This window comes from Rattus norvegicus, chromosome 8, assembly GCF_021556685.1.
Source record: "Rattus norvegicus strain SHRSP/BbbUtx chromosome 8, alternate assembly SHRSP_T2T, whole genome shotgun sequence".
Classification (NCBI taxonomy): Eukaryota; Metazoa; Chordata; class Mammalia; order Rodentia; family Muridae; genus Rattus; species Rattus norvegicus.
Window position 1 is genome coordinate 112,242,255 of NC_141541.1, and position 52,166 is coordinate 112,294,420.

General features: G+C 44.0%; 1 long non-coding RNA gene and 1 pseudogene across 2 annotated transcripts; both read left to right on the top strand.

The window, feature by feature from the left end:
• The first annotated feature begins 27,265 nt into the window (after positions 1–27,265).
• On the top strand, positions 27,266–44,261 carry LOC148004329 (uncharacterized). Of its 2 annotated transcripts, none has more exons than XR_015628234.1 (4): positions 27,266–27,484; positions 29,069–29,236; positions 42,138–42,375; positions 43,867–44,261. It is a non-coding gene; the product is annotated as an uncharacterized LOC148004329 (long non-coding RNA). The 2 variants fall into 2 exon arrangements; XR_015628235.1 differs by having other exon boundaries at positions 27,278–27,480.
• On the top strand, positions 33,850–34,295 carry Rpl27-ps1 (ribosomal protein L27, pseudogene 1; annotated as a pseudogene).
• Positions 44,262–52,166: the final 7,905 nt, after the last annotated feature.

A 52,166-nucleotide genomic window follows, 5' to 3' on the forward strand; every position in this document is an offset into this window, starting at 1 on the left:
GGCAAGGACCTGGAGGCAGGAACTAAAGCAGAGACCATGGAGGGATGCTGCTTACTGGCTTGTTCCTCAAAACTTGCTTAGCCTGCTTTCTTATACCATCTGGGACAACCTGCCCAGGAATATTGGTGCCCACAGTGGCTGGGCTCTTCTACATCAATTGGAACTAGAAAAAAAAAGAGGAAAGGAAAGGAAAGGAAAGGAAAGGAAAGGAAAGGAAAGGAAAGGAAAGGAAAGAAAAGAACCCCACAGACTTGCTCCCAGGCCAATCTGATGGAGGCAATTCTTCAATTCTGCTTCCCTCCTCTGAAGTTTGTATCCACGAGACTACAGCCCTTAGTGCTAGCATTGCCATCTTGGTGTTATAAGCTCACCTATGATGCTAGCACGGCATCAATCATCTTAGTTTATCTCTCGGAACCCGTCCTGTGGTACGCAATGCGTGTCTGCATCTACCTGTCCATATACTCATATTCTCAATTGCTTCCATATGAGAAATCTAAAACAGCCTCACACCCATGTGCATTTGGATAACACTAATTTTGGGTTTAGTGGGTTATATATATATTTTTAAAGTGAGGGCACAAAGTTGGGAAGGGGATATGGGAGACTGGGAAGGGGGATGGGGACATTTATGATTAAAATACCTTGCACCCATGCATGAAATTCTCAGGGAATTTTAAAAAGCAAAAGAACGTGTGGGGACCCAAGCATAGCAGCTTGTCTGCTGCTCTCTGAGCTTACGGGGACAAATATGGCAAGAGACGCGTCACCATATAATTGTCGGGATATTGTAACTCAGCAAACTATTAGTACAGCTTTGACTTTATAGAATCCAGAAGCTTAAAAAAATAAACTAGCTATAAGTGAACCTGAATGTCAAATCCAATTCTCTCACTGGCTGAATTTATGAAATTAATATAGAATCCTTTGAAGAAAAATTAACTTGGACGCATAACAAAAGCTCACACCTAAAAATGTAATAAAATTGTTTGAATAGGAAAATGGTAATTTTCTGATAAAAAAATAAAACCATCCGATGCGTGCCACAAATTATGAATACAAAGTAGCCGCTGGGGTCACTCGGTGTTTGGTATGCGTGTTAAAAGTCAAAACGGAGGGGGTTGGGGATTTAGCTCAGTGGTAGAGCGCTTGCCCAGGAGGCGCAAGGCCCTGGGTTCGGTCCCCAGCTCCGGAAAAAAGAAAAGAAAAAAAAGTCAAAACGGAAGAAAATAGCTGCGATGCTGCCTTTAAGGAGCCTCGTGGTGAGAGCACCAGTGAGAGAGAGGATGATGGGAAATTCATTCCGTTGGTTGGGTTTGGGGTGCCTGTGGAAGTGAGAGGCTTAAAAAAAAATCTTCTTTCGTTATCTGCAATGGAGAGAGAGCTAAGAGGGCCGACGATGATTGACAGGAGCCAGGGATGCTACGGAAGCAACAGCTGATGGTTCTTGAAGCGTGGAAAGGGAGGGCTTACTCAGCGTCAGGTATGGGGCCATTGCGTGGGGTGTTACAATGAGGAAGGAAGACGGGGTTCAACTCCAAATATACACTGGCCAAGTAAGGGGGGGTGGGGAAGTGGGAGGGTGGGAAGTGAGGAGGGTGGGGGTGGGGGAGTGGGGAGTGGGGAGTGGGGGATGGGGGGTGGGGGGTGGGAGGGTTATTGACCCTTAGAGCAGCTTCCGTGTGTCTAAGAAGGTCTTAAGGTTTACTGCCATTTGTGTTACAGCTCCCCGGCTGGGACCTGAGATCTTTGGCCCTACTGGCTTGACAGCCCTCTAAAATCTCTCTGCCTAAAGTTTCCCTTCTCTGATTCCTTGCAGCCATCTACTCTCCTCCAGTCTCAGCTCTAGGCTTTCCTTTGCCACCCTTCTATCTCCATTGCTCATCTTTCTTCTCTGGCCTCCCTTGTGTTACTCAGCGGCTGCTCTGTTAGCTATCAGACAGTAGATTGCCTTGCCGGACCACAGGTCGTTCTTCACCGACGTTCTTACCTCTGATGCCGCTCTGCTTCCTCAGCTGCTTCTCTCTCTGCTTCCGACTCATCATATCGCACTTCCGAAAAGAGTCATGAGAAGCCTTTCATTGGGGCTAATGGTGTAACACGAGGAGGACCAGCACAGGAAAGTATCTCCCAGCTCACTCTGAGCCTAGATAACCTACTCAAGTAGCCAGAGGGGTATGTGTGTTGGGGAGACGGACCACTCACAGCAATAGACTTTCAGCTCAGCAGGGAGATCACTCTTCATTTAGCCCAGGTGGAAGCCACTGCAGGGTCATCCAGAGATCAATTAGATTTAGGATAACCCAAAGTCTTGTACTGCCTGTTTCAAACAGGCCTTCTGGAGACTACGCCTTCAGGGACCCAGGAGATCAGCTCCAAACATTGTGTGGTTTTTCTCCATCTAGTGTTCAAGAATGCTCTTGCTGGTTTTTTGACTGACAGTCACTAAGGGAACCAGGGAAACACAGAAGAATCCAGCAACTGCTAAAGGGAAGTCAGATGGCTCCATTCCCCCAACATCTTCTCTTGCTTGCAGAGAAATAAACTAAAGTGTGCTTACACTATAAATTTAAGCTAGTAATGGTTTTGAATAGGCTTTTAGCGGGGCTAAAACTTTAACACTGCCCAGTGACCTAGGGGGAGGTAAGTTCCCCTTATCTATCTTGAGGAGACTTGCACAATCCTTTAAGTCAAATCAGTCTGCCATCATACATCAAGTTAATTTTTCTCTTGTGTGTTGTATGTGCATGCATGTGTGTGCAGATGTGCATGACTGTACCTATGCAGAGGCCAGAGGAAGACATTGGGTGCCCTGCTCTATCACTCTGACCTTATTCCCTATGCAGGGTTTCTCGTTAAACCTAGCATTAAGACGGCAAGCAGAAAGCCTGGGCAGACCTCCCTGACTGTCCTCTATCGTGCTGGGGCTACAGACATGGACGTCATGTCCAACCTTTTATGAGGGAGCTGGGGATTTGAACTCAGGTCCTCATGCTTGTGCCGAGTCATCTCACCAACCTTCATGTTTGTCATTGAGAATTAAAATCCCAGTAGATATTTTCTTTAAGAAGGAGCCCAGCAGAGTGGTGAGACCGCAGACTCACGTAATATACAGTCTCTGCCCTATTCTCAGCTCTATAGTTCTTAAGCTGTGTGACCAGGACCTTGCTAACGTGAACTAACAGTGTTAGCCTCCTCATAGCTCACTCAGTTGATATCTGCAAAGAAATCCCTCATTGCTTCATAGGCACACATGTGAGGGACACTGGCCACTTCCTTGGATATTTATTGCCTTCTCTGGAAGATGCTTTGTCAAGGCCATGCCTCTTTTTCCAGGGGCCGTTTTCATCTGACGAGTGGTTGAACAACTTAGAATTACTCTCAAGGGCCACCTTAGCATCAGAGTTCTCACAACATCTGTGCTGGTTGGTTCTGTCAACAAACCTAGACATATCTGGGGAAAGGGAATCTTAGTTGACAAAATGTCTCCGTAACACTGGCCCTGTAGGCAAGACTGTGCAGTATAGTATCGTCCTGACTAATGATTGATATGGGAGGGACCACCTCGAGCAGTGTCACCTCTGGAAAAATGGTCTTGGGAGCTACAAGAAAACAAACTGAGCAAACCAGGAAGAGCAGGTCGGCAAGCCCGATTCCTCCACGGCCTGCACTTCAGTTCCTACCTCCACATTCCTGCCTTGAGGTTCATAGATAATGAACTGTGATGTGGAAGTGTAAGCAGCATGAAGCTTTTCCTTTCCAAGTGCCGTTTAGATGTGTTTATCACAGCAGTAGAAACCTTAACTCAGTGTTGAGCGGCTATGGACACTGTGACTGGGCCAAGTTCAGCCTCAGTCTAAGGCTGCCTCCTCCTGCTTCCTTCCAAAGTTTCCATCCGTGATCTGTTGGCTAAAAGAACCACTGCAGCAACAGCCAAGCAGCTCAAACTTCAGCCGTGTAAGTTAACCGCTGGCTCTTTATTTTTCTCACCCAGGAGAACAAAGATAATGACCATAGCCCACCTTGTGGTGGGGTGTGAAGACTGAACTGCAGTTCCCATAGTGACTGACTCGGTGCCAATCATTGCTCTGTAGTGGGTCATGGGATAATGAAATACATCAATATCTCTTATATGCCTACCCCTCCTCATAAAAACACTACAATATCTGTATGTAAGAATTGGGTTGGTTTTGGGGGGATAATTATTTCCTCACATAACCAATCACTTTGCAAGGAAGTGTTGGGACATACACACCAACGTGATAACCAGTTAGGACCAAAACCATCAAGCCTTTATATGGAATGATGTATTCCCTCTGCAGAATGAAGTCAGTGAAATCATTTTCACATAGGCAGAGACCAGTACCAAGAGAAGATGCTCAAAGAGAGATAAGAACTCCAAAAATAAATCAAAGAAGACATAGGACACACACACACACACACACACACACACACACACACACACACACACACACCATACACACACACACGCGCGCGCGCGCGCCAAGCACTGGAATTAGATAATTTCATGGAAGAAAGGTGACCTAGATATCCAGCCCAGCTGTTGATGGTGCTGTCCAGTCAAATCTAAGACATTTTTTTTGGTTCTTTTTTTCAGAGCTGGGGACCGAACCCAGGGCCTTGCGCTTCCTAGGCAAGCGCTCTACCACTGAGCTAAATCCCCAACCCTCTAACAGACATGTTTACAGCTTAATTTCTTTGTCCTGTTTGAAATTATGTTTATATTTGTTTGCATTAAGAAGTGTTTTTCTAGGATGAAGAGGTTTGTGTATTCAGCTCACAGCTCCAGAGGCCCCTGGACATGGTGTTGGCATCTGCCCAGTCTCCAGCATCATGTGGGAGGGGGAAGACTGAGGAAGCCAGCAAGTGCATGCAAAAGAGCCTGTCTGCAGTTTTAATAATGAGGCTTGATATTTCTTCCTTTATGGAAATTAAAGTGTACACATTAGTAATGCATACACACAAGGTGTGTGAACACATAACAACTAACACACAAACCCATTCCTGGGATATACGCTGCTGATGCTGGCATCTTTAATGGCTTGAGGTTCCTACCATGCCTGACTTCATGGTCCAATACTACCTTCCAGATGGGTCTTTTTTCTGTCAGTCTTCACCGGGTTGTAAGGTTATAATTCCAACACACTAGTCACAATGGCTTAAGTCTCCAAACCATGTGATAGTACACACTCCTCTTTGCCATGTTCTTCTCCCTAGGAACTTTTAGGACTCCTCAGAGATTTATATTGGCAAACCATCTGAAGAGGAATGAATTTTAAATATAAATAAATACTACATAGACCCATCATACTGTGACTATAGAATTCCAAAGACAAGGAACTCCCTAAAAACAAGACAAGTGTCCAGGTGGTAGAAGAACATGCGTTAATCTTAGCGTTTTGGGGGCAGAGACGGGTGGATTTCTGAGTCTGAGGCCAGCCTACTCTACAGAGTGAGTTCCAGGACAGCCTTGTTTACACAGAGCTCAAAAAACACAAAGAAACAAATAACCAAAATGCAGAGCAGAGATGTCACCACAAACTCATGTGTTGAAGGCCTGGTCTTCAGTTGGCAGTACTGCTGTGTAAAATTTGGAGATGCAGTCTAGCTAGAGAAAAAGGGTCAATGGGTCAATGTCTTTGAAGGTCCTAACAGGTTACTTCTTGGGTCGCCCCTCCCTACTTGCTGCATTCCCTGAGGTCAAGAAACTTCTCTGGTATACCTACTTATCACTATGACCCCAAGAGGTTCTCGACTAAGCCCCCTCTCCACTGGTCATCAAGAAGGATGTGATATCAAGTAACAGCACATTTGACCTAAGACAGGCTTGAAATGTGCTCAAGCATCAATCACTCTTGAGTCTTTCTTGCAATCTTGGGAAATCTGGGATGGTATAGTGTACATGTGTACCATGGTGTTGATAATGATAGACAATTGCCCCAGTCATTCATGTCATCCTGCTGATGATACTCAGCCAACTGTTAATATAATGGTAAAGTCAAGCTAGAGAGCTACTTCCTATCAAGAAATATAAATTGCCCTCTGCCCCCTCTGCCCCATCTATGGATTGTGAAAAATAATATTTATTGTTTTCAACCATTAGCTCCAAGGAGAGTTCATTGGACATTAAGAAAATAATTGATATAAGTGTTTAACATAATAAATACACAGTACAAAGCCTGAGACTATGGATGACAGATAACAGACACTGGGGTTCTGGTTCACGGGGATTCTCAATGACAACTCAATCGCTCTGCTCAGTGACAAGTCTCTTCTCGAAACAGGGAAGAAAGTCAGTCAAAAATCCAGCGTAGATGGAGTAGATGATCTCCAGGCCCCACCCCTTACCGAGGAACAACTGGTAGTTGATAGTTGCTGGCCATGCATGTGGAGGCCAGAGGTCAACCTCCAGTGCTGCACTTCAGGAATCATCCACCATGGTTTTGATTTTGTTTTAATGTTTTTAATACAGTTCCTTCATGTGTACAAGTGTTCTGTTTGCGTGTAGATATGTGCACCATGCACATGCTTGGTGGCGTTGAATCCCCTGGAACTAGAATTACAGACAGTTGTCAGCTACCTCATGAGTGCTGGGAACCGAATCTGGTCCTTTTCAAGTGCAACTAGTATTCCAACACAGCCTTCTCTCCAGCCTTGTGTTCTGTATTTGGAGAAAGGACTTCTTGGCCTGGAGCTCATCACTGTGGAGGTTGACTGGTCAGCAAAGCCCAGAGCCTCCTGCCTCTGACTTTCCAACACATGGACAGCAAGTACAGCACTCCACCTTCCCCGTGAGAGGACAACACACACAGTAAGTTCCTGGGCTTCATTGTTGAGTTCTGGGGAAGGAACTCAAATCCTTCTGCTTGAACACCTTCCCTACTGAGCCATCTCTCAGCCCTTAGTTTGGAAAACAGACCCTCTAGGCCTGACCCCATGACCTACATTTAGTCCTGAGAAATTTTTCACACCCTTCCAATTTGGATTTGTACAGCAGCTAGTGCCTACATCATATCCCAGAAAGGTCTTCACTCCATGCACCCAAAGGCAACCTCATCTGCTCGCTCTGAACACTCCCGTGTACAGAAACTAAAGGAAGTCGAAATCTCCAGGATGTTAACCTCACTCTTCTCAGACCTTCTTTTGTTCAGCTTGCCAGTTGAGCATGTGGGATGGGCGCAGGAATGCTTTCTCTACTGAACTACTTCATATCGCTCCACTGTCATCAAGCAATTTTTAATCACTGTTTTCAAGTTAAGTCTTATCATTTATGATTAATTACCAGCAACAAATAATGTGCATTTTCGCAAAGGGGTGTGACGGCTTTGCTCTGCTGCCTTGATCTAGTCCCTTAAGGAGAAAAGGTAGACTCCAAGTTGACATTTGAACTAAGCTTCCTTGAGGAATATTTAAATCTCTATCAACAGTTCAGAATTTGTTCTATTTTTCCCTGCAAATAAAACATTTGTAGTCAGGTTTTGAAAGATTTATGTGTTTTGTTTATTGCGGGTCTGTGTGTACATGTATGTATATGTGCTTGTCTGTGTTTGTGCTCGTCTGTATGTGTACAACCCACATGATATGTGAATAGAGACTAGAAGAGGGGGTGTTGAATCCCTGGAACTGGAGCTACAGGTGATGGTAATGTACTTCATGTGGGTGCTGGGACCCAAACCCAGATCCCCTATAAGGGCAACCAGTGCCTTTAACTACTGAACCATTGCTTCAGCTCAAGTTTTTCATCTTTAAAGGATCAGCTTTGTTTATAAATATCCATAGACAGGGATAAAATTAAAGATCTATAGTCTCAGCCGCTTCTGCAGTCACATACTTAGTATAACTAGATGCCAAGGAGACAACATCATAAGCGACTTGCTCTAAAACACCTGCTAAAAATATATCTGTCCGTAAGACGGATGTTTTTTTTTTCTGCTGAATATTTATGGAAACAAATACATAGCCTACAGTGAGACTGCCTCGTTTCGTGGAGACACAAAGGAAACACGCGTCACAGGCAAAGTGATGGCAAAATGAGGAATTTCAGTTCATTCAATGGAGGGATTTGTGTGGAGTAATTGACAGTTTTTACAACATACCATTAGCCAGTTGAGTGTGTGTGCTGGAACTTTCCATCTTTATTTGGTTTTTGCCTTATAAACACGGTGCACAACTGCCTTCCTTGTGGCGCTAACTAATGGGTCCTTTATACTTCACTCCTCAGACCTCAGTTAACTGAGTATTATTCCTTCCTCATGGGGTATATGTATTTCAGTTTGAAGTTATGAGAGGACAGCGTTTAAGAGAGTGGAATATAAAAGGTCCTGAATGAATGTGATTTTATTTTTCTACCTTGTATGTGTGCACATGTGTGGGGAGGAGCGTGCATGTACTGAGCATGTGTTGGGGTCAGAGGACAGCCTTGCTACCAGTCCTTACCTTTCACCTTGCTTGAAGCAGGCTGTCCTCTTGTTTGCCACCTCATACACTGAGCTACGTGAGCCATGGGCTTTAGAGATTCTCCGGTCTCTGCCTTCCCCCCACCCCACTGTAGGCACGCTGGGACTGCAGACACATGCGGCTGTTTCTGGCTTTACACGGGTTCTGGACATTTGAATTCAGGTTCCCCACTCCTGTACAGCAAGCTCTTTACCTGCTGAGTCATCTCCTAACCAGCCCTTGATATGATTTTTCAGCCAGCTCAGTTTATTATGATTCCACAGTCACATGTGTTCATATTAAGTATTTGGTTCTACTGTGAAAGAAAGAATGTAGACGTGTTTGGTGCCCTGCTTGGGTCACATAATTGTCATTACAATGAAGTAGGTGACTCATCGTCCAAATGCTCAACCAAGTAGCACCAGTTACTTGCTCCTGAAAGTACCCTATGGGGAGGTTAGAGTGGCGGAATGTATCCTGGCGGTGCTGGCACTGAGCTCTGTAATAGAGCTGGTCTAACCTGGTCTCCCCTTCACTATTTCTGCTATTTGCAACTTCTCTTGTTAGTTAACTTTGGTTGTTCTAGATCCTGCCATATAACACCTGCCTGGACTCTTGGCCCTTCCCCCATTATGCCTCCAGCATGAGAGTGGCAAGAATTTGCTGCTCGGGGCCAGTCTCTAAGATGTTTCACCATGTGCACTTGGTATCATGGCTCCTCTGTCACTCCCATTGTAATCCCCAGAATCTGGCTCAAAAGCTTGCTACTTTCTGTTCTCGTCATTAGATCTGGAATGCACCGACGACCAACCTGAGAAATTCAGAGGCAACTGGGTGATTGCTGTGATGATCTACAAATAGAAGAAGAGCTGAAAAGAGGAGCCTTGGAGGTTTCAGGAACTAGGACGATTTTATGAAAAGAAGCATGAAGAATGCAAGGATCTTCACGGCTCAGTCTTAGTCTTCACCCAGACAAGTCCTTACCTCCACCCTCCTCCTCCTCGGATTGTCACTTTTCCTGTGGCTTAAATACACCGTCTTACACACTGCCATCCCATGAGTCAGCCCCAACCTCCTGTCTGCTCATACAAGACACTCAGATCCACAGAAAAGAGGAACTCGCTGGTCCAGGATGGGTTGCAGATCCGCCCTGTTAGTGGTAGTAGTTGGGAGTGAGAGAATCAGGAGCCCCAAAGAATGGAAAGAGTCTATCAGAGGACAGGAAGAAACTAGACATCGTGACAGGTGTCCTCTACTAAAAACTGACATTGCCACTGTCAATTTTTATCCTTGACATTCTACGCTTGACATATATACGGGCTGCATTAGCTACCTTTTCATTGCTGTGACCAAATGTTTGACAAGAAGCAACTTAAGGGTTGAAAGGTTGGTTTGCAGTTTTAGGGGACACACCCATTATGGTGGGGAAGGTCTGGCAACAATAAGCATGAGGCAGCTGACTACATGACACCTACATGTTGAGCATCTAAGAGCTATGAAACCCCAAGGTCTACTGGCAGTGATCCACTCCCGCCAGCAAGCTTCTACAACCTAGAGGTTCCACAACTTTTCAAAACACAGGGGACCAAGTGTTCAAACACATGAGCCTATGTGATACTTCACATTTAAACCACAACGTTCTGTCATTGTTCCCTGAGGCTGATAACCACCTCATGATGTACAATGCACATAGTCCTATTTCAAACATCTTCGTGGTCTTTAACAATCCCAACACTACTCAAAGTCAAGAGACTCGGTACTATCTTTTAGCTATAAACCCTGTAAAACCAAAATATAATTTAGCTATTTCTAATATACACACATTATTTCTAATAATGGTACACAAAACCATTTCAATCCAAAAGTGAGATATAGGAGGATAGGGAGAAAAGACCAGAGGAAGCAAACCCCACACCCTGTCCCCAAACCCTGCATCTCCATAGCCAAAATCTGAATTCCAATGACCTTGGAAAGCTCTGTCCTTCAAGCTCTGCTACATGTGATGTCTCTCTTAGGCTAGCTCTATTCTGTGCCTGCAGTTTTCCTTGGCAGAGCTCCCATAGCTTTGGCCTCTCTAGTGTTCTGGGCTCTCCTGTAACATCAGCATCACCTTCACAGCCTCATGTGATGGTCTTTCAGGGCATCTGTGCAGGGAATCTGACCTTCCACACATTGCTGGCTCACCAGTTTTCTGAAACTATTGAGGGGAGGGCTCCATAACTCTTTGCTCTTTTGCTTAGCATTCCAGCCAAGCCAGTATCATGTAGCCAACACTGCCAAGTTATGCTCCCAGCTTGAGACGAAGCCTGACCCTTCTCATATCTGCAGTGACCTCTCTATGCCTTGGTGACTGAATCTGAGAAAAACACTTTTCTAGGTAGTTTATTTAGAGCAGGGAAATCTCTCAGTGATATTCCCCTTTGGGGCTCTCTTAGTTCCAATGAACTTGCATTTTCATAATTGGGAACCTTGGATGGGTGAAGTTTTGCCCTCAGCATGCCTTTCCTACTGTTTTAACATGGAGCACAGTCTTTCTAATGGTACGAATATCTCAACAATTACAGTCACTTTTGCATGCGACTTGTCCACAGTTTTAAACTTTCTCATGCTAGTTCCTTCACAAAACTCCACACTTTTACTCTTCTATCCTCTCAACACACACACACACACACACACACACACACACACACACACACACACACACACTGCAGACCTGCATAAGAGCAATGAGACATAGCCATGACACAGCCTGAAGACTCCCTTGCCTTGAAGTTGCCTCCACCTGATTATTCCGTTGCTTCCTAACTCCACCTCACCCAAGCTCTCAGAAAAGGAACAAAATGAAGCCATACTCTTGTGGAACCGTGACATGAACAGCTTCTGATCCAGTTCCCCTAAATGAGTTCTTATTTCCCTTCTAAAACTTTAAGACGCAGGCCTCCAGTGTCTGCATTTGTCTCAGAATTCTAGATTTACAAATACATACCAGGATAACCCACTAATCTCTGCTTACAGCATTCTTGAGGGTCTCTAGCCCACACCTCCAGATTCCTGAAATTCCTCCCACACAGTCCAACGCCTATGAATCATGCAGTCAGATTAATAACAGCAATGATCTCATTCTTGGTTCCAATTTCCTGCATTGTTTTTCTCATTGGTTTGATTAAATACCTGAAAAGAAGAAACTTAGGAGAGGAAGAGTTTTGGGAGGCTTGCAGTTTAAGGGGCTCTGTGCTATCTTTGTGGAGAAGACAATAGCAGACAGAAAATGAAACAACTACCCATACTTCATCCATGGTCAGGAAACAGGCTCAACAGGAAGTGACTCCTCTGCCTGTAAAAGCTTGAAGCCCTACCTACTTCCTCCTGTGAAACCCATATCCTAAAGGTTCCCTAACCTTCCAAAACAGCTCTACTGATTGGGAACCCAGTATCTAAACACATGAAGCTCTGAGAGACATTTCACATTCAAACACCAAGGGCCAACTTGATGAATTTATAGACTCTCTCAGAATGAGCCATTGCCTTCGAATAGACTCATCTTAACATTTACAGTGAGTCGGGGGACTAATTTACTCATGGATGAGGAAACACAACTGTCAGGTGTGTTTGTTATTAGCTGCTCTGACTGGCACATGCTTCCGGTTTAGAAAAACCACATGTCAGGCCAACAGAAGCATGAAATGCTTCAGTGTGAAATTAGAACCATGGATATCATTTGAGTGCTGTTTTGCACAAAGCAGGTGCCCGAGGCATGAAACATTCTGAGAGGTGTCTTTCTACCAGGACATTCTGTTGGGGCACCTGCTGTAGCAATTTGAGGGACAGTTTGTTCCTTTGGGATTGGCCTATGAATAGAAGTGGGGAGGAAGCAGTGAAGGGCAGAGGGAAAAGTTGACTGTAAGGTTGGCTTGGCCAAGTCTTGTACCATCCATTGAGGAGCTCTGGTACATCCCCTATCCGTTAGAATTGCCCCACGTCAGGCTGCGGTCACCAGACCTTTGTGCTCCCGGTCCTTTCTTATTCTGCCACTGGTCTTGAACTATGACTGGAGAGGTAGGACCTCGGAGGAATAGAGTAACATGACACAGTCGCATTTGTCACACTCAGCGGGCGTAAGTCTATCCTGAAAGCAGTGTAGCCCAGAGTCTCTCAACCATGTACCTATCTCCATTTGTACCCAAGTCTCTGTCGTCTGCCAGGGTCTAGTTTATTGACAATGATGCTCCTTCCATGTGCCCTGACAGCACTTGTCTGACACTCTCCTTGTATGCTGTTCTTTTCTTCACACCACCTTGCTCCGAAGGACGAGGCACAACACAAATAATTTTCTAAAACTTCCCATCACTGTATGTTGATAAGCCCATTATCGGGCGATGGCTGAAGAATTGTCATGAGTGCTTCCTAATCTTCTAGACACACACAGCTGACTGCCTTTTGCTGTCTCTTATGACAATGAATCCCAACAGGGGTAGATGGCACCACACTGCCTCTGAGATGACTTTGGTCACAACAACCAGACATGGCTCTCTTTAATGACACTCTCTCCTTTTCCCCATCTCCCCTTTTCTTCCTCTTCCTCCTACTCCCTCTTCCCTCGTATCTATAAGTTATGTAAATATATATTTACAATTAACAGACCATTTAAGAATGGGCTAGACCTTATGAAAACCCCAGTTTGTATAGCATCCTTTCGGCTGAGATTATTTTTAGCCTGGATGCTGTCGTCATTCTTTGGATTTAACTGAACCAGAACAAATAATAAAGACAAGCAGTGCATCTAATATCAAGACCAAAGGACCATGGGTAAGATGCACATGAGCTACAGTGGCAATGTTTGTGATTCAAGAAACGCAGCTCATGGTGTCACTGTCAATTTAATAAATCCAGTTATCCTATTCTTTACTATAAAATCTGCCATAAAAACCCAAGTTGCAGTTGACATGTTATTACTTGGTGAAGCCATTGTAGGAGCCTCTAGGCATGATTCACAGCTCACGTTATTCATGGACGGCAACAGGAAAGGCTAGAATTGGGAGCTTGCATATCAGTTACCTTCTGTAATCAAATTACTGGCTTTAATGCAAACATATGCACGCACTAAAATTCAGACCATTTGAGGGGAATATCAACTTAACTGAAATCTATCTTAATTTCACCCTATGTAAGGTAATGTCTAAGAAATATTTCTGCAATTGTTATGATTAGCCTGCCATCGTGCATGCATGCATATTTATGCAACACTCACTCTGCTTCTGGACCCCTTCCTTGGCTGCCTTGCCAAGCCTTGAGCCCCCTGTTGCCTTCAATTTCTCCTGCAATTCTCTCCCTTATGATAAACCCATTATACCTTGGAGCAAACATTCTCTTCTTGGAAATTGCTTCTTCCCAGTTGGCAACCCAAAATGTAAGCAGCATAGAACAGAAGAACAGCAACATGGCTCCATCAGCCAACGCTTTACCAGTTAATCAAGTTTGGGGCCCATAAAACAGTAAAACATGCATGTTTAATTTTTAACTTCCATATTACTTCATAAACACCCCATCAAAGCCTATAGGCAGCCCGTTTGTATAATAGGGCTGGGGGTTTGTGTTTGTGCACAAAGGTTTATTTCTTTGAATATGTTCAGTTCTGGGAATTCAGAGAGCTGATGCAAAGTGTTTGGCCCACTCCAATTAAGCTGCCTGGACAGCCAGAGCTCAGTTTCAGCTGTGTAAAATTTGGGCCCCATTCAGTTGGCTTACACAGCAGAATAATAGAAAAAAATTGGTCCGGGCATCCAAAGCTGCCTTTTGCCACCTGCCATTTCAGGCAATCAGGCGCTGAGGCTGCTGCCCTAAATGCAGCTCCCTGCATTGATTTATTTCTTGTGGAATGTGGAATTATGATCTTTTTCTTCTTTTTTTTTCTCCTTTTTCCAGCTAGTCTATGTGATGTTTTCTCCTTTAAAAATGCCCCCGTGAGCACTCAAACTATTCAGGACAACGGATCAATCTCTGTTGCCTTGAGAAATCTTCCAAGGTTGAAGGGTCTGAATCAGACTGTGACATATTGTGGTGTGTGTGAGTGTGTGTGTGTGTGTGTGTGTGTGTGTTGTGTATATGTGCATGCATACCTGTTGGGGGTGGGGGTGCGTGTGTGTGATGTGTGTATATGGTGTATGTGGTGTGTCTGTGCATGCATCTGTATGTGTGTGTGTGTGTGTGTGTGTGTGTGTGTGTGTGTGTGTATGCTTGTGTATTCTGTCCATAGAACCTTTACTTTGTTCTACTTTGTTGGAGTTACACAGAAAGAAGACATTTAGGAAGGAACAATCAGAAGTCTATCTAAGGCTCCAAAGGTGACTACGAAGAAAACAGCTCTCGCATTTCCTAAATTTTTAGATCCTTAAATCATCCCTCTGATTCAGTTCTTATAAATTTCATCCCAGCAGGCCACTTGACACCAGTTTAGTTGCTATACCTTTCCATTACCTTCCCAATCAAGTCAACCTCATACCATGCTCAGGATCTCTCACTAATATGTAACAGTAGCAAGTCTCTGTCCTGTCAACGTCTAGCCCACCTGAGATATATTCGGTGGCGAGCAATGGCACTCTAATATATTCCATGCATTGGTTATGACAGTGATGTGCTGGTTTCTCAGCTTTGTCAGATCTTATAGATCTGGTGTACATTCATTCGAAGGACTGGGTTTTACCATATACAAATTATGTTTTGGTAATTCTGGCTTTTAAAGAATGATTCAGATTAGACAGTGTGGTTCTATTCACCTAGGATTCTAAACGAGACAGTGTTCACCGGCCTCAAGGTTCTTCATTACTGCTGGTCTTTTGAGTTAGATCAGTCTCTCCAGTGCATAGGTTCACTTTCGCAGTAGCAGAAGGCTCAGCGCTTTAGCGGGACCTGTGCTTCTCACTACTACGAACATCTTGGATCTCTTAACAATCTGACCCCCTGAACACCTCTTTAAAAGATTTACCTCGTTTTTAACTATCCAAATATGAGTGTGTGGCTATGTGCAGATGAGTGCGGATGTCCGTAGGAGCCAGAGGATGTCATGGAGTCTTGAGTTACACGTGATTGTGAGCCATACAGTGTTGCTGATGAGAGTTGAACCTGGGTCTTCCGCAAAGACAGTATGCTCTCTTACCTGCTGAGCCCTCTCTCCAGCCCTAAGCTTATACTTTGTAAATAAGCTATACATAGACTGGACATACACCTGAGCTGCAGAGAGACACCGGAAGCCCTTGTCTTTGTATGTAGGCTCAGGCACATACCTGTTAGCAAATGATAAGAACGACAACCAGTGCCTACAGTCACGCCTACAATATGTCCAAGTGCTATGGTAACCCAAAGAGGATTCCAGGGCCAGGATATTGGTGATGGTGACAGCTATGGCAGTGGAAGCAGCAGGTGGCAGCAGTGGCCATGCCCTAGATGTGTTCGGGGGGTCACTGTCTCTGCCTCCTGAGGATAGGCTTACAGTAGGCTTTCTAGCGTTTATGTGGGTGCTGGGAATTTGACCTCCGGCCCTCACTCTTACACAGAAAGCTTTACCTGCTGAACTATCTCCTCACTGCTTGAGATGAGCCAGTTTTTCATGAGGAAGAACCCTTTTATTTTGTTAAATGAAGATGTCTTTAAAAGTGATGTTCCCTTGTAATCTTTGAGTCAACGGGGACGGGATGTGTTAACATCGTTTTAAATTATGTATACCAATAAAGCCGCTTTGGGTTTTTACACGTGTGAGGAAACACTAAAACGGATGCTATCAATTCGCATTTAACAGCAAGTTCAGACTTAGTTAAACTAGTTTGTAAAAAGAACTGATTCTAAAGCAACTTACCATATGTGTGTTTGCAAGCATGTGTGTTTGTGCACCACACGCATGCAGTGCCCATGAAAGCCTGAAGACCTACACAAAGAGACAACTGCTTTGTGGATGCTAGAAATGGAACCTGGTTCTGGAAGAACAGCTCTCCCTCCACCGAGCCATCTCTCCAGCACGAGGGTTAATCTTTACAGATAAGTTGTTCTCCAAGAAGTATTGACTCTAGATGTATTAAAATGTGCATTTTGAACAAATTTATCAGAAATCTGTCCCAATGCTATCACAGCTATAAAATCACTCAACTCAAGTAACAGCTCCTTCAGACGATTCTTCTCAAAGTAAGAAATTATCAAAAATTATCTGCAGTCTTGTGTTTGACAGGAGTGACTAATGTTACTTTCAATTACACCAATTGGAAATTAAGTCACTGAAAGCGTACATTTTGGTGACTTAATAATTTGTATAAAAGCAAATTAGAAAAAGAGCTTTCTGATGAACCGAGATCACACTAGCAAGATAGTATAATAGACCATGTAATACAAAATTAGGACACCAAACTGTGTCTCTATAATCTATAAAGTCTATTTGTACAAATCCTCACCTCTATCCTTGGTGTTCTATAAACTCTGAAGGTAAATGGAGGCTTGGATAGAAGATTTTGAAAATGACTTTCATTTCTAAATCTCATGATTCACTCATCCATTAGTCCAACACAGCCCTCCAAACTGAGCCAAGTCCGGCTTCTAAGAATGACTTCCCACACATTCTTCTATCCATCTGAGGCCAGAGTCAACGTTGGTCAGTACCTTGTATACAAACATTGTGGCTAGCAATTTAATTGCTTATTCTGGTAAGTGGCTCGTACATGTCTAAATTATTCTTTTGAAACTCTATTTGAAGACAGACTCACGGGCAAAGTCTATTAGATCAAGGACATTCCCCATCACATCCCAAGTAGGGGAATCATGATGGGAAGGTCAAAGCATTCCCGTTGGTTGTGCTGCGTCTTCCTGTACTGCTCCCCAGTTATTATCATTCTTTATGGTCCTAGCAGAAGTTCCCCTGCAAATAATCATGAACAGTGTGCCCAAGGAGCCTTTTAACCGTCGCCAGTCTGATAGAAACATCGTCTCCCGGAACGTTCACCTACCAACTCTCTCATGGCCGTTAACTCAAACTACTGACGTCTTTTATGTGGTTGCGGTTCCTCTCCTGCATGGCTGCTGCTAGAACTCCTTTCCAGCTCTAGACTGCACAAACCAGGTCTACCACTCCTCCTAAGGACCCAAGGATCAACCAAGGTATGATACCACCAACATTCACTGTGGAGAACTAATGAATGTATTGGGCTCCCTCACAGAGCATAGTTGGGGGGTTACTCACAGGAGATGTGTATGCTCCTCCCACGAAAGGCTGCATCCGGATTTACTTAGCAGGAATGATGGCCTCCATGTGGCTGTTTGTATAGATGGAGCCTCACTCTGCTAGTCCTCCCCAGCCTACATAAGCTAGTGCCTCTCTGAGACCACGTGCAATTAAGGTAGCTCAGCAGATGGTGGTGGGTGGAGGGGGGGTGGCTATGTGTGCAGGTGACTGTACACAGGTGGGGGTCTTGAGACCCTCCCTGCCTCTCTGTGAGGGGATATAAACAGTCAACAAGCCCAGCTGGGATGATCCTTTTGCCAATTTGGCACAGCTGAACACTCCAAGATGGCAGCTGCTAGGCTCAAAGGAGAACCACACACAGCAGTGATCGAAATGCATCCTGTCAGATCGTGGCAAAAGCAAGTCCATGCTGAGATGTCACTCTTCTGCCCAAATCACCTGGATGCTCAAGAAGTCCAGGGTTACACTCAAACCTCATGACCCTGTACTCTTCCTCTGCCATCTGATAAACCCTGCAAGCTCTGAGTTGCAATTTCTAAGGCTGGTCATGGTTCCTGTTGCCTCTAGAAATGTTCTCATGTCTCTCCTTGGTCACGATGCCCTTCCCCTCCAAATGTTTGTTCTCTTGCTTGGCAAATGCCGGTGTGCTGCTATGTGAATTCAGTGAAGGAGATGTGTTTACACTTCCGAAGCCTTATCATGTACCCTCAGGTTCCCCCATAATGCCCCATTCTCTGTGTAGCAGCACTTACGCCCTTCTGCTTACTGGCCCATTGACTGAATTTAATTTGATTCTGGTTTCTCCCACCATGCTTCCAAACACTGAGAGCATGCCTCAAACCCTTACTTTTCCCTCGTAACTCCCAGGGCTCAGCTCATCAGTGTCAATACTTAGTGATGTATTACTTTGAATTACTAAGAAACCGTCTCCAGATATTAAGAAGTACAACGTTTTGCACAGTGTTCTTAGTTTCTGTATATGGCGCCCCCAAGCCTCGGGTCAGGGTCAGGGACCTTTTCTTGGAAGGAAAGCATAGGGTAATGATTTATTTATTCAACTCCGTTTGTATATTGGCCAACAAATATTCACTCAAAAACTCAGGCTGTGCAATGGGGTGGTTGCTGGACTCTCAGATGACCTTGTAAGCATCAGCTGAAACTAGCCCGCCTGTAACTTCCCTCCTCCTTAACTCCTCTCTGCAGCAGAGTTTTCTCAGCCCTGCTCATACTGAGGGACCTTTCAGGCTGACTGCAGGGAGCTGTTTGCTGTAGTATCTGCTTGTCCTGTGGACTAACTTCTATACTCTGAATCCATCAAATCCCAGGCATACTGGCCATGTCAGTTACAACCACTGCCTTTCGTAGGCCGTTGTATCTTCCACAGGCTTCCATGGGAGAGAGTGGACAGAATGTGTCTGTGGAAACCCTACTTCTTGTGCCCCGGACAACCCACAGGTATGGAAGGACTGAATTAAAGCTCCCTCTGCTTATGAGTCACCTTTATACAAGCTTCTCCTTCATGTGGTAGATTTAGATGAGGAACACGGAGTCGCTGCTGGTCCTTGGCAGTCCCAGTGGACATGTTCCTTGCCCTCTCTAGAATAGGAAGATGCTTGTCAATCACCACGGGGATGGCAGAGAAGGGACCACTTCAAATGTTGTGATACCAACTCGTCTCTCCTTGAGGAGCAGGTAAGTGACCTTTTCTACTTTGTGTTCCTAATGTCTAGCACAGAGTAAAGTGGCACTTAATTTTAAAAACTATTGACTCGTCTTTATAAGACATGGTAGTTTTTTTAGTAGAGTCACAAATGACAGAATAGTTAAATTCACTTGAAGACATCCGGAAATACTCATAGATATGGAACCTGCTCCTAGACACTCTGCTGTCTCTAAAGAGATGCATGGTATCCTTCTTAATTTTTGATTATTTTATTCTTTTATTTATTTTTGGAACAGAATACACTGCCTCAAAATGACAAGCTGATAGATTTTGTAAAATTATCTACCACAGTTTTAACACCTCCCCCAAGACTAATAGTAATACTCACGCTGGGTCAGTCTAAACTTAAAACAAGGATTCCAGGTCTAAGTAAACAGTTATGAAAGTTTCCAAAAGTCATATTGAGAACTTTCCATGTAGAGTGTGATAGAACATAATGGTATTTAATTTTCGGCTGAGGGGAGAAATTTATGGTGAAGGTGAGATGTAAGAATTGCTTCCTGGAAGTCAGAGGCGGAGAGAAGGCTGGAATTAGAAACACGGGAGACCCAGAGGCTGTGGGTCTGGCCGTTCTTCGCCTGTCCTGTGGAGTTCACGGTTAAGGCTCATGACATCACATCACCGGCTTCCCTGCCCTCAATCCTGCCTACTCTGAACCTCAGTCCCAAGTTCCCATTCGGATCAAGAATCCCCATCCACTCAAGATGGTTGTCACCATGGATACAAGTGAGGGGAACGATCCCCAGAGGTAGAGATGGGTAACTGGACCTCTAAACGAATAGCTATGCAGGGCAGATTCCCAGAGACTCACCTTAGGGAAACTTACATCTCAGAATCTTGGCAGTCGGTTTAGCTACTGAAACTGACATCACCCGCTCTGTGACTCTGAAGTGATTTCTGTTCTGTCCAAAGATTTATAGATCTCCTTGCTCCATGGGAAAGCCTCATTATGAGATTTCCTGCTATTTATACCACTGGGTTCAGCCTACAGTGGCTGTTCCCCCATGAAATAAGAGACAGGAAACAACAACATCTCCAAGTATAAATGAGTCTTACAATCAAATCTGAAACTCAACCAAACTCCAGGTTTGCTGGGCTTCTTCCCTGGGCAGAGCTGTTAGAGAACTCAGCAGGAGTTTAATCAGAAATTATTTTTGACCCAGAGAAGAGTTAAGTCATTTATTCTTCTTTCATTTGAGGACAGATGTGTAATATAAGCATGTGGTCATTCTGGCAATGATGCTAATCTCTTTTAAATTAAATTAGGCTCCCTGACTATTAACCGCCATAAACAGGGCTCCTTTTTGACATGGCCACTCTAAAGCCTGCACCACGACCCTGTTCTGCCTCCCTGGTTTGTTTGTTCCCATTCCCTGTGTTTCTCTCCAGTTCTCAAGACCCCCAGATCCTGTAGAACATAGCATTCTGTACTGCATCAAGTTCCATGGTCTTATAAATATTAAGAAAGTGGTGAGTTCTAAGAGGAGCCAACCACTGATAGAGCCTTGAAAAATGTCAAGGTGGTTGAAGGTGAGCATAGGGCTTCTCTCCCAGTAGAATCCGACCGTGTATTAAGCTTCCCTTGATGATTGTCAAGCAAATGTGACAAGCACGGGTGTTCTGAAGTCTGAGTTCTTGGGTGCATTTCAGGGACATGCATGGCTACCAAGAACTTTATGTATGCATAGAGCATAGGAAATGTGCAGTCATGAACTCACAGAAGCTGTGTCTGCCTGCTCTCACCCTGCACAAGATGGTCTGTCAGGGTTGGCGTGGTGCTCCTGGGGCCCTGCTCCTCCAAGGAGAACTCTCTGGCTGTTGATGGGTCACTGAGACGAGGGGGTTGATAATCAGGGGAATAACATTGTCTTCAGTGCTAAAGCCACTGGTGAGTCTCCCACACTCCTGTGGATGGCTCTACGCTCACGAAGCGATCCGTGTTGAACTCAATGGGTCACAAGCCAAACAGGCATGAAGAGCTGAAGAGATAGACGATGCAGTGGGAGCCTTGAGGATCTGCATTAGCAAACCCAGCTAAAAGGGGGGGACACAGGGGGGACCTGAATTAGAAGGCCCACCCTGGGGAGGCAGAGACAGGTAGATCCTGAAAGTTCACTGGCCCGCCAGCCTGTCCAAAATGACCAACTTCCACCTTAGTCAAAGACTGTGCCTCAAGACATTAAGGCAGAGAGACAGAGAGGAAGATGCCCCACCACCTGCTCTGGTTCCCATGTGAGTGTACATGTTTGCGTGCACTCGCACAGTCACATGGACGCACCACACATGCAGGCGCGCACAGAGGAGGGGGAGGGGCGTAGAAAGGGGCTTGGGAGGAAAGAGGTATAGGTAACAGTTGGAAAGGGGGATTAAGTATAATACGTTGTGTGCTCATAAAATTTTCAAATAATAAATTTTAGAATCTCAAAAGAAACAACATACAAGTTTGATGAAGCAATTCTGCGTTTGCCACCCACAACGGGGACAAGCAGTTATAGTGTAACATATGTAACCCCTGAATTTGGCTAAATACGGGTCAGAACACACAACACAAGCCCCGAAGTCTCCCTGCTGCTGAGCACTAGGCTACATCGTTGAGGATGAAAGTGAATGTCCGTGAAGCTGAGTGCTAATCCTCGTGGCGTTTCCTGGGCACGCCAGTTTGGAGAACCACAGTGTAAGCAGTCATCTCTATGGCATTTCTACATTCAAGTCAGTGGTTCTCATGACGGCAGATTAGCAGCGTGGAGGCAGGCAAGGAGGCTGCTACTTGGACACTGCATGATTTGATGCTATAATTGTTGTCTCCCTCAGCGCCTCTCTATGCGCAGCCTGAGGCCCTTTGGGATGCAGTCTGCAGTTCTCTCTTCTAACACATTGCTATCTTTTTAACCGTAGGTGAGATCATGTTGACCTATTTATATTTATGGGACATCTGTTGCTCTGAAAATCCTTGTTCAGAAAGAATGAATCCGACCATGCGAGACTGGGCCAAGACTGAGCATGTGTGCATGTACACACGCATGCACACACACACACACACACACACACACACACACACACACACAATGATAGGACCATGGATCTCCCTAGAGAGAAGATCCTTTTCTGTTAGTCCTGGGATCGGGCAAAGTACAGAGGAGACAATCCAGTGGCTCTTGGGTTGGTAAAAAGAGGGAATTGTTTATCTGTAAGGGCTTGACTCAAGCTTTAGTGAATTCTAAATCAATTGTGACAGAGAAGGGTAGCATTCAGGGAGCCTGTGTGGCAGCCCAGACCCCATGAAACACCAGAACCCCAAGCACAGAGAAATGGCTCCAGCAGAATGCTATGAAAGCCTTCTGGAAAGCAGGCCAGCAGATGTGTGTTCAAAGATCTGGCTAACCTGACATCATCAGCTAGGGACTTCTAGGCCCTAACGTGAGCACATCTTTATTGATGTGAGTAAATATTACATTACCCATTCTTTACTTTCATTAATCTATAAATCATAACCCCAAGTCAAAATTTTTGATAGGCTGTCAATTCCCTACTGTGGAAAACAGTCTAAAGATGTGACTTTCTTGATTAAAGTCTAGAATCTATGTTTTATTGTAAGTGTGGTTTATAGTCTTTAAAATCATGTCGAAAGCTATATACAGATATATGTATGATCTATATGATATGATATATCATAGAAACAAATCAGAAAGGATTTCAAAGTTGTGTGGAGAAAATTTTAATATATTTACCTAATAACTGCAACGTGCCTATTAAAACTATGGCATCCAAGAATATATAATGGCTGGGAAATGTGATAAATGATTTTTAAAAGCACAGCATGGTTTCTGTGTCTATTGATTTCACTTTTCAAGGGAATATTTATTCACAGATAAAAGGGCACTAGAAAGAAAGCAACAAAGGGCTAATATTAATTCCTGCTCAGTTACACTGTTAAAAATTATATTTCACGTCTTTGCTTTTTCGGTTTTCAGTGTTTAAGGTGATAAGTAGGTTCTGCTCTCTTAATAAGGAAAGCCATTTCTCTACACACGGCATTAAAGACAGAAAACTCTAGAATAGGCTGGACATGTAACTCGCTGATAGAGCTTGGGAGGCTCTGTGTGAGGTTCTGGGTTCAGTGGCTCTGGAATCAGAAAAAGAAAGAATAATAAGAAGGCTACATGGATCTGTTATTCTGAAGCTGGGGGAGGGAGAGTGGAGACAAACCTTGAGACAAGACCTAGAAGTTACTCTACAATTTAAACGGCAATTAGCTGGCCTCCAACATCATCTATTTTTATACATTAGATGTATATGCAGCTTTCTGTCTGTCAAATACACTTCAGTAAAATGGCTTTTAGAAAGAACTCCGATGGTAAACAGCGATTGGATTCAGACGACGAATGCTGTTTTAATGTCTCAATTTATTTTGATGTCACGATGCTTCCTTTATAATGTAAAAGCCCAAATAAAAATAACCCTGAAATGTATTCTGTAGAAGCACTGAATTAAAATTTTAAAGTATAAAAATTTAATGCCTAAACAGAGTCAGCATCCAGAGGGGAAAAAATATAAAATGCTTTTCTCTGTAATCCAACCTATCAACGATGAAATAAGAACTGTATCCGGACACAGTACCACAGGAGTGACGGAAAGCCACCACCAGCTGGAGGCAGGCTACAGGGGAGTGAGTCACTGGAGGCTTGGGCCAGCCTCCCGGGGCTTTAATTGGGAATCTAGAACTTACTAGGAGATGTCTCCCCTCAGTGGCTTGCTCTTCTGGGTGCCAGCTTCCCCACTTGGAAAGGCAGAGGTGATGAAATGGCTGCCATCTTAACGTGGCTCATTTTCCATTATTTCTAGATCTGCGACTGTCTTTCTTACCTTTTAACAATCAATGCACTCTTCATGAAGAAAACATCTCATGGGCCCACTGCTTGGTCTAAGACATCTTAAAACATCTGTCAGATTGGTTAGCTCTAAGCACCGATCATGCACAGATTAATTTCTCTAACTCTGATCGTTCTAGAATCCCAATCACCCCTGGCCCATATTTTGTAACAAATACTTGAAAATGGAGTTCTATCCAAGCATGGTGATGACACACACCAATAACCCCAGCCCTTGAGAGGTGGAGGCGGAGGATCAGAAATTCAAGTCCATCCTTGGCTGCTTAGCAAGTCCGAGGCTACCCTGGGCTTCCCAAAACCCTGTCTCAACAAACAGAAGACAAAAGGAGACCAAAAAAACAAAAACAACAACAACAACAAAAAAAAAACAAATTAGGAAATGTGTATTGTAGAACAGTGCTTTAAATGGTACGTGTAAAATTCGACAAAATTTCACGAGGCGAAGACATCCCTGTGACCATTATCTGGGTTGAAATGCAGATCCTGGCTAGGGTTCCAGGAAGCCACCTGGTCCCTATCACTCCCATCCAGATCTATTCTCATTGTTCAAAAACAAGCAGCCCCCTGCTTTTTATAACACCTAAGATTCATTTTTAATTTTCCTTTTGTAAGTAATGCAGATATAATTCTGCATATGAGAGATTTATCTCTGGGCAGCCATTATATGACCATTGCTGCCGCTGGACGGTGTTCGGTTCTATCAACACAACGCGGTTTGGGAATCCATCCTGTAAGTCTCTCGGTGGACAGGGGCACTCAGTTATCTTGGGTGATTTCTAAGGAATGGACTGCTGGGTTGGGGGAGACACAGACCTGCATCCATCTGTAACTGATGCTGCCAAACCGCATTCCACATCAGCCCCATTTCCCTGGAAAGCAACGCCCCGTGTCTCTCACCACGAGTCAGACATCCTACGGACGGCGCGCAAGTGCGGGCGCACACGACGTGCGCCTTCACACCCTGGCTTATTTCACTTAGCACAGTGAACTCCTCCATTCACGTCGTAGCTTGTGTTTGGATTTCTGTTTTCAAGGATGGATAATTTTCTTTTTATTAGATATTTTATTTATTTATATTTGAATGTTATCCCCTTTTCCTGTTTCCCCTTTGGAAACCTTCTACCTATCCCCCATCCCCCTGCTTCCATGAAGGTGCTCCCCCACCCACCCAACCCAACCACTCCCACCTCCCTGCCCCGGCATTCCCCCACACTGGGGCATAGAGCCTTCACAGTCCTCTGCTACATATTCTATTGAATGTGTACACCACATATGTGTTATCCATCCATCAGTTGCTTCCTCTTTTGACTATAGTAAATAATGCAACCATGAGTTTGAATGCATAAATACGTGAACCCTTGCTTTTGACTCTTCTGCTACATACTCAGAATTGGAACTGTGGGACTGTGTGGGGCTTTTTGTTGGTTTGTTTGTTTTGTACCTTTCAGTGTAGCCACCATATTGTATCCTGTTTTCGCAGATTTATTTTATGTGTATGAATTGTTGTGCCTGCTGGTCTACATGTGTATGCAATGCCCATGGAAGCCAGAAGAGGCCATTAGATTTCTCCCTAGAACTGGAGTTACAGATGGTTGTGAGCCACCATGAGTGCTGGGAACTGAGCTCAGATCCTCTAGAAGAGCAGCAAGTGCTCTTAACCACTGAGCCATCTCTCTAGCCTCTCTCTCTATAGATAGATAGATAGATAGATAGATAGATAGATAGATAGATAGATAGATAGATAGATATAGATATATATAGAGAGATTGATATAGACATAGATATAAATTAGATATAGATACAGATATGTACACCTGCACCATCCCGCTTCACTTTAACAGCTGTCTAAGACCATTTCAAGGCCCCATCCATATTTCAGACTTTGTGTGACCCAGCCCTGGCTGTCTGCACACCATGACTGAGGAAGGACATTAAGGTTGGCTGTGGAGGAAGCTCCTAGTTCTGCTACCAACACGCACCACATTAAGTGTGAAACAAAAGCACTCCCAGGTGTTCCGACATTTAATTTTAAAACCCAACAAGTCAGGTAGGACAGGCAAACCCTTCTCTTTAACTCAGATATTCAGAACATGTTCTTACCCTTGTGGGAATTTACTCCAGCTAGACTGAGTCACGCCGCACTGCTAGAAATAAAATCCAGTTTAAACCATCTCCAGTATCTAAACTTGAATGCCATGACTCTGAAAGGACACGGAGCTTTAGAGAACCAAGGGAGGATTCTGTTGTTCAATGAAAAATAAAGAGAGAGAGCTACTGTGTTTCTCTCTGTGTGTCCAGCACCTTCCCTTCATTCCTTTCTTAACCAGCAAGGTGTGATCACCTCAGGCTCAGATTTTCTTCTAAAATACTTTCTAGGAGAATGAGGACAGGGTTGACTGGCAGGTTCTAGCTGTCACCTTGGTATGCACCATGATGTTCACCGTCCTTCCTCCATGTGTCTTCTTGACAATGCCTGAACATGGTGAGTAGCTGGGGTGTTTTTCTCCCTGATGTAGCTTCCCGGGCAGTTGGACCGGGGTGGGGGGTTGTTTGTCTCTAGTACTAGCACTCAAGAAGCTGAGGAAGGAAGATGTGGTTGGGGCCATCCTGAGCTACATAATGAATTTCAGGACGCCCTATCTCCTGCCTCAAAACAAACAAACAAACAACCCAGTTTAACATAGATAGACTGGAGGAGAAAAACCTTTTCCTCCTCAATCTCTTCTTTCACAACCATCATGGCGGCAACACAGTGTGTAGGCTACTGCCTGCTACTGATCTAATCTACTCCTCACCTCCCACTGGCCTTTCTCCCAGTAAATCTCTCAGAAAACCCAATCCTATATTGGCATTTGCTTCTCAGAGAAACATACACTCAGAGTCAAATGCAGGACTATCGGGACAGTTATCATTGCTGACATCAACGGCCTCCGTGATTGGTTGAAAAGGACCAATCAGAATTCTTCGCTGAGAGCCATCCTCAAACAGAATCTCTTGGTGGGATCCATATTAGAGGACGTGAGGGAAAAAATGTGCCTAAGGCCATATTTTCTGACAAGCAACTCTTCTGTTACTAGAAAGAGTTAGCCAAGAGATAGGAAGGAAGGGGGCTGAGAGGAAGGTAGGGACAGTACCGTGGAGGTGTGGGGCGTGATTCTGAAAACCAGCATCCGCGCTTCATGTCTGATGATGTCAGTGAGTTTTCCTATTTGAATTGTTTCAATCTCTGCTCAAGAATTATTACTCCCTTCGTAAACATCCTTTCGTGGCTTCCATCGACCCCAGCAGTGGGTCCAAATGCCCTGTATGCCAACGTTTTAAAAAATTAGATTCCTCGTACACAGGGTTTAAACTTACAAAGATAATTTCTTCCCAGACATCGTGACCACTCACCCCTGTATAAGTTCCTCCACTTCCTGCTTGTCTCCTGTCTTTCCCCAGCGCCCTTCCGCTTCCGTGTTATATCTCATAAGTAGTTTTATATTTAATGAAAAAAAGTGTAAGATCCACAAATGTTAGGAAATATTTGATATTTGTCTTTCTGAGTTGGCATGTCCCACTTAAAATTGTTTGCAGTTGTGTCCATTCTTAATGAGGTATACGTCATTCGTTTTGTGGGTGAAAAGAGGCTCTCTGTGCATCCCCTCTCTTCGGGGCTCAGGGAACATTGCAGAAGGCAGGGTAGAAAGACTGTACGAGCCAGAGGACTATGAAGACCTCCATAGTGTCCTCTGGAAGGGATAAGAATGCGCCATGACCTCTCTGTGGCTGTGGTTGCCATCACAAGGCCTGTCCCAAATCACAGTGATCAACATTTCGGCATGGGTGGGAGTAGGGCTCACAGGCCCCAACTCTTGGTCAAGGAGTTACAGGCAGCCAATGGATGCTGGGGGGGAAAATCAATTTTCTTCATGGATGTGGCCCCTGGTGGGTTGCACATGCTCCAAAATGAGAGGACAAAGAGGATCAAGCCAGGAGGGACTGGAGTGGGGTAGTGAAGGAAAGATATAATCAAAATGCATAAGTTGTAGAAAATTCTCAAAGGAAAAATGTGTCATCTCTCTACACACACTGCATTTTCTCTATCCAGTCTCCGACTGGCACAAACCTACAATGAGTCCATAACTTGGCCATTATGAATGGTGTCGTGATAGTCATAGTATGAAAGGACTTCTGTGGCCGGTTGACTTAGAGTCCTTTGGGTATCCACCCAGGGGTACATGGCCACACAGTGGTTCTACCTTCCGTTTTTATGAGGACCCCCTACAGTGGTTTCCGTACTGGCTGGACTGGTTCAGCCCAGCAGTGTTCGTGAGCTGCTTTTGTGAGGCATCCCTGCTAGCATTGTTATTTTTGTTTATGGTTACCATCCTGACTGGAGGGAGGGGACATTTCAATGGACTTTAACTGTCATTTCCCTGATAGCCAAGGATGCTGAAGACGGTTTTTATATTTTCACTGGCCACTTTATGAAGACTATCTGTTCTTTTCCTTTACCTGCTTACTGACTGGGTTGTCGGGGGAGGGGGTTTAGTTCTATGTATATTCTAGATAATAATTATCTGACAAAGATTTTTCTCATGCTGTAAGCTGCCTCTTCACTCAACTACAGTTTTCCTTGGTTGTGCCAAACATTTTTTTATTTCATGCATTCTAACATTTACTTTGAAATTTTTCCAAATTCACTGAGAATTTGCCAAAATGCCCCCACACCCTTTATCTAGACTTATCAATTCCTACGTTTTTCTTATCTTTCTTTTTTTCTATTTGTGGAACTAGGTAATGATGTATTGTTGATAATTGAACTCGTCACATTCATAAATATCTCAGCACGTATCCATCCAGAGCAAACACATCGTTTGATGTAACCACAATGCAACGCGGTGCTGAGAAAACAGAACATTGGTTTGCTATCAACCACATTAACCACAATTCATATCTCCACAGGTGAGCCAATGCTGTCCTTTATAGTAGGGGGTGACCTAGTTTGGTTTCAATTGCTGTGATAAACACCATGATCCAAAGCAGCTCAGGGAGAAAAGGGATTATTGTAGCTTATAGCTGTTGTCCATCTCGAAAGTAAGTCAGGGGCAAGAACCTGGAAGCAGGGATTGAAGCAGAAGCCATGGACGGGTGCTATTTACTGCCTTTTTACCCTGCTTTCTTATAGCACCCAGGATCATTAGCCCAGGAGTGGTGCCACCTCCAATAGGCTGCCCCACCACCACCACGTCATCATCATCATCAATCTAGAACATGCTCTACAGACCAGCCTACAGGCCAGTCTGATGGAGACATTCTCTCAACTGACATTCCCTCTTACTAGATGATTTGTGACTGTGCAAAGTTGAGGAGAGAACTAAAGAGCACCGTAATGGTGCTTGTTTAGGTCTGACTATCTCTCCCACATGCTTGTGCTAAAACGCATTCGCCAGCAATGGTATTGTAGCATCTTTAGGAGGTGACGACACCAACAGAATCCTCCAGAATGAGATCAGGGTCTTCTTAAGGAGACTGAAGGGAGCTGTCTTCCCCTTTATCACATGGAGATGGCGAAGATATCGTCACTGAAACAAGGAGCAAGCTTTCACAGAGACAACCTGCTAGCCTTTGACCTTGGTCTTCCCATCCTTGGAACTCTAAGCAATGATTTTCTGTGGTTTATAAATTACCCAATCTAAGGTGCTTTGTTACAGTAGCCTGAGAGGACCAAAACACTGCTGTGTTGTGTTGCATCGTGTTGTGTTACACAGTATCCAACCAAAGAATGATGCCCTGCTCTGAGTTGTCCTGTCTCTTTAATCTGCCTTTCTTTGTTTTTCCTTTGCCTTTCCAATACCTTGGCTTTTTTTTTTTAAAGAGTTCAGGTGAATGGTTTTACAGAATCTGCCCTCCCACCCAATTGGATTTGTCCGGTTGTTTCCTCATAATTAGATTCAGGTGACATGCTTTCAGGCCTACACTAAGGGGATGAGATGACCTCTGTGTTCACAGGCTGTTTGGAAGCCTGGCACCGTCCAGCTGTCCAGCCCTCCTCTCCTTTCCTGCTCTCTGTTCCCCACATTTCAAGTCCTAGCCAAGTATCCTGTAGATCCTGAAGATGTCTCTCTTTCCTCCCTCACTGCACTGTGTGCCTGGTGTGCCCTTCTCCCCTGCCCTCTGCTCACTTGGTCACCCATACAGGCAATCACTTTGTCCGGGAGGCTTTCCTTGATGGGAGTGGACCAGCTTACCCACATACTTGTTTAACTTCCTGTCCTTTGTTCCATGGCTCTTCAAAGTGTGGTCCTCGGATCTTTGGGATCTGAAGAGCATTTCATGCAACTCGTGGATTCAAACTATGTTCATGATAATACTCACTGTTGTCCATTTTACCTTACGTATCCGTTTCATATTCTGCATGACAAAATGGAAAGTTTGCATCGAGCACTTTGTTGAAGTCAGTGGTGGGGTCAGTGGAGACCCCAAGGAAGGACATGGGTCTGCTTAGATTTTGAGCTGGACCAGGGACTCTTTTCATGGAGTATCACTGTTAGTTGAAGGAATAATAGGCAGTTAAACTACAGTTATTTATCTGGCAGATTCTTGCTCAAAAATAAAGTAAGCTGGCATATCAAGACAGCTCACATGACCCAGAGAGATGCTCAGATGGTCTGAGGACCTCAACTCAGATCTTCAGCATGCAATCCTAGAGATAGAGGTCAGGGAGGACAAACACAGGAGGATCCATGGAGCTCACTTGTTAGTTACTCTGTGAGTTCTAGGTTCAGTGAGAGACCCTGTCTCAAGAATTAAGGTGAAAAGCAATAGAGGAAGACACCCGACACCAACTTCTATCTTCCACATACATATGTTCACATGTATACCTGCACACAGACATGCACATGCCCATGTGTACTCATACACACACATGTGCAATGCCAATATGTACATGCACATGCATACACATATGCACACATGCACATGTCTACATATACATATACATGTATACACATATGCTCACATGCACGTGTCTACATGTACATACACATATACCACACACATATGTATGCACATGTCCACATGTACACACACATACACACATGCACATGTGTCCAGATATACACACACATACACCACACATATCCATGCCCACATGTACATATACACACCACACACATATACATATATATTCACTCACACATGCATGTGCACATATGCACACACATGTAGATTGAAAGAAAGGAAGGCAATGAGCAGTCTATCACCACTGATAAAATTCCTGCATCAAATAAAAATTAGGATTCTAGAAAAATTGTATCTGCCACCACTGGCTTCACAGCTTCCTGGTACTTGATGGTTTTTCTAATTTAATCAGTGTTGTTATTAATGAACATGATTTTCAAATGTGGTATAATGAAATGTGTTAACATTGGAAAGAGCTGTACCACTCAGCAAATCAATATTTTCCTAAATGAACAATGGGTGTTGTGACAAAAATCATATGTAAAATGCAGTGAAAGTACAAGATGGCATAATGAATGTTAATGCAATTTTAAAATATGAAAACTGTATTGTAGGGTTTGTAGCTAATCTTATGAACCGATCACCTACTGAGCTTCAGTAGTACAACAAAAAGGGTTTGCACGGTTATTTGAATTGACTTTCAAGACACTTCTATTTTCCAACTACACATCTGGGAGAGGGCAGATGTTCCTCACCTACTTCACCCAAACAACTACACACACACACACACACACACACACACACACACACTCTCTCTCTCTCTCTCTCTCTCTCTCTCTCTCTCTCTCTCACATATTCCCTCACAAACTCTGTATGTGCGTGTGTGTGCACATACACGTGTGTGTGCGTGTGCATTCTTTATTGAGCTATGTCCTACAGAGATCGACAACTATGAAGCAATACCATTCTCTCCAATAACTTTCTGCTCGGGAAAATATAGGATTTCCCCCCCCCCCAGGAATGCCTTCTTCGTATCTAGCCATAATGGATTTGTCATACTGTTTTAAAGTGAATGGATAAATAACTCTCTGATTTCACATTTTAATTTCTTTTACCTTTATTTGCTGTGAGCATAGGTCAGAGGACAACTTGCAACTGTCAGCTGTCCCCTTGTGCCATGTGGGTCCTGAGGGCCAAAGTCAGGCCACCAGGCTTGGCTGCAAGTGCCTTCCCTTTCTAAGCCAGCTCTCGCCGGGTCCCAAGTTTTTATTTCTAGTGTAGTGAATATCAGTAGTTAAAACTCATATACGCAAAAGCTCATTGTGGTAGTGTCCCAGGGTCATAAGACTAAAAGAAGAGTGACAAGTCCCATGCTAGACCCTAAGTTTGTGAGGGCAGAGCTGGCTCTGCCTTGAGCACTGAATACATCTCCTCTATGGAAAGCATTTGAAACATGGACAGTACTTGTTGAAAAGGTGCATGAACGAATGAATGAATGAATGAGTGAATAAATGAATGACAACCTGAACCTCACAAGGAATTCCAGACAGAATTAAAAATCTGATTAAAAATAATAATACGGGATCAGAATCCATGAAGGATGTAAGGAAAAGGGCAAGAAATTGCATTTGGCAAACAGAACAGTGGCTAAGGCATAGTCCAAGGAGATAAATTCTGCCTCCAGTCCTTGTTGGCAAAGTCACTTTGGGCAAATCGGCTACTCTGAGTTTTATCTGATGAGTTGTGTGAACTGGTACAAGGGGCTACCTCTCTGTGCCTCTAGTTCCCTCACAGTAGTCAAATGCTCAGAGCTACACCATTGCCCACGGCAGCCACACATGTGGTAGGGTAACTAAGAAGCTAAAATTGTATCTGATTTTAATTGATTGAAGTAAAACTCTATATTTTAAATTGGTAGTACAAGTGAAACTAGAAAATAAAATTTTAGAAAGTTTTAATTTATTCCTTGACAATTTCATACATTGATCATCATCTCCATCTCAAATTTCCCCCTTCCACTCCCCAAGACACCTCTCAAAATGGGTCCCTTCCACCTCATCCACCTCATGTCCTCTGCCTTTTTTTCTTTCTTCCTTCCCTTCTCCCTCCCTCCTTCCGTTCTTTCCTTTCTTTCCCTTCCTTCCTTCCTTCCTTCCTTCCTTCCTTCCTTCCTTCCCCCCTCTCTCTTTCTTTCTTGCATTTTGTAACCCATTGAGTCCAATAAATGATGCCTACTAGGATACTGACTAATCTTATTGGAATGATCTTGTCCAGGGCACAACTGTTGTAAGTTCATGAGTGCTATGTCCACTTCGTGTCCAGCAGACAGCACTTCACAGCACTCTGGTTCTTACATCCTTTCTGCCCCCTCTTCCATGATGTTTCTTGAGCCTTGATAGGTTGGGGTTCGGGGGAGGTTGAAACCAGTATCCCAATTTTGTCAGTATTTATTTTTAGCCCTTTGACCAATTATGGGTCTCTGCATTAACGCTGCCCACTTCAGAAGCTTCTCTGGTCAAGCTGTACTAATCTATGATTATAGTCATAAATATGTAGACGGTAGTTTGATAATGTGTTTGTTTAGAAAAACAAGAGTACTTTCGGCTGGGTACCAGCTGCTTGCTGTCGGAATGGGCAAGTTCATGAAACCCGGGAAGGTGGTGCTGGTCCTGGCCAGATGCTACTCTGAACACAAGGCCATCATTGTGAAGATCAGTGATGATGGCACCTCGGACCTCCCTTACAGTCATGAGCTGGTGGCTGGAACTGACCGCTATCCCTGAAAAGTGACAGCTGCCATGGACAAGAAGAAAATCGCCAAGAGATCCAAGAAGGAATCCTTTGTGAAAGTTTCTAATGATAACCACACCATGCCCACAAGATACTATGTAGATATCCCCTTGGACAAAACTGTTGTCAACAAGGATGAGCTCCTGCTTTGAAATTCAAGGCTAGGTGAGAGGCCAAGGTCTAGTTTGAGGAGCGATACTAGACAGGGAAGAACAAATGGTTTTTCTAGAAGCTTCGATTTTAGGTATATTTTTGTTTCCATCATTAAAAATTAAAAAAGAAAATAAAAGAAAAACAACAGTAGTGGTTTCTCCCCTGAGGCCAGTGACTTCTCCTCAGTCGTGTTTTTGATCAAGTTCATGGTATCAGGCATGAATTCCCCTCTTTGGAACAGATCTGATCAAAGAGTGTTTGCTTACCCAAGTAACCTTCATGCCGCCATTACACCACTGGGTACAAGCGGTACCCAAAAGATTGGTATACAGCATCCAGTCACTGCTCAGAAATACCATCAGCTTGTCTCCTAGCAGGCTGCATTTGCACCTTCTGGCACTGTGTAAGCCAGCAAACAGAGAGTTTGGGGGTCAGTTCCAGCTTAGTTTTCTCTTTGTCCTACCACAAAAGTGTGAACATCTTCACCAATTTGGATGTTACCATACAGCTACGGTGGGATTAAAAAAAATAGAAATAGCCTTTGTTGTTTTGGGAGTGTCTGTATGCATCATGACCAGTAATTCAGAAAGAGTTCCCATGCCTGGTACCAAGGTTTCCATTCAGCAACCTAAATCTTCTGGAGAAAATGCTCGCTTGTGAAGAGAAAATTATATTTTGTACTAACTCATGTATTGAAATTCTAAGTATGTTTGGAATAACAACTTGGGTCAATTATCTACTACACTTACTGTACATTTTAGTAAAACTAAAATACAGACCATGTATTTTTAATGAAAATTAACACCTAAATTGAAGTGTGCTTAGATAAACAGTGCCTACGTCTTTTAATGACTCAATAACAGACAAAGGAATGAAAGGCCTTGTTAATAATTTTTACATTGGTTATATGCTTGCTAGCAAAATAGGTTGTTAAAAATCAGTCCCATCTATTTCTTTCCCCTTTTTAGTATGGTTATTTAAAATATAAAATTAGGGGCTGGGGATTTAGCTCAGTGGTAGAGCGCTTACCTAGGAAGCGCAAGGCCCTGGGTTCGGTCCCCAGCTCCGAAAAAAGAACCAAAAAAAAAAAGAACCAAAAAAAGAACTAAAATATAAAATTAGACAGGTGTAACACATAGTCTATCTGGACAATGGTTTATCATATTTCAAGCATCATATAAAATATAATAAGATTTATATTATTCCTGCTATTTACTCAACGTGTTTTACTTGTTACTATTGTATGTGTGTGTGATATGGGTGTGGATGTGTCATGGCATGTGGAGGTCAGAGGGCAGCTTTCTAGAGTTAGTCGATTCCTTCTGCCTATATATGAGACCCAGGGATTTAACTCGAGTCATCAGATTTGTACAGCATGCATGTTCGCCCACTTGGCCATCTTGCCAGGCCTGTATTTTTTATGATTGTAAAAAATGTTATAAAGATCAAGAGATAGTATTTGAGGCTCTTAGCATACATTAAGTGTGTGGGTGTGGGGAACTTTGCATTGGTGAATCTGAGACATTGTGGGTTCATGGAATAGTCGTGGTGGGTGATGGGCTTGGAACTCCGAGTTGGATGTGGGGGAGTGAGTAATATAAAAGTTTGGGAAGCCAGGCAGAGAAACTAGGGCTTAATTCTCTATGTAGCTGAGAGCCATTGAAGCACATGATCTGAGATGTGTTTTAGAAAGATAACTCTGACAGCGTGTATCCTCAGAAGAGGGGACGTGGGTTCTGAAAAGAATCCACAGGCATTTGGAGCTCAGTCTGCTGAGCAGGTTGGGTGATCAAGCTGGAAACGCTGTCGGGAGTCACACACTAAGTCTCAGTTTGAGTGATGAGTCTGGTTTCATGGGAGGTTTCTAATCCAGCACTGCATCTAATTCTGAAAGCTGCATGAATAGTTTTGAAAAGTGACACTGTCATTGCCTGAAATAAATCATTCTCCACAGTGACTACTGTATGCCAAGATATGTGTGTGTGTGTGTTTGTGTGTGTTTGTGTGGGTATGTGTGTGTGTGTGTATGTGTGTGTGTGGGTATGTGTGTGTGTGCATGTGTGTGTGTGTGTGTGTGTGTGTGTGTGTGTTGATGTGTTTAAGCAATCAAGCAAGTACACGGTCTTGCCCCAGTTTAGCTCTCTTGTTACAGCAGAAAACATCGTGATCTCCAAACCCTCGCTATCCTAGTTTCTTGTTTTGTATTAGTAAGCCCAGTCTTCCCAAGAAGATTCCGGATACCTATCAGGCAGACCTGGCCTGTGTGTTTGTGTGACAGGATACTATACCTTTTATTTAGCCATCTTTTATCTTGATTTATAGCTTTTGAACAGCTGTGTATGTGGTTGTATAGACCCCCAAGTGTGTCATTGCATAGTATTCCATAAATTCTAGTTATGTATGAGACTTTAGTCCACAATTCTGGAAAAGAGAGAAGCTTAACCATGTTGTGGTGCATTCTAATTAACTCTATTACAAATACTGAAGCTGAAAGGGATGGGTAAAGCCCCAGTGTGGTGGCTTCTATGGCATGTTCTGTTTTAATGTGTATTTCACAGAATATTTCCCAAGACTTAGAATCTGTAGGCATCCATTGATCCTGAGTGCACATAGTATATATGTGTTAGAATATCATACCATACCTCATACTTATTATAGTTTAACCTCTGCTTTACAAAATGAAAGAAAATGATACTTTGAGAAACTATGGCATTCCTGAAAATATTGTACAGAATGCACTTTGGAATAAAGAATTACAGTGGTCCCTGATGGTTACCCATACAGGTCCCTCTTATGGGAGTGGTGTTCTGATGTCCCAGGCTTTTTGAGAGTTGGCTGGTAACTGACAAGGCAAAGTTTGTCCCCTTCTCTAAAGCACTGCCCATGGCTGACGTTATTTACTTCCCCAAAAAGGTTATTCTCCGCCCCTAATCCACCCTATGGGCAGATGAAACACAGTCCTTTCCTCCCAGTTTGGGCCATCGGTAGAGTGTTAATTTGCACAGTTCCCTGTGGGTGAGAACAAGACTTCTCTTCACCAGAGACCACATCCCTGCTGGAATTCTTCCCCTGACCCGGCCTGACTCATTCTCTTCCCTGTGGGGTTTTTATCACAGTACATCCGGACACCTGAACATCTGCCTTGGTCTCTGTTTGTAAAACTGACATAACCATTAGGTTTAGTGAGGTGCAAGGAGTGAGGAGTGAGCTCTTCCATATCTCCATCAGACACTTATTTTGGTGATTCCAGACTCTGAATTTAAAGCTTCTTCCATTGGGTAGAAGGTATGCTGGAGGCCCTGCGGTGTGAAGGGAGTGCAAGGAGGTTAACTTCATCTTTATCTCTCCACACACACACCCCCAAGTGCTGCTGCAGGCTTCCCAGGGAGAGGGGGGGAATGAAAGAACAGCAAAGCTGCTTCTTTATGGGTTCAGTTGTAGCCTGGCTCCCGTGTCCCATGGTGGGAAGATAGCCAGATGCTGATTCAGTCTTCCCTCTGCCTTTTAAACTCCCTAGAGACACTTTGTTTTTATTTCTGTTGCTCTGATAAAATGCCACTCCCCAAGGTAACCAAAGAGAGAGGATTCATTGGGTGCTCCATTGCAGGTTACCTTCATTGTAGGGGCAGCAGGAACTTAAAACGCTAGTCATCTTACATCCATAATCAAGAACAAGGAGCAATGAATCCACGCATGCCTTCATGTGCTCGGCTCCATTTTGCTCCATTTTGCTTCAGCCCAGAGCCCAACCCACAGTGGTGGTCTCCCCTCAGTTAACCCAATTAAGAAAAATCCCTCACAGGCGTCCTCACAGGGCTTTCTAATCTAGACAATTCATCATTGAGACACCCTTCCCAAGTGATTCTAGATTGTTATAAAGTTGACAAAACTAATAGCCCACCTCTCTGTTACACACACACACACACACACACACACCAGAGTTAAGGGCGGAAGAGTGTGCTCACCGGCGGTCACTTTATGTGATGATGCTCCCCCTTTCATAACTACTGATGAACCCACTCTCAGCTCCTGTGTGTAGTGGTACCCAGCTTCTTTCTGCCCAGGTCTCCTCATCCTGGGAAGGATGCTAACACTCTGGCAGGAAGCATTTCGCCTTAAGAGTTCTGTCTCTTCCCTCCAACTCTACATAGTGACTTCCTTCCCCATATTTCCCTTCTGTTCTGCTCTCTTTGGCTACAGCTCTCTCCCACAGGTTTTCCCAAATATGTGTGAAGGTGCCTTTCCTCACAGGAGAAATTGCTAGACCATCATTCTTATGTGATCTATTGTGATACAGATGAATCTGTCTTCCCAAGGAAGCAGAAGACTAAAGTCCTGCAACAGATCTTTCTGAAATCCTTGCTGACGGTCACTCGAGTTTTCAACCTCTCTGAGTCTAACAGAACCCAACCTGTTCCGCCTCCTTTGCAATACAGGTGGTCTGCATAAAAGCCATGGCTACTGTTGTGCTGGAATATAGAGTACTTACCTCATATGCTGAACATACCTAACATCCTAATCTATAAAATGATAAGAACAGCTAAGTTTATATCGTGCTTACTAATGCATCAGATACTCTTCCAAATCTCTCCCTGAATCAAGCTGTCTCAACCCCCACACTCTCTACAGTCAGTTGCAGCTGTCATTTTTTACTTTACAGATGTTGAAAACAAGGCACAGAAGAGTCACTATTTCCAATGGATTTGGAGTTCTCAGGTGGAATCCAAACAGTAGGCCCTGGTTTATCTTCCCCAAGTGACCTCTGACTTAGCTTGTTCCACCAAGGGTGACCTTTCCACAAGGTAGCCCCTGAAACAGCCAACTATCCACTGGAATTCTCTTTACAATAGTGTATGCCTTTTCCACCTGGGTTATCTCTAAACATAACTGCCTGTCAGCAGTTGGCACACACAGAGTCACTACATTTTCCATAAGTTTTAAGAAGGATCTTGAGCTGTCTTGTGAAAAGACTCTTTTTCCAAATCAGCAATTTCCCTAGGTGATAAATGTTCCTAAACCCATATGGTCACTGGGGTGAGAACCCAGATTCCTGACTACACAGAAAGGGGCCCTCTGCCTCTGCAGTTTTGGGTTGAAGAGAAAAGATGTGCCCTTGGCCAAGGCAGCTGAGGGCCTTCCATATCACTGGGAAAACACTCGTGGCTTTCTCTCTTACTCATTTCCTTTCATCCACTCCTGACCTTGAGAAGTCTGTGGAGTTACTACGATGTGAGCCAACTTAACAGATATTACAGAAGTCATATTTTTTACTTTGAGACAAGGAGGCAGACTTAGCAGATATGGAAAACAACTTCACTTCAAATTCTGCTTCAGATAAGCAAAGGGCTAGATAAATATATACATAATATAAAATACGTGTTCTCTCTCTGTCTCTATCTCTCTCTGTGTGTCTCTCTCTCTGTCTCTCTGTCTCTGTCTCTCTCTCTGTATGTGTGTGGTATATGTGTATGTAAGTGTGTGTGAAGTGTGAGTGTGAGTGTATGGTGTGTGTGTGTGTGTTGTGTGTGTTAGGCTGTTACTATGTAGTTCAGGTTGGTCTCAGATTTGCATGCATCTTCTGCTTCAACCTTTCAAGTAGCCGAATTGAAGGTGTGAGGCACTGTACCCAGCTCAATCGTTGTTGAATATAATGCAAACTTGCATGTAGTCATCTATTTCTTGAAAGTAAATGAATATGGCCAGCATAGTTAGAAATGAAGCCAGAATTTTTGCTTTCCTAGAGTGGGAAAGCTTCACTGTGTCTCTGGACATACATGGGAGTTCTGTAGGTCTACCTGAGCAGAAACTGAATGAACTTAGGTACAACTAAAAATAGGATTTTTACCAATAAATTATATGACTCTTGAGTTCAAGTCTCTTGGCTGTCCCATAGAATATGGAGAATTCTTTCTGCTCTTGCCTGCAACATAAGGAACCTGATTTCAGAACAGTCTAGAATGGATTGTCTAACTTGCCCAAAGACTCACAGGTCAGTAGATGCCCAGAGACCTAAAACTTAGCAAGTTGTTCTTTAATACTTGTCAACAGGGATGGAAAACTCATGGGACCAGAAACAAAAGAATTGCAATACCATAGTAGATGTGAGTTGAAATTGGGAAGCACTCTATCAGTCCCAGGTCCCTGTTATGTACTAGGTCTTGTTGCCTGAGCAGGAATCAGAGAGGCAGGCAGCCAAAATCAGACTATATACAATGCCAAGGTCAAATGAACCCTTATCCCCTGTGATCTGGGACTGAAAATACCATACTGGCAACATACTCTGTTCCCAAGCCCTGTGTCGAACATCCCAAGAGAAAAGCAGAACCTTATCCCTGAGCTACATTCCCTAGAACCTACCCGATGAGTGCTTTGGGATGGTCAGAACTGGTCCCAAATACACCCATCTCCACACAGGATAACCCTCAGGATTCTCAAGGAATATAAACTTTCTAATGTCTAACAAATGGAGATAAGTGTGTTTAATCAATGGTGCTTGAGAGGACTGTGTCAGCTCTGTAGTGTGAGGTTTTCTCTGTTCCTGACTTCAGACCAGTCTAGAACTGATTCTCTAACTTGCCTTTAGGCTTGTGCACTGGCTGGTTTTGTGTGTCAATTTGACACAAGCTGAAGCTATCACAGAGAAAGGATCCTCAGTTAAGGAAATGCCTCCATGAGACCCAGCTGTAAGGCATTTTCTCAATTAGTGATCAAGGGGGGAGAACCCAGCCCATTGTGGGTGGTGCCGTCCCTGGGCTGGTGGTCTTGGGTTCTATAAGACAGCAAGCTGAGCAAGCCACGGGAAGCAAGCCAGTGAGTTACATCCCTCCGTGGCCTCTGCATCAGCTCCTGCTTCCTGACCTGCTTGAGTTCCTGTCCTGACTTCCTTTGGTGATGAACAGCAATGTGGAAGTGTAAGCTGAATAAACCCTTTCCTCCCCAACTTGCTTCTTGGTCTTGATGTTTGCGCAGGAATAGAAATCCTGACTAAGACAGCTTGGTTCAGTCAGTAGATGCCCAGAGACCATCTCTCTGTTTTATTAACTAGCAGTATATGTAGACACAATGTCATCTCTTTGCCATTTGTTGTCTGAAACCTTTCCAGCAACCCCATACACCCTCCAATATGCCTTTAACCTGAGCAAGGTAGCCTCCAATTTGCAGAAAGCAAGACAAAGTCCCCATTCTTATCACCTGCTGAAAATCTGTCCAAGATTTATCTTGGTAGGATCCAGAAAGCTTTTCCATCTCATGAACACTCATAGCTCCATACTTAATTCCAAACACAGGGCAAGGTAGTACAGTGGGAGCATCTCTGAATAGCAGCCAGGAGACACGGGTTCTGTCTCGCTTTGAGATCCTGGCCAGGCTTCATGACTATGGTAGGTACGTACATGGAGATAGTCAGAAAGAGAGCATGTCTAATTCTCATTGTTAGTGGGCACACCTGACCAGGTACAAGACACCATACATCATGGTCATTACCACCAAGTCACAGATGCAAATGGGATCCTGCTCCTCTTCTGCATGCCCAAACCTGGTGACAGTGTCCCATGTTGTGTGTGACAAATGTTGAACACTCAGAAGGTAGAGACACATAGGAATGTTTTAAGTTTTCGTTTTGACCCATGTCTATGCTTCATATGCTATCACGTTTTACTGTGGATAATATAAGGGCTCCTTGATTTGTATAAGATTAATAGTGGAGTAAGTGTTGCTCTAATCATCAAATACACAATAGAATGACAATCTTACTTCTCAGAATTTATGGTGGAACATGATTAGAAAGATCCAAACAGAATCACTCAAAAATGACTTCCTTGCTTCAAAAGCACTCCATGTAGATGTTGAGCCCATACTTGAGTCAGATGCTAATCCTCGTGTTTCTTCCTCTGAGAATGATGGGAAGGAAAATCTGATGTGGTCTTTTCTTGTGTTCCCTCCTCCTGTGCCGCCACCCAAGATCCTGCTCATCCCATGAGCCATGGCGCTATGGTGCTCAGCAGGCCTCGAGTGTCCTTGGCAACATGAATTCAACTACCATCTCCTAGCAACCTCCTCAAATGCTGTCCTAAAGACATTTCACAGCTAGCAGGGGAGATGCCAAAGACAAAGGGGAGAGATTACAGTTGGAGGAAGAAAGAAAGCCGTGCTCAGGAGCCAGAGCGAACTGAAGAATGGTCTAAAAAGCCTCCTTGGAAGTAAGACCGCAGTGGGGACTCACCACAGACTGCAGTGGGGACTCACCACAGACTGCAGTGGGGACTCACCACAGACTGCAGTGGGGACTCACCACAGACCGCAGTGGGGACTCACCACAGACCGCAGTGGGGACACACCACAGACTGCAGTGGGGACACACCACAGCACAAGTACACTGCACATTACATCTTCTATGGAACTTCCGTAATGACAAGAGGCGAGGAAGAAAGCATCAGATTGGGCTCCTGGCTCCTTCATTCATCTGGGAGACCTTATGATAGTTAGGCTCTTTGGGAAGCACTTTGACAGCCACAATGTATGGAGTGATGTATATATTATGTACACACATGAACTTGAACTCGCCCACCACAAACATTCAGACAATGGTTAGTGCTTATGCCTAATGTGTCAAGTTACCATCTAGCTGTTCCTCCAGCTTTTCAACCTTTGTGTCTTTAAGACCTCATTAGCCTTTATTTGCCCTCTAACCTTCCACCTTCAATGCCTGGTCAGCTCAGGAAACCACTAGACTCACATCACCTTGACTATAAAACGGAACCTCTTGATATTTTGTTGTACTGTCCATAGCCACAGACAGCTAACTTACATCAGCACTATGCAGGTTCCTTTTACAGGAAGGTGTAGGGACACTGGTAGCACAGACTCTCATCTTTGATTACCTGACCCCTGTCTGTGGTTTGACCCTCCCCTTTCCCAGTCACCATCCATAGGAGTCTTTCTAGAGCACAGTCACTTCCTTTTCAAATGCAAAGGCCGCTTCCCTGGAGTTGTTTATCCCATACAATCAGCCTTGTAATCCTTCACAAGGTAACTTCTACCCAAACTGTAAGACAAGTCCTCCATGAAGGAGCAGTAGAAACTCCCCTAGTTAGCCTCACCACCCCACACATCCTTACTGTAAACGCTCATTCTTTTAAACTGAATCCTCCACCTGAGCCAAGATATGCATCATGTACCTGGGAGAAGGTGTGAGAGCTGGGTTCCTGGTTCAGTGGTAGACTGCTTGCTTGCTTAGCATGCAGAAGGCTACTGGTTCAATCCCCTAGCACCAGGAGAAGAGAGCCTAGAAGAGGAAGGGAGGGGAAGGGAGGTAGGGAAAAGGAAAGACCTATTACCTAGCAGAATGGTGGACCCATGTTAGCTACTTAAAAACTTTAATGCATTAATATTTTCTCTGGCTCCAGAAGTATCATTGATCCAGAGCAGAGCATCTAAATCTGTTTGAGGGCAAACAGGTAGGTAGCCATAGAAGCCCCGCACCCTAGGCACGGGCTAGGGCTTTGGGCTGCAGCTGTATGTGGCCGACAGTGCACTGAGGCAGTTGGGGGCCGATGCTGACACAAGGCCTTTGAAGCTGAGCTCTTTTGACAGGCATCTCTTTCTAAGCAAAAACCATACATGGCAGATGCTGCATTAAGGTAATTATTTTATACAAATGTAATCGATTTCTCTGTCTGCTTTCTTTCCAGCAAATAATTCTACACAAGGCAAAGCTGAACGCGTTGGCTCGACCAGATAGATGCCTTCTTCTGGGACGGCAAAAGAAATGCTCTGGAGATCTTGCCAGAAATCTCCAGATATCACTGTATCTTCACACAGTATACAATGTTGGTCCGATTTCATTGGCTCCCACCTCCACTACCATCTCACTTCTCTTGCAAATCCTCCCCTGCTCTAGGCTCTATCCCTCCCACCCGCAAAATGAAGATGGGTTAGATTTATCTCTCGGATATAATCTTAGCCCTTACATTTTAATGTTTCTGGACGCTTCGTCCTGCTTTATATCTGATCTCTTGAAAAGTCAATAGGTGGTACTGAAAAGTTGGCAAAATAAATTAATTTGGGGATTATTCTTCATACAAAACTAATCTTGTTTTGCTTTATCGGATTTGCTATACCCCCTGGCTTCTTTGCAATGGATTTGATTACAGTGTTTGACTTGCGGAGCCGACCTGTGGTACAACACTGAGTTTCACAACAAGTCCCGTGACTGGTGGTACCAAATACAAAATAAGAACACCAAGCCCTGATTTGAAAATTAGCAAGAGATTCAGATATTGAGAGTAGAGAATCAACCAAGACAGGGCCTTGTGTGGGAGCCAGGCCCTGAGCCACTGCCAGCCCTCTTCCTCTGGACCGGTCTCCATAACCTTGGTTAGGCAATTGAAGTGTCTATTAGAAGTAAATATGCATGATCATTTCCCTCAAACACTGTGCTCAAAGGAAACCTGACGATGAGGACTAGAAATGTATAGGAGAGGGGCACGGATGCCAAAGTTGGACCAGGATCTAAGCTCCTACAGGGAAAACCCTGCCTGAAACCTGCCTGCAGGGTGGGGTGGGGGCGTGGGAGAGTGTGTGGCTGGACACACTAGATAAGGATGGATCATTTCCCTGGACTGCCTGGCCCCACAGTCCCCCCCCACCCCCCCCAAACAAGGGTCCTTGGTTTTGACCTTGGAAGTCTGTGGCTCTGTGCTTACTTTCCAACCCCAAGGCTCATCCCCCTGGCTGTGTAGTTACTTTTTTAAATATGCAGACAAGCACTCACGTCAGGTGTGCCAAGTTCATTGTGTTCTTATGAGTAGTTCACTGGTGCAAACATCTGGAATCAAAATCCCAAAGACCAAAATCTCAAAAGCCCATTGCTTTTGACCTCCAGGCCACAGCTCCAGTGAGGGTGACCACTGGACTTTTAATGGTGTATATCAAGTTCAATCATCTTTGATCTTTAAATAAATTGGACCGTGCAATATGTATGCATCTGACTTCCTAGGCAGTAGAAAAAGCCCACGAGTCCTTATGAACAAGCCCAAGTAACAACAAGACAAATGGCTTCTGGGTTTATAAGAAGAAAACACTTCCTTCTAAAGCTCACAATCGCTGTGTTACACCCGGAGCCATGGTTGCTCTGAGCAACGGTATCGATCCAGCCCCTTCCCAGGATGGGCGCTGCTGTTATGAGCCCCTGTTCTGGCCATGGTGACAGGAGGCATTCTCTCAGGCAATAAAAAAGGAATACATGTTCTTAATGGGTCACTGATACCTTTGCAACTAGAATTGTCAATATTATAAGAAGGTGATTCACCAAGTGACTGCTTGTGGAAAACCTATAAGAATCACCAAGGCCACTAACCAACTCCAAGCAGGAACAAACGGAGGCTCAAGACCGTCTGACTCTCAGCCTTGCATTATGTGTTACATCGGGTTTTATTCCTGCTCCCAAGTGGTCATCTCTGCTTTGGCTAGAATGGGAAAGATTTGTCTCAAATTCCCATGTTTTTCTGAAATACCTGTGGCTGTTAAGGCCTCCTCTCTTAGAACCTAAACACATTTTTCTACTGCACAGATTATTGGAGGTATGCTAATCATTCTTCTCACACCATTTTTATGATTTCCAAAGATTTCTTTAGAATTTTTCAGTATGTGTTTGTGGGAGGTATGCACACATGAGTGCACGTGCCCACAGAGGCCAGAAGGGGGCGTTGGATCCCTGAGAGCTGGAGTTACTGATGCTTGGGAGCCATCCAACCTGGATTCAGTTTTAACTCAAGTCCTCTTCGAGAACAGCGTGCACTCGACTACTGAGTTGCCTCTCCAGTCCCACAGCCAATTTTTAATTCTAGGGCAGAAATGTCTGTTTATATGGTTTTTAAGTGGAGCTACAACCCTTGACCAGTTTTTAGACTTTTCATATGCGGAAAGGCTAAAGATTGACTTTCTTATTTGTTGCTGTTATCATTGTCCAATTCTGCATGTTCCTTTGTAGTTTAAAAATAACTGATAGGAAGATGTATTAGACAGTATTTAATCTTCCCATTTGTGGTAATACATAAGAAGTAGGGCAAAGGTTTAATTAGTCTTAGGAAATTCCCCTGTTTGGATACAAAGTGCTCAAAATCTCTCTCTCTCTCTCTCTCTCTCTCTCTCTCTCTCTCTCTCCCTCCCTCCCTCCCTCCCTCTATCCCACCCTTTCTCCTCCCCTCCCTCCTCCATGTGTATATACCTACAAATACATGCAAATAAACAATATACAAAATTATCCAACTCTTCACAAGCCATTTTTATTTAGCTGAATGGATACTACAAACCATCAACAGCGACTATCTGGATGGTAGAATCATGGCTATTTTATTCGTTCTTGTACGTCTCACCTTTCTGTCATGGTGGGGTTGATTTTTATAATCAGGAATTAAAATAAGTTCTTTGAGATACTCTTGCTTAGATACTCAGAGAAATGTTGGAAACCCACAGAGACTTACCACACAGAGGCTCTTATACAAGCCAGATTCCTGGGATAATTGTCCCTTTCTTCTCTATTGACAACCTAAAACTCATATCAAATACCAACATTTTTCTGAGAACCCTTAAAATATGTGTGTAGGGAGAGGCCATAAGAAAATCCCTGTAGACGATGCTAAGTTGCAAAGCTCCCCCCAAATGGGTGTCTTATGGTCCAGATATTTCAATTTTAGTAACTCTGGAAATACACTCTCCAAAAATACTTAATGCATAACTGTACCTACAGGAGTATATATAACTGGTTTAAACTAATAATACATTCGTTTTCTGAGATAGACGGCTTGGTTTGATTGGACCATTTTTCCCTAGTTACAATGTATAACGTTCTTTCTGAGGCTATTGTTCCTATCCTTTTTATATCTAAGCCGGAGGCTCTTACCTGAACCATACTTGGGGTGGGTATATCAGGCTAATGTGGGTCAGAGCTCTATAACCGGAGACTCCAGAATCAGGAAAGCCTTTTTTAAAAATCATTTCTTGTGCCTTCTTAACATTTCCTGATTGAGATGGGTGCTTAGCCCAGACCAATGCAGGACAAGAAACAGATTCTACTACTTGCATGATGGGAGGGCAAAGACTACCCATCCAGGTACATCTGCAGTCTCAGGAGCCACTACAGAGGTCCTTATGGCCTCCGTGATGTTGATACGGCCATCTGTAACAGAGAAGGAGCAAGGACAATAAGACCATGCTCTGCGTGGTAAGCCTTGCTCCGATGGAGGCCTGTGTCACATGTCACACAGCCTTGAGTTGAAAGGAAGGGCTTTGGAGGGAAGCAGCTTTAGGGTCAAATATCAGTTCTTCCACTGATCCATTGGGCCACTTTAAGCATTTCGTTGGGTCATCCTCTACGTGGGAGAGTCCTAAATCTCCATAATAACATACAGATGAGAGATAGACGCTAATTTTTACAGAATTTTTAAGAAACTGTAGTGGTGCCATGGCCCTAAGCTCCTAAGAGAGAGAGGCTATTAACATCTCTGGGGAGTTTAGCCCAAGTATCTAGACTAGTGTTGCACTATATGTCATCCCTACCTTCTACATCATTACCCACATTCCATCGGAAGCAGTTGGAGAACCAGCAGATGAGATGGCTGGGCAGCCATCGACAGTTGATAATACCTAATAATAAAAATACTAAGGGTTCCAGAAAATACTGGATTTATTACCGTCTCTTCACATTCAGTGGATAGATGAGCAAGGTTCTGTAGATCCATCAGAAGTAAAGGCTGAAGATGTATGGAGGATGTATAGAATATAACAGGTTAGCAGCCTTAGCATGCGAGGAAATGCAGACCATTGCAGAGTGCTCTGAGGGCTATTTTCACTGCCAGTCGTCATCCATTTGTCCAAGAAAACAGGTTACACTAATAAACAGTTAAGGGGATCTAAGGCTTTCCGGTGGTTTAAATGAGAACTATGACCCACAGACTCAGGTATTTGAGTGCTTGTTCCCAGTTTCTGTTTGAGGAGATTTAAGAGGAAGCAGCCTTGCTGGAGGAAGTGCACACCAGGGCAGGCTGTGAGATGATATAGCCTGCGGGCCCCACTTCTAGTTTGCTCTCTTTGCCTTGTGCTTGCATTTGAAAATGTGAGCGCTCAACTTCTGCCGCCATGCCTTCAGCTTACCGCCATGGTCTCCTCCACGATGAACCTTTATCTCTTTAGAACTGTGAGCCAAATAGATTCTTCCTTCTGTTAGCCATGTTTGGCTCTGGTGTTTCATTATAGCAGCAGGAAAAGTGACTAATACAGCTCTCACACTACTGGGCAAGAAGATGGAACTCTCCTGACCTGTAACGTTTGACCCGAAGTCCCCATGATGGCACCGGACAGAATATGATCTTCCTCACTTCTGTGCCCTTTGCACTTAGTAAGAGCACATTCCCAGAAGCCTTCTCCTCTGTGGGTTCAGCACAGCTACCAGTGGTTCCTGGGACCACCATTTTCTAAGTTTAAAACTACAGGCAGCCTTCTGCTGTTTCTTGGATTTCCAGAAGTCAGAATCTTCTCAGGAGGGCTCGTTCGTAGCTACAGATACACAAATAGACATCAAATTTTATAAAGGAAGATGCAAGAAGTAAACGAGCCCCCAAAATGATAAAGACAAAGAAAGACAGACCTGTATTGCCCAGTTTCAAGAACTGGAAAGTTACGGTAATCAACACAATATATTTAGACAAAAGGATAGGAAAACTGGCAGATGGAATGGCTCTCCAAGATAGTTGACAAACAGTCAAACAAGGATATTTGACTCTTGACCCAAATGCCTAAAATACAAAACAAGCAAACAAATGAAACAAAGAATAAAACAAAAGAAGCCCAAATAAAAAAACAAAACAAAACAAAAACCGCCCATCTCAAAAAAGATTGGAATCCAAAATATATAAAGAACCCTCAAAATTTTAACCATATGAAGAAAATGCAATTTTTTAAACAGGCAAAGTTTAGACATTTCTATAAAGAAGCTATAAATCAACAAACAGGCTCATGGGAAGATGCTAACATCGTTAGGGAAATATAAATTAAAACTAATATTTAACAAATTAAAATTAATGTTGACCGAAAGAAATAATCCTGCTCCTATTTGCTGAGGCTGTGGCACAGTTAGGGCTCCCACAGCGTACGAATGGAGGACCTGATAGCATTGTTACATTAGCAAGCCAGACTGCCGGGAGGACGCCAGAGCACCCCTGCTTCTCACCACAGCTTCCCTGACAGACTCTAGCTCAGCCTGTCTTTTGTCAATATCAAAACAATGACAGCATCAGTCTTGCTGAGCTATTAAGTAAGTAAATAAAAGCATGCACGAACATCCTGGTTTATAACGAGAATGTAGAACTGATTCAGCATCCTTGTGTTGAGTAACGGCGATGGTTTGCATATGCTTGGCCCAGGGAGTGGCACTATTAGAAGGTGTGGCCTTGTGGCAGGAAGTGTGTCACTGTGGGGTGGGCTTGGAGACCCTCCTCCTAGCTGCCTGAGGATGCGCAGTCTGTTCCTGACTTCCTTCAAGAGAAGATGTAGAACTCTAAGCTCCTCCTGCACCATGCCTGCCTGGATGCTGCGATGCTGCCATGTTCCCACCTTGATGATAATGGACTGAACTTCTGAACCTGTAAGCCAACCCCAATTAAATGTTGTCCTTTATAAAACTTGCATTAATCATGGTGTCTGTTCACAGCAGAAAAACCCTAAGACAGTAACGTACGATGTGTCTAAACTGTCTCATTTTCTTTCTTCTCTAAGTGTAAGAACTTCCTAAATTTAGGTTAACCTAAGGCTGAGAAAGGAGAGATGAGCAGGCTCAAACAATGACACGATGCTTCGCCTGAGATAAATACACAAAGTCTGTTTATGGGATATATATTTATTCCTATAATCTAATGTAAGACCTTTTAAGGCAGATGGACTGATTCTCTCTGCCTCCCCATAGCTTTATATCCATCAACATTCCATGCCTTTGACTTCCCCGTGGACATCGTAGTTAATGAGGCAGACTACAAAGGAATAGTCATTTGTGAATGTGTTTTCTTTAAACCACTATGATGCTTACCTGTAAGTAACCATTTAAAAGGATAGGAGGTGCATTTAGGTCACAGTTTCAAAGATTTTAACCCCAGGCACTTGCACCGTTTCCTTGAGCTCGAGATAAGACAGACTATCAAGTATGAGTATACTTCCTGATAGCCAGAAATCAGAGGGTAAAGGAATAGGGATCAAAGACAAGAGGTGCCCTTGAACACAACCAGGGGACCACTTCCTCCAATCAGGCGCCACTTAGCTCCAAGACTCTACCACCTCCCAGTAGTCTACAAACAATTTTAGTCTTTCAATAGGTAAACCATCTGATAGTTTAGAAGCCTTGGGATCTAACCATCTCTGAAATGTCTTTGTAAAGGACATTCAGAGGCGCACTTAACTGGTCTCCTTGGTGACTCCCAATCCAATCATATTGATAATCAAGACTGACTATCACCATGCACCTGCTCCTTTGTTCAAATGTCACTCACCTACCAGTTTCGTGGCCTCAACTGCAAGCCCAGGGATCCACACACAGATCGGTCTCCATCCAGACTGTACCCTGAGAGCAGAATTATGAGCCAGAAATACGCCTGTGCCTCCAAAGATTCTTAATACATCGCATGTAAATAAAATGCGACGTGAGGAAGAGAAGAAAATGGAGATGCTGGAAGATGACCACAGAGAAGGTACGTGAAAGAAGGTCTGGGGCCTCCTACCCTCTAAAGAGAGGTGTCGGAGCCACCGCTGAGAGTAAAAGTGGTCAGAGTGGTGTTCCTACTACGGAAAGCTGAGTACAGTTGATCAGGAGCAAAGAGGCGACAGATTGCAGCACCAGGGATAGCTGCATAACATGCCTTGGGAATGAATCCATGACAAGGCTTGGAGCTTTCCTTCAGGAATTCTTGGCGATTCCAGAAAGCAAGAAATAAAAGCCAATGGGGGTTACTAAGGGCCGGAGCTGGCACACATACAACAAGGTGAGCCCGCACCAAACTTTCTGACCATCCAACACTCCCATATTTGATTTATGAGGTTCATAGTGTTGATGCCTAATGCAGTCCTGATTATTAAGAAGGATATTCTCAAAATTCTTGATAAGGAGTGCCGAGTGAAGCCGTCGCTTTCAGTCCTACACACCGAACACTCTCGTCTTGTCTGAACGCACTGTGATGGAAACGCTATTCTTGGAGATCAAAGTGTGAGTGCTTCCCTCAAGCTCTTTGATTTTCTGGGGGCATGTGGGAGCCCTTGGAAGAGAGCTTAGCAACGAGGCAGCTGGAGGGGGATCATGGGTGACATTGGTTATCATTGTCCCACATAGCCCAAGACATCTTACCATCTATCTCTAGGTTCTTTCAGTTTCTAAAATCTTTGTATCAACAGAATGACATGGGTGCTAATGGCACCAGCCCTCTCCCTCCACTCCCAGTCCAGGGCTTCTGATCTATTAGGTACTGACTGGATCTTGATCTCTTTCAAATTCATGGCCTCTTTTTCATTTTTATATACATGTGTGTATGTATGTATGTATTGCATACGTATATATACATGTGTAGTAATTGTGTGTACATAATATATGCTAATATAGTGTATGTGTATATATTATGCATACATACATACATATGTATATACATACATACTGGTTAGTTTTGTGTGTCAACTTGACACAAGCTGGAGTTATCACAGAAAAAGAAGTCTCAGTTGTGGAAATGTCTTCATGAGATCCAGCTCTAAGGCATTTTCTCAATTAGTGATCAAATGGGGAGAACTCAGACCATTGTGGATGATGCTGTCCCTGGGCTGGTAGTCCTGGGTTTTATAAGAGAGCAAGCTGAGCAAGCCAGGGGAAGCAAGCCAGTGAGTAACATCCCTCCATGGCCTCTACATTAGCTCCTGCTTCCTGACCTGCTTGAGTTCCAGTCCTGACTTCCTTTGGTGATGA